Source organism: Gossypium arboreum, chromosome 1 (assembly GCF_025698485.1).
Source record: "Gossypium arboreum isolate Shixiya-1 chromosome 1, ASM2569848v2, whole genome shotgun sequence".
Lineage (NCBI taxonomy): Eukaryota > Viridiplantae > Streptophyta > Magnoliopsida > Malvales > Malvaceae > Gossypium > Gossypium arboreum.
In genome coordinates, this window is record NC_069070.1 from 111,779,350 (window position 1) to 111,851,438 (window position 72,089).

A 72,089-nucleotide genomic window follows, 5' to 3' on the forward strand; every position below is an offset into this window, starting at 1 on the left:
CAGCGTTCAAGAACTTTGATAAGATTAAATTTTCAGTCTTATATTTTACCCTTTGATTGGCACCATCAAGCTCGCCTTGAACTTTCTCGAGCTCTTCTGAAAGAGAAGCTTGTGACCTTTCAATACTAGTTCGAGCTTCTTTTTCTTTAGTAAGTGAATCTACTGCAGCCTGATTGTCACATTCAAAATAACTGATCACTTTCCATTTTCCAAACACACAAAAATAAATATATACATGTGTGTAAAACAACAACAACAAAAATTCTATGACTATTTACATATATAGGGCTCCTTACATTCTTCTCTGATTCTTCTTTTGCGAGCTTATCTTGTAAGGAAGCCAAGCTTTTTCTAAGCTCCAAAATAATCAAATTAAGTTCTTCCTCCTTGTTGTTTAGAGCCACCTCTACAGGAAAATATGTTATTTTATATCAAAAGAGAATTAACCAATACAATTATAAATCATATAAAACAAAGAGAATAAATGGAACATACCCATTTCAGAGCATCTTCTCTCAGTCAATTCCAAAGCATTCCTTAATTTCTCTTGCTCAAATGCATACTCTCCCTCAAGTTCTTGGAACCACTTAATGCATAGCCTAAGTCTCTTTATATACTCCATCATATTCTCACATCTCTCCTGAATAACCAACCGAATTAAGCGAAGATCAACACTAATTTGAACTGAGCCACTGGAAGTACAATGAAAAACACACTCACCTTATAGTTAAATTTATTCTTGTACTTCATTTTCTCATTCACTAATGCTTCTACATCCTCTCTAGTGAACTCAATGCCGCCACATTCTGAACCCGCATTACTCGCAGGTGCACTACTGAGGTCAAGATCTTGGGAGCCATTTACAAGTGAGAAAGCTAGTCTGAGCCTACCATTATTTGCAGTCCCAACCATTTTTTCAAATCCAAGCCTTTGTCCCTTATCTTCACTCACCACATCAGCAATGTATTTCTTCTGCAAATCCAATAAACATTTCACCCACAAAATGGGAAGGCAAAATCAGCCTCTATTCTTTATTCCCAAAAGAATAGTAAAAAACAAAATTTACCCATTAATGAGAATAGCTAAAGATTGGAACTTTACATCCAGAAAAAGGAAAATATCCAAAAATAGCAGGAAGTAATTGAGCTACACAATTGAAGCTTCGCCCCAAATTTTGGGACAAAAAGCCAATCTAAACCTCCATATGACTAAAAGGTACTTACTAACAAACAGACCATGTAAATTCAGTCCTATCCAGAAAATGAAAAATAAATAGATGAAAAAAACTTCAAATTAATATTAAATCCCAAAATGAAAAAGGAAAAAGGTACCCAAAAACAAGAAAATCATGAATATTGAATCTTTAACAAGAAATGGGGAAAAAACAAGAAGAGGTCTTCCATTCCAACATAACCAAATACACGGTAAAATAATGTAACCAACCCCCAAAATGGGGTTAAAGCAAATTTCCAATCCAAATTGAAAAACAGAACATACCCATTAACAAGAAGAACATGAAGATTGAATCTTTATAAAAAACATTGTGAAAGGCAAACAACCCTCAGTATTTCAGCCATAGACAAGTACTTGAAAGAAACAAAAACAGAAAGGAACTTACTTTTAAAGAGCTCGGGGTGATAGTGGAAGTAGTTGTGAGAGTAGTGTTATGTTGAAATGGAGGTTTGTTCTGGCTCTTTGAACCCATTTTTGAAGAAGAAAAAGAGAGAGAATGAGAAGCTGTAAGATGTTGGAGGCAGTAAATTTTTGGGTCTAGCAAAGTAGGGCCATGAATTGCATTCAAAGCTACCAATCGTGCATCGCAGCCGTTGCTTTTACCACCAAGGATATGATGAAGATGATGATTATATGATGAAACAAAAAGACACTATGAAATCAATAAAAAATTTCTTTAATTTAATCTCTTCTAAAAGAAATTTAAAAATGTGATGTCAAAGCTTTTGATTTTGTTGGTAAAAAATTGTTTTTGGTTTCAAAATAAGAGTTAGTTTTGGACTTTTATTACCGTTGGGATTTGAATTTTTTAAAAGTGGGGATCTCGCGGAATTTTGTACAGTGTTTGAAGGCTTGAAGGAATCTCTTTTTGGCTTGGTATGACAAGTCTACCCCTCTATTCTGCATGAAAGATTGCCATTTTGTTGAGGTTAAAATTGTCTAATCATATTGCGATGTTGATAGCTTTTGCTCCCCTTAATATTTTAAAATTGAAACTTTCAAAAATATATATACTTTATAAAATTGAAATTACATTTTCATAAAAGAATAATATCCTAAATACATATTAGATTAGAGAAATTATTTTTAATACGAGGTAAGTAGAAATTATTTTATAGATTTTTCACCACATTAGTCATGGTTTTGTCTAATTAAAGAGGACATATAATTTTTTTCACATCATATGTACATTTAAGCTAAACTTCCAAATAAAAATGATATATCCTTTTTTAATTGGACGAGATCATAGATGATATGATGATAAGGATCTATACAATAATTTCTCCTAGATAAGAGTTTTTAAAAATTAAATTTTATATTTGCTTTTTTTAATAATTATCTCATTACAGGTTATTATTTTTTTTTATAAAATGCCTAAAACTATCCATAGCACTTCTCAACTTACGTCATTTTGCATTGGTAATAATATCAATGCCAATCGAGTTAAGACTCAATCGACACTATAAAAATTTTGTATAAATCAATTTAGAATATTAATAAATTTGTCAGTTGATTAAAATATGCTCCTAGAAAACCTAAATTATAAGCAAAAAAGGAAGGTATATACAAATTAGTTGTAAGATAGACCAAACTATGTATATATCAACCAAAAACTAAGCTTAAAGCTTTTCAACGACCGCATAAAATAAGGAAAAAAAAAAGAAATTACCAACCAACATTATTGATTCATTTATATTTATACTATTAATGATTAGGTATAATAATGTAACAATAATATACTTGTATATAGATAAGAGAATGATGTATAAGAAAATAATAATGGTTGGGGTGGTCTCAATATATAAAATAATGTGATTGAAGTTAGAGATGTATATTTGTTTTCCCCATCGTCTTGGTCTTACTTTACTGCGCATTACCTCATTTGTTTATGTTTATCGTTTCGAAATTCTAAATAGGTCTTACAATTTTACTGGTTTAACAACAAAAATAATCTCTCTTTGCCGATACATATATGTGAAACAAGAATATATAAAAGTTTCCATCATGTATGGGGGAAAAAGATGGTTGGCAAATCCCTTTAGTCATTTGGTATAATAGAGAGAGAGGGTCATTCAAGTGGTCCTTTCAACTTCTCTGTCTGCCTAAGAGAGGCTTCTTCTTCACCCATGTCTTTTTTATCCCAAGCGTGTTGCATTAATCTCATGGGATTGTGCTGTTGGGTCACTTTTCACCTTTAATTTATACCCCAAACATTGATGAATTTTGTTTACCTAATAAAAAATAAGACTACCCATCTTTCTCTTACAATTTGGTTTGATGCTCCTTGGTTCGATTCATGTTTTTTTTTAATCCTATTTAATATCGTAATTATGTTTTTGTCCATCAGTTGCATCTGATTTCATAATCAATGATGAAATTGTAATTTCGATATAAAACCATGGATTAAGTTTGATAATGTGCATATGAACTGAAATAAAGAGCAACAAAGCTAGGGTTTGCATGTGAGCAAAGTTGATAAACCAATATTAATTTTAGGTGGAATTTTGACTTTAAGGGATCCAATTGCCTCTTTCTCAAGCAAAATCTGTCCTCTAATATTTCTCCGCTTTAACTTGAAGATGATGCAAGGTATTAAGCTTTGGAAAAATCTTCCCTTTTTCCTTTTTTTTTTTCTCTCTTGAAATTCTTGATTAAATTGCATGCTGAAAAATATTAATTAAATTAAGCTGTTAGGTATGAAAAATTAATATACAATTGACAAATAATATAAAGTTTGGTGCACTTAGAAATTAAAATTCACCATGCAAATTTAAAAAAAACCATTTTTATTTATTAAAAAATCCTCAAATTATTGAATTCTTTTAATATAAATTTCAAGTTTAATTGTTATAATAACAATTGATGGGATCTATGTTCTGTATTGCTAACAAAACTTTTTCCTCTTTGTCTTCCATATAAGCTTCTTGCCAGTTAGCAGTTTTGCTTAATCAATAATTTATCCCACAAAAAATGATTATTAATTAAAAAGAAAAGGGAATTGTCCAAGTGAAACTCCATTTTTATTGGTTAATCCGGGAGATGAGATCTTAATATTGGATGTTATATTTGGCAAATGTGTGTGAGATGCCCTCTTTAAGCACATGGCAGATTATTAAAGCTATTAGATCCTAATCCAATTTGGTTTAATTTAATTAAATGGCCGGTTCAGACTATTAGTTTGACTGATATATAAAAATAAATATGTTTAGCAAGTTAATCCAAGGTCTTAGACCAAAAATGTTGGATAAAAATAATGGAAGGCCTGCGGGGAAAATATATATATATGAAAGAATGTTTTTTTTTTCAAGGTATAAGAATAAGACACTGAAAGTAACCTTATTGCTAAATCTCATCATGAACTTTGGATGGTGTGAAGTCATCTGAAATGTATGGGAAAATGCCAAATTCTCCTGCATTTCTAATCTTACGTATGGATTTGGTTGTATTGTTTGTTTCGGAAGTAAAGATGGTTTCGTTTTTTCTAAAAAGCACCCTTCTTTTATGTATGAATAATACTGTTATTTGTCAAAACTTATTCTGAATCCGGCTAGCTCTTGGAAAGCACAATTCATACCTTGATCTGGGGAATTAAATGATCCCATATCGATTATTTAAGGATTGCGTTGTGAATATATATTAAAAGGTTCTCGTAACATTTTTGAGCTTTAAGATAACTTGTTTTTTAAGTTTGTTGCTCTTAAATTTGTCATTAAGTGAAGTATTGGTTGGCAAAATAAGGTTACGTGTGCATTCCCCTTTTGGTAGAGTTGTTAAAACATCCTTATATTTATTGCTTCCTCAAATTTATTCTCTGGGTGTCTCAGCCTTATATTTATTTAATCTTTAAATATACACAAACATGTGTAAATATTCGTCTTATTTTAATTGATATAATAATACATTTAGTCCTTAATACTTACATATTTTATCAATTTGACTCTCAAACTATTTAACTAAAGCTTTCAACTTTTAAAATAGAGGTATTTTACAAATATAAAATTGTAAAACTCAAAAAAAAAAAACTATGATATATGTTGGATATATGACACTTAAATTTTAGGTCTAAAGCTTCCTGATTTTGAGTTTAATGAATTTATATTTGCCTTTGGTTTTAATCTTTAAAGAAAAATAATTATGATATATATGGTTAAATTTGATGTATTGATGGTATAATTTATGTATATGATAATAAATCATTTAATATTTTAAATATAAATTAAATTACAATCACTTAATTTTTCATAATTTGATTCATTAATAATTGATGAAATTGTGTATTATCAGTATACTACTGAATATAAACAAATATATAGGAAAAAGTACTAAAATAGTTTAATAAAAATTCCAATTACCTCTTGTGATTTGAAAAATATTCAATCACTCTCCTTAGGTTTAATGAAAATTCACTAGCCTCAAAGATATATTTATCGAATGAGTTTTAAATAAAATAACAATTTTACCATTTATTAATTAATTATTATTCTATTTATTTTTATTCTCCTCAAACTTTATATTCAATAAAATTCAATTAAAAATAATAAAAATTTAATTAGTTATAAAAATATTTTAATTATTATTAAATTAAAATATAAGTTGCACTATATCCTAACCATTTGTTTTATTTCTCTTTTTGGGGTTTACAAATCTATAGAAGTGAGATACCTATATTTTAAAATCTGAAAGCTTTGGTTAGGAAATTTGAGAATCAAATTAATAGAATTAAGTAAATATAAAGGGTTTAATTTATTGAATTATTTGGAATTAGGACCAAATTAATAGAATATATAAGTATTGAAAACTAAATGTGTTATTATATCAATTAAAAAAAGGCCTTCCATTATCAATTAGGAGTGGGTGATCAAAACATGAATGATTTCAGATGATAGTACCTAAATTAAATTTTTAAAATGAGATGACCAAAACAAGAACACAAATATACTTAAAATTTTTAAAATTAGATGACCAAAACAAGAATACAAATATATATATATATATATATATATATATATAATCACATAAAAGTTTCCATTTATATGGTCATGTTAGCTTAGCAGTGTGGGTAATTTGTTTCACATTCATTCCGAAATTTTTGGCTGCTGGATTTTCATCTCAGGGGTACCAAAATACAAAGGATTTCTGGGAATTCTAATCTCTAAAACCACACCATTAGTGAGGAAAGCCTCTATTTTTCTGCAATCTGCATCTTCTGGCAGCTCAAGCCTCCTTACGTATCCATATAACCACCAATTGCAGGTTCTCCAATCCTTTGTCTTGCCTTCCCTTTGCTGCTTTACTTGTCCACTAATTTCCATAACTTTCCCTTTCTCAACATGGATTTGTATGTTAGTTTTCCCCACTCCTGCTTTTAATCACCATTCATCAGTCTTTGATCAAAATATGCCATATCCATACATACATATATATGTTGTAGCATCAAAGTGTTCCAAAGGACTTACCTGGAAGTGGTGCTTTAAGTACATAAGCCTGGTCTGTGTGAAACCAATCAACTGTGGTCTTGCCGGAGTTCCTTAAATTATATAACAAGGCGTCTGAATCAAAATCCCACAGGGGAAAGGCGTCTGATGGATCAAAGAATTTCCCAAACAACAAGGGACTAAATAATGACCCTTCTCCAAACACCTTATGCATTGTAATTGGACTACCCTGCTGGGACAGTAACCTCTTCAACACATCTTCATGTAACGAAATGCACCATTTCTGAGGAGTTTGATCATCTGTTTGAACTTCAAGTTTAATGCAACTACTCATAGAAAATGTAATGATTTGAGACTTTTGTGGGAAAAAAGTTTCCTGGGGAGTTTGGCACCTTATAGTGTGTTAGAGGAGGGAGTGAACAAATTCCCTGGGAATATTTTGAAGAGTGTAAAGATTTTTTATTTTTTAAAAAAAAGAAGTGGAATCATTCTCTTGAGGACTGAATTTGATGCTTTTCTGATGATCCACTATAGAAGATGTGGTAAAATTATAATGTTTATTGCAGAGAATCTTATGTAGAACAATCTATTCTTGAATGTGGTAGTCTGAGTCTTCCACTTAATAATTCTGATAAAAGTTAGAGAAAATAAGATGTGGTTAAGCATAAACAGTAAGAAATAGGCTTAGATTGTTAGAGAAGAATATTAGAGAGCATAGAAGGTCAAGCACTTTTGTTTCTGTGAGAAGAATCTTGGTCATTATTCTTTTCTTGAATGAAAAGATAAAAGAACATGGTGGTAGCATCATGATCAGGCACGGTGGCTGACTTCAACTCCAAGCAAAGAGTCCCTCTAAGTGGTAATAGTCTCATGAGATTTGTTCATAGATTTTTGGATTTTTTTTTAAATTATTATTATTTCAAACTTTTGGTGTTGAAGATTTCCAAAACCCCAAATATTGAAAAGAAATTATAAAAATAATTAAACTTAAAACTCGTCAATTAATTTTTTAATTAACAATTTTCATAGTTAATCGTTATTATGTTGATGTAGTCCTTGACTGTAGTTGAATTATGAAAATCTAAGTCAACAAAAAAATTAAGATATATTATAAATCTATATATATTTTATAAATTTAGAATTTAGCCTCTATATTTTTATTTTCTAGACTATATAATTGACTTAACTTTTCAGATTTCATAATCAAAATTATTAACATGATATTTCAAAATAAAAATACTTACTTATGTAATTAGTAAATATCTTATAATAAACTTAAAAGCAAAGTATTATTTAATAAATCACAAAAACTAAATCATGGATTCATAAGCCCACGTGTAAGCTGAAAAATCAATAGCCCGGCAATATCACAAAACCAATAACAATATATATATATATATATAGGCCAGTTGAAAGGCAAAGCCTTTGATGCCGGCAATTCCAAATTACCAGCATTAAACAAAACTAATAAAAACTTAATTCTAAATAAGAAAATTCATTTCATTAGAAACAGAACACAAACTCAAATCTGCAGCATATAGGCGTCAACTACAAAATAGTAAAATACTACAAGAATAATTTTAAAAAATAGATTATACCTTACTTTAATATGATTAAAAACCAAAAAAATAACCCAATTACACATATACCTGCAAGAATTTGCTATACAATTTTTTATTGAAAAATGGCTTCGCATTAGCTAAATACAACCCAAAGCTATCTTTAATGAAGACTTACATTATTTTACTTTGTACTTGGGTAGATAAGAGTGAATTAATAAAGATAAAATTATATCTTCTCACTGCACCAATTACTAACTTCTCTATTTGGTTGGATAAGCAATTCTTGAAAGTGCTTTTAGTTCAAAAAGAAATCTATTTGAGATTGTTGGTATTCTATCAGAAAAGAAAACTGAATAGATGAAGAAAACTAGACTAATATTAAGGTTCACAATTTATACTAAGTGAAGACAACAACCCACTAGCAATATGTTTCTAAACTTAAACATCAAACATAAATTCAAATAACAAAACACCTAAAAATAGCAAACACTAAAAATAGGAGTCCTAAACACATCAACTAACACTCCTCCTTGCTTTAGGAGCTGCAAACACCAAGTGTTATTCTCAAAACTTCAAATTTGCTTATTGGGAGTGGCTTGGTGAAGATATTTACAACTTGCTCTCTGTTTTATAATGAACCAATATAATGTTACCTTTTTTTGTATTTCCCTTAAAAAGAAATGTTTAATGTTGAAATGCTTAGTCTTCCCAAGAAATACTGGATTGTGAGAAATTGCAATGGCAGCTTGATTATCAACAAAATCTCAACCACAAAGCTTGATTAACAACGGCTGCTGCAGCAACAAATTCTACTTCTGCAGTGGATTGAGTCACAGTTTCTTGCTTCTTTGAGTTCCATGATAACACACTAGATCCAAAAGTAAAAAATAACCTAATGTACTCCTTATGTCATCAATAGAACCTCCCCAATTACTATCAAAGAAGCCAACAAGCTTGAACTCCGTGCTTCTTGTGAATTTAACACCAAAACTACTCGTGTCTTTAATGTAACAAACTAGTCTCTTAGCAACCCTGAGATGCAATTCACTAGCACAATGCATAAATCGTGACAAAATACTTATAGCATTTAAAATATTAGAATGTGTTGTTGTAAGATATATTAAGCAATCAATCAAACTTCTAAAATATCCCTCATCAACTTTATCAGCTCTATCTTCTTTACATAGCTTCTCCTTTTGATTGATAGGAGTACTCACTTCTTTGCATTCTTCAAGTTTGAATTTCTTCAAGATTTCTTTGGCATACTTCTTCTGGTAGATGAATACTTCATGCTCAGCCTGTTAAATTTCCATTCGGATAAAAAAAGACATCAATCTGAGATTTGTCATTTAAAAAACCTTCATCATCTCCTGCTTGAATTCCTCAAGCAACCATGCATCATTTCCCATCAGTAAGAGATCAACATAAAGAGAGACTATCAAAATATCATTATTCTTACATTTGACATAAAGAGTGGTCAGACATATTTTTTTCAAAACCCAAGCTCAGCAAATGATTATCTATCTTACTGTACCAAGCTCTTGGAGCTTATTTCAGCCCATAAAGAGCCTTATTAAGAAGAAACAACTTCTCTTCCTCTCATTTTCTTCGTAAAACCTTTAGGCTACTCAACATAAATTTCTTCCTACAAAGTGCCATTTAAAAAAGCTAATTTTATATCAAGCTGATACACTTAAAAGTCTTATGGTGTCCAAATGAACAACTGGTACCAAGCTCCTTGGAGCTTGTTTCAGCCTATAAAGAGCCTTATTAAGAAGAAACAGCTTGTCTTCTTCTCATTTTCTTCGTAAAACCTTTAGGCTACTCAACATAAATTTCTTCCTACAAAGTGCCATTTAAAAAAGCTAATTTTACATCAAGCTGATACACTTAAAAGTCTTATGGTGTCCAAATGAACAACTGGTGCGAAGATGTCTAAATAGTCCACACCAAAAAATTGTGCATAACCTTTGACCACAAGTCTTGCTTTGTGCTTATTGACTGAGCCATCAACATTAAGCTTGGTTCTGTACACTCACTTGACTCCAATCACCTTCCTATCATGGGGTCGGTCAACCAACTCTCATGTTTTGTTTTTCTCAATCATGAACAGCTCCTTCTTCGTTGCAGCCACCCATTTTATGTCCTTCACTTTCGCGACAAAGTCTGCAGGTTCACATTAGCTATATTACATATTGCATAAATGTCAGTGAGTAACCTAGTACCCCTTATTGGAGCATCATCCACCAACTCATTCAGCTAATTTTCATCTTTATTTGTAGTTGAAACAGGAAATTTAAGCTTTAGATCTGCTGTGCTTTGGCCACTTTTCTCATCCCAGTTCCACTATTCATCTTCCACGAAATGAACATCTCTGCTTGTAACAATTTTCCCAGACTACGGTTGGAAAATTTTATAAGCTTTTGCAACAGTGCTATAGCCGATAAAGACTCTTAGAAGTGCCTTTTTGTCTAACTTGTCTCTCTTGATCTGTGGAACGTGAGTGAAATACAAACAACCAAAAATTTTGAAAAAATTAAAAGATGGTTTATGATTATACCAAGCCCCATATGGTGTTTAATCCTTAACTGCTTTAGTTGTAACAGCCCGATTTTGGGCCTAGTCGAAACAGTGGTTTCGGGACCACTATTTCGAGGCTAGAGAAAATTATTTTAGTATTATTTTATGTGTTATAATATAATTTTATAAGTGCATGTAAATTTTGGTAAGTTAATTTTAGCAATTTCTAGTCCAATTTCGAAAAAGGACTAAATTGTGTAAAAGGTAAAAGTTGTGTTTTAATACCTAAAGGTGTTAAATTGCCTTGTATCTTAAATTGGGGGTATTTAAAGTGAAATTAGGCCATTGAAAGTGTGATGGCCGGCCATGGGAGACAAAATTGTTGAAAAGTCAAAATTAGATGAAATTTGGTCACCAATTTTGACTAGTTTTATTATTAACAAATCAAAAAGAAAAAGCTATCATTTTTCTCTTCTCCTTCACCGAAATATGCAGCAAAGAAAGGGTTTTGAAGCTTGAAAATTTCAGCAACATATTTCCCTTGCTTGTAAGTGATTTTAATGTCTTTGCTTGATGATTTTTACATTTTTGGAACCCCTAAAGCATGAGCTTTCATATGAGGGGTCTATTTTGCAAAATGATGAAGAGTCTAGGGTTTTGCCATGAGATTAAATGTGTTGTTTTCTGTGTTTTTATGGAAGATTATGAATCCTAGTTGTCTAATAAACAACTTTTGTGAAAGAAATTGCATGAAAACACCTTAAAAAGGGCTAGATTGCTAAGTTGTAAAATGAGTTATAAATGTGTGAAATAGTTGAAATTATGAGTTGCTATAGTTATGAAAATGGTTCATCTAGACTCAAGGAGTAAAGAAATGTGATAAAAATTATTTTACGAGCCTAGGGGTAATTTGGTGATTTTGGCAAAATATAGGGGCAAAATTGTAAAAATTGCCCAAGTGTGTCAATGGACTAATTTGATCAGTACATTGTTTTAATAAGTTGAATGTGATATTTTAGATGATGAAAATCGAGATTTGGACCTAGAACGGAAAGAAATCGATTAAGGGATAATTACGTCTTTTTTTTCACCTTTGTGGTATCAAAGTAAGTTCATGTGTAAATAATGTAGTATAATTGTTATTTTTAAGTTATTGATATTAAATATATGATATGCTGATTTTTATCATGAAATATATGCTTTGTGGTTATTTTTGAATAAAATGCAAGTTATGTGTATTATCTGTTAAATATAAAGTGCTACCGAGTATTGGTTTCGGTATTTTATGGAAGATGGCAAGGATATGTGTTCGAGGAAAATCCCGTTTGAACCTTAGGAATAGATTAGGATACAAGTGACATGTCACTAGGATGGTTGAGTATCCGAACTCGTTGAGTTGAGTCCGAGTTCACTTATGGATGCGAATGTTCGAACTCGTTGAGTTGAGTCCGAGTTCGTGAGATGTAACTAGGCATCCGAGCTCGTTGAGTTGAGTCCGAGTTCACTTATGGATGCGAACACCCGAGCTCGTTGAGTTGAGTCCGAGTTCACTTATGGGTGGGTTACATGGTAGCTTGGCTACATATGTGGCACTTATGTGCAAACTTTCCATGTATCCGAATTATATTCCGATGTGTTCAACGGGTAAAATTCTACTCAAATGGAGGAATACTCGAGATGAAAGGGACGTATTGGTAAATGTTGTGAAATAAATACTTTGAACAGGTATGTACTTAACCCTCGGGTTGAAAACTCGACATAACAACAATATGGTAAGATGGTAAATAAAAATGTGATATGAATGTCTCGGTGATGATTATACAAACGATGTTGTATTAATTTTGTGAACAATGATCATGAATGAGTAATTTAGCCTTGACAGGTTTGAGTTACTGCAGTAGTGTAACTTTGAAAATACACTAAAAATAGTGGAAAATGAGTTAGAGGCAGAATAAAATATGGGATTAAAGCTTAATGAGTCTATTTTCACATGAAAGAAACAGGGGAAGAAAAAGAATTCCATATTGTGTGATATTTAAATTCTTGTGAAACAGGGTCTGAATGAATTTGAGATCCCCTGTTCTGACTTTATAAATTCACCAAAAATTGTAAAAAAATTATTAAGAGTCATATCTTACATTCATGGATTCCTTATTGAGTCTATTTTTAGGAGAAATAAACGGCATGGTTGTTGGAATTTATTACAGGGAGAAATTCGGTTTGTAGTGCACAGGGGTCAGAGTGGTCATACCCTGAAATAGGGGAGACTTTAACTAATAAACTCTACTAATTGGCCCAACCAAAAATTCTAGAAAAAAATTAGTAAGTATAAATATGAGTCTAGTTTCAAGAGAAATATACGAGAACATTATTCGAGTCTTTTACTATGAGATAATCGAACTTTAGTACAAAAGGGTCAAAACTGTCAGACAGTGAATCAGGGGTAACTTTGAGGAATAAACTGTACTATTTGGCTTAACCAAAAATTCTGGAAATTTTATGGAAGAAAGGAAAATAAGTCTAGTTTCATGGAAAATTAATGGAACTTAATTCGGAGATTCGTAGCTCCAGATATAAATAATTTAGTGACCGTTGGTCAGAAAGACAGCTTGTAGTGAACTTGAGAATATGTTGTAAACATTGATAAAACAAGTTAATGAGTTGCTTATTGTTTTCATATGAACTTACTAAGCGAAAGCTTACCCCCCTATTCTTTCCCATGTTTTCTAGAGTTTCCAGGTTAGCTTGGGTTGGAGGCCGTCAGAGATATTATCACACTGTCAAGCTAACGCTATTGGTGTAGTGATTTCAAGTACTTTGAGCCTATGGCATGTATTGGAGTTTAAATATTAGAGTATGTGATATGGCTTTAACCATATGTGTTGGCCTATTTTGATTATGGGGTTGTAAATCTATTTTGATTATGCATGCTTTGTGATGGACATGAGGTTTGATGACATGTTGATAGCTATAGCATTAATATGGTAAAGATGAAAGAAAAACTTATTGTAATGGTTGCATGTGAAATTACAATGGTCATGTCAAGTTAGGAAGGTTTAAGTGCCTAATTTTGCCATGTTGTATGTTATTGTATAAGTATGCGTGTACCTATTGTGAGTGTGAAAAAATGGCTTGGAAAATAGCCTTGTATTTGTCCAGGTTTTTGGACACGAGTTTGGGACACGAGCGTGTCCCTAGCACACGGGCGTGTGCTCTATACCCACACGGGTGTATGAAGCCTTGTTGCAAGAGATTTTCTAAGTTTTTCATGAGTTCTCGGTTGGGTCCCGAACCACTTCGGATGTATGTTTTGGGCCTTGTAAGCCCGTATATGGGACAGATTGTATGTGAAAATAAAAGTTTTTAATTATTTGAGATTTCATGGCCCTGTTTAGTATGAAAGTGTTAGTAAAAGTCAGGTAACACCTAGAACCCCGTCCCGGCGTCGGATGTGGGCGAGGGGTGTTACAGTAGTGGGTAGTTTATTCTACAAGAAAGTCGCGGTATGAGTTGCTTCTACCTAGAACTTTTTAGGTAAATTTTTCTCATGCAACATACATCTAGTCATGTCTAAGATGTATTTGTTTCGCCCTCTCACTAACTCCATTCTGTTGCGGAGTATAGGGAGCTATTAACTGATGCTCAATGCTAGCTTCTTCACAAAATGCATTGAAATTTTTTGATGTATACTCCTTGCCATTATCAGACCTTAATATTTGAATGTGATTGTGACTTTGATTTTCCACAGTCTTCTTGAATTTCCAAAATACTCCAACCACTTTTGAGTTGAATTTTAAGAAGAAAATAGAACACATTTTTGTAAAATCATCAATAAAAGCAGCATAATATCGGCTACCTGCTAATAAAGAAGTTCTTTGAGGTCCAAAAATGTCCGTGTGAATCAATTGCAACTTACAAGTGGCTCTCCATGCTGTCTTGGGAAATGGTTTTCTATTTTGTTTTCCAAATTAACAAGCTTTACATGTCGGTATGTGATCAACAATTTTCGAAAGATCAATTCTCATCCTTTTATACTTCATCTAAAGTATCCCCTGATGGTGATAGTGTTCGAGCCTTTTACGCCACAGCATTGTGATGCTTTCTTTGACTAGAAAAGTTTATTGCTCCTCATGCATTGGATTGAGAGAAAAACTCCTTCTTGTCATCTTAACTTCGAACACCTTCTGTCTTGTAGCATCCTTTATCACACATGCCTTTTCCATGAACTTCACTTTGAATCCCTTCTCTACTAATTGACCAACACTAGATAGGTTTTGATCAATATCAGGTACATAAAAAACATCAGTAATAAATTTGGTACGTGAACAGCTTGTAATGGCTATAAACGTGCGCTTTCCTTTGACTACAATGTAGTCATCGTTCTCAATTCTGACATTCTTGGACTCGGTATTCTCCAGTTCTTTGAACAAATCTTTGTCATTTGTCATATGATTAGTGCAACCACTATCAATGAGCTAGCTTTCACCTATTTCACGACTAATGAAACAAGTTGCAACAAAAAAGCTGATCTTCTTCTTCTTGATCTGCCACTTGTGCTTCATCTCCTTACTGCAGATTTTTGTACTTACAAATAACAGCTTCATGTCCCATTTGGTTACACTTGTTGCACTTTGCATCTAGTCTTCTCTAGCACTTGAAAAGAAGGTGACCTTTCTTGTCGCAATGTTGACATGGAGGATAAATCTTCTATTTCTAGTTTTACTTTTGTTCCCAAATGCAAATCTTTCTCCACTCGCAGTGTGAATCTTTTTATTCTTTAGCCTTCTGTTATTTCCATCATCTTGATGCTTAACTAGTAGAGCACCTTCAACGGCCCCTTATTGCCTTATTACACGCCTTTGCTTTTGTGCTTGTAAAACACTTAAAAGTTCCACCAAAGTAATCTTTTACATATCCTTCGTGTTCTCTAAGGTGGTGATGGTAGCCTCAAACTTTTCAGGTACTGTTACAAGGATTTTCTCCACAATTCTTAAATTTGCTAGAGATATACCTAGCAATCTGACCTTATTAGCTATGTTAAGGAGCCCTTCAGAATACTCCTTGATTATCTCAGTCTCCTTCATCTTCTGTAGCTCAAAATCACGTACAATATTCAACACTTGCATCCCACAAATTCTCTTATCTCCCTCGTACTCAGTCTTAAGATAATGTCATATCTCCTTTGCTGACTTTAGAGACATAATTCGTGTGAAAATAGTTGGTGAAACTGTAGCAAACAAATAGGCTTTTGCATTTGATTTTTTTGTCTTTTTTTCTTTTTATGTTTTGATCTATGCCACGGTGGGGTTGGTAGGCAATGTAGGAATCTCGTAGTCTTCTTCCATTGCTTCCTAAAGATCTATAGCCTCTAGGTAAGTCTCCATTCGTACTGTGCAAATCTAATGATTATCTCCATAAAAAATAGGTGGCACAATTGAAGGTAAATTAATTTAGTTTCCATAATGCAGGAAACACTAACATATGACCCTTAAGAAAAAGGCTTTGATACCAACTGTTGGTATTTTATCAGAAAAGAAAAGAAAAGAAAACTAAACTGATGAATATTATTCAACAAGGTTCACAATTTATACTAAGTGAAAACAACAACCCACTAACAATATGTTCCTCATCAAACATAAATTCAAATAACAAAACACTTAAAAATAGCAAACATAAAAATAACAAACACTAAAAATAGCAATTCTAAACACATAAGTTAATAGAGATTGCTTTTATCATCTAAAAGTGCTTTTAAACTTCTAAAAGCATTCCCGAATGGGCCTTAAGTCAGAGGCGGATTTAGGGGGCTGGCAGGGGCCCCAACCCCCCTAAAATGGAAATTTTACCATTTTGGCCCTTTCAATTTAAAAAAAATTAAATTAATAAAGGTAAAATTACACTTTAACCTCTTAAAAATGATAAAGAAAAATTGATTTAATTATTTAAGAACTATAAAGATATAGACAATTTAATTTCAGCCCCCCTAAAATTTTTTCCTAGCTTCGTCCCTGCCTTAAGTATGAGTTCTCTTTTGCGGTGAAAAATTAAAATTACTTTCAAGTTAAAAGTGTTTTTCCATCGCAAAAGTAACGAAGAACACACGACTTTTAGAATTAAGAGTGAGTTGAAGAAGTATTTTTCCACCCAAAAACAAAAGTTGAAATTTAAATGCTTTTGACTTTAATATTTGGGAGAGAAAATTATTAAAATACCTTATTTATATTAACTATTTAAAATTTATATAAAAATTAGATTAATGTATATTTTATATTCCATTATATTGAATTATTTAAATTTTCATATATGATTAAATGAAATTATTTAAATATAATTTATCATTATATTAAATTATTTAAATCTCATTTGTTATTATATTTAATTTTAAAATATTTTTTATCAATAATTTTATAAATAATTTATATTAATTACTTAAAATGTTTTTACACTTTATATTTTATATATCATTATATTAAATATTTTAAATATCACGTAACTAATTTTTACTTTCTTACTGTTGTGCACTAATCGATTTTTTGGGTTTTGGTTTAGTCGGGCAGGGTGGACTGGTCAGTCAATATAAGAACACTTCAATTGTTACAGAAAAGTTGTTGCGTTGGATATTATAATAAAAAATTCAGAAACGAACTTTATCTGTCAAAGTTTCTAACAGGACCCATTGTTCGTTCTTGCTATCTATCGTAATATATCTACCTCTACCGATGAGGTCTATAAAGATCCAAAAGGACCTAAAGTCGGAAGCCATCAACTTTCATCTTCAACTCTAAAGCTCCACCAAAAAGGTTATTGGACCTCTCCATAGTAGCCCCAATATGCATAGCGAAACGGAGAAGAAGAAGTTTTATCTAAGTTAGTCTCCAAAGACATATCTTTCAACACCACAACTTGGCATTCAAAAAACCAAGGACAACCTCTAAGCACCTTGTTTTTATCATCACATTCTCAAACTTGATAGGGAATATAAGTTCGACTGTAAATCAATAAAAGGAAATTTTCCTTTGAGCTTCCAAAGTCTCTTTATAGTATTTTTGAAGGCATCCCTAAGATAGTTTTTTATGAACCCATACCAAACAAAAGAGGAATAACCCTTCACCATCTTTAACCTACGAAAGTATACTTCTATTGGTTCCATTGCAAGACAATCCAACTCCTCCTCCAACAACCTTCCCATGTCATGATCTGCCATAGACAGAGAGAGAGAGAGAGAGGAGAAGAAACAAAGACAATAAAAAATTAAAAAAAGAAAACCTACCAACCACTCTAGTCGCACCCCACCTCTGATAGTCAAAACAACCTATAGAGCACCGAAACATACTTTGAAAAGGAAGAGTTTTAGTAGGTTTTTTTTATTATCAATCTCTCAAACATACTAAGACAACACTTAACCTTTGTTGGATAAGCCCAAATTTAAATCAAAACTAATCATACTGATAATATATAAATATATATATATTTCAATAGCAAAGATCTTTTTAAATAATAAAAGATGGGAAGGTAGGATTGTTAGAACTTTAATTAGAATTTCAATCATATTAAAAATGTGAATCAATTGGGTCTGCAACAAAAAAGTTATTCCAATCAATAATTGCAGTTAGTTGATATTACTGTTATAGTCAATGAAAATACTACTGGGGTTAACTCAATATGATTCCAAAAGAAAGTTTTTTTATCTTGATTCCTTAGGTTTGATAAATAATGTTGGTGACTCTATTAGAAACTTTTATGCAACTTTATTACACTCGTGATACGAAAATAATTACCCAAAATGTGATCAATTTGGGGATAAATTAATCTCCTTTTTAAACAACAAAAATTGAAGATTGATATATTTAGACATGACAGGAAATTTTCCCATTGAAACTAATTGCCTTTGCCAGTTTTGATTTTGCGCTTTTTTTCTCTCATTACCAAAGCAAAGGAAGTTACAACGTTATCTCGTCTATGTCTGTGGCTTTGTCTGAAATCTGAATACTTTTTCAAACCCTAGTTTCACTGGTTAACACCTTAAGCGATTTCCAGAGACAGGAAACAATTTTTTTTTTTTAAAAGACAAAAGGTTTGGAGTTCCGTCATCAATGGGAGCCCCAGTTTGAGTTTGCAGCTCCATACAAAAATAACATAAAATCGCTCTCATACGAGTACAATGATCCGAGCTTTAATATATATTGAACATATCCTTCTAGCCGACGGCTACTTCATTTTGAAAGCTTACATTTGCAGAAATATATAATCCAACACTTAAAATTCCATGAACAAAGCACAGTATCCCTCCTACAAATAGAAAATAGTGATGCAAAACCAGGCATGACCCTTTTAATTTGGCATTCTCCATCATTCCTACTACCAGTGATGGAAATCCGACTGCCACTACAATCCTGATAAATCACCGCCAGAACCCACATTTAATAATGGGATACTCTAAATTGACATGAGAATACCAACCAAGCATTTTAATGGCAGTCCAAAAGCTTAAACAAAAAAAAAAAAAAACATACCAGGAAAGAACGAGACAGCCGAACCAGAATTTCCTGTTAGCAGATGACTTCTCAAGCTTTTCAGTGCAGCACATACACATACAGCCACCAAGCAATTTTGTGAAGATATGGGATGAAGCTAGTAGAACAACTGCTATCAACCCAAGCTTGAAGGCTTTATTATTTGGCTGTTCACACTCGAATCTCATCCGTTAAAACATTTAGTAAATTGTGATGAAATCAAATATCAAAGAAATGCATATGCATGTATGTACCTTGTCTTTGGTAATGTGTGCTTGGATGCTGAGAAAACCAGCAGCAAAATCTAGAGTAACAATCAGCAGACAAATAAAAGCACCAGCTTTTGCCATTTTCCCACCTCTAATTAACCAAAGAGCAATGAGGATATCAGAAGGCCTTTATAGAAAATTTTGAATGAACGAGTTCACATGTAAAAAGGGGAGCTTAGAATGGTAAAGTGCTTAATTTCCCTTTCTCTGCATGAAAGTAGACTTAAGAGACGACAAAAAAATACCGAATTTCCAACATTATAGTATATATCCTCTTCTTTGAACTATTGAATTTATGACCTTGCACTTGTTCATTGTTTGGTCGTTATAATTTTTGGAAGCTGAGAAAATTTCTGTCACTGATTGTCCGAATTTGTTTGGACTTTAAGACTCTTCGGCACATGTAAATTTGGACCTTGATATGTATCAACTCTGCTTTTTAAATCCGGAAACAGTCGTCTCACACATGTGACTTCAGTCATATCACATCCTATTTTTCCTGGTAATGTAATGAGTGTTTAAAATATGAATAAATGCTTATTTAATAGATCACTACTAAAATTGTTTATGTTATTAGCCCTTATACTTGTATAGAATTTTGAGATTTGGTCTCTATACTTTAAAAGATAAAAATTTAATTATTCTATTTTTTAATTTAAAAATTTTAGTCTATTCATTATTGTCATTAGTAGTTTCTATTAAAACTATCAATTTAACATGTTTATTTTTGTCAATCATATACTATGTCCTATATTATGAGAATAGTCTAATCAAAATTCCAAATTTGACAAATTTTAATAAAAATTATTATTATTTATTTTAATGCCTGAATTGATACTTTTAAATAAAAAATAGGATTTATTTTTTAACTTTTTAAGTATAGAGATTAAATCTCAAAGGATTAATAACTTATTTTAACATAATTAAAAAAATTATAAACAGATTTTATAGCAATCATAACTCATGAGTGAACCTGTAAACTAACTCTTCAAAAAAATATTTTAATACAAAAGTCAAATGGATTAAGTATAGATTTGCAAATAAAATTAAAAGTAAAATTCATTAATTAATATAATATATTTTTGTTCATGAATATTATGATATTTATCATTTATAAATGTTACAATAATTTATTTGACTTTTCAATTTTATAAAACAAAAGTTATTTTAGCCATTCATTTAAATTTTCATTTCTTTTAGCCCTTAAATTTACAATATTTGTCAAATCACCCCAAAATGAATGAAAAGTTAATGTTTGTTAACTTTATCGACGTAACATCCACATGGTAATCTATGTGTGTGCCGTTAGCAATTAATTAATTTTTAAAATTAAAAATATTCTTTATAATTCTTATAATTTTTTAATAATTTTAATTTTTTAAAAATTAACTAATTGATGATGTGACATTCACATGGCAATCCATGTGGATCAGCAAAGTTAATAGATGTTAATCTTTTCCATCCATTTGGGGATGATTTGATTAATACCACAAGTTTAAGAGTAAAAGACATATTTACAAAATACATTATCTTTTTATATTCTTGTGAATAATTTTAATTCAAAATATTTTTAAATGATATTATTTCATAAAATAAAATATTTTATAAAATAAAATTGGTATGTAATTTTATAAGAATAAAAAATTTTAAAAAGAAATTGAAAATTGGAAGTGTTTTAAATAAACATTTTATAAACCTTTTCAAATTATAAAATTAAAAATTAAATAAGAAATAAAACTTATTGATGGAAAATAATGTTAATTGTAACTCTCTCTCTTTTTTTTTATTATCAAAACACTTATGGAAATATAAAATGAACATCTAATTGCTTTTTTTTTCATGCTCATTAGTTAACTTATTTTTAACATATTATTATTTACACAAACTAAAATACCTTTTTTTTTTTTCTCTAAAATGTTGGGCCTGAATTCAAACAGGATAGAACCCAATTTTGAAGAATGAAATTGGGTTTAAGTCTTTAATTATGGGCCTTTTTGGTTGAATCATTTACATTTAATTAACTGAATGGAATTAAAACAGGATAATGGACAGTCCCTGACAATAATAAATCTGATTTGTATTTGGGGCTGCTGCCTTTAACTTTTCATTTCAGTTTTATTCTAATATATTTTTTAATCATTTGAATTTGATTCAGACTATTATATTTTTATGGTTACTGACTACTATCTTTTTTCTTTTCTTAATTCAGCCCTTAAATACTTACATTTGAATTTGTAATTTATGGTGAGTCAATGTTGTAATTAAAAAGGTATAATAAATTATTTGACTTTTCAATTTACAAAATGTGTATTTTAGTCTTTCATTTAATTTTTTCATCTTTTTTAATTCTTAAACTTATAATTTTGTCAAATCACCCTAAACTTGATGGACAAATTAATATTTGTTAACTTTGTTGACGTGACATGATATAGATGATATATCAACATTTAATTAATTTTTAATAATTTTAATGACTTTAACTTTTAAAATATTTTTAAATTTTTAAATTTTAAAAATTAATTAAATATTGATGTGACATGTCATTCACTTGACAATCCATAAATAATTTAAAAATTAAAATTTTCATATAATTTAATTTAACAAAAGAACACAAATTTAACATAAAACAAAAATAATGTTTTATAAAAATGGAAGATGACATAAATAATATAAAATTGATATGTTTACAATGGTAGGGCAAAATTGAAGCACGGTAATGGCACGTCCCAGCATTAAATTGGGTTCATAAACACAGACCAGACCGACCGCTTAACCATTGACTTCCCTTTGAACGCCCATGGCATTTCCGTGGCCTTTATTATTATTATTTTGTATTCCCAATTGCCTCACACTTTTGTAATATTTAAAAAATAATAATAACAAAAGAAACTCATTTAAAACAGAAAAAGGAAAAAGAAATGGAGTGTTTGATAGAAGAGGAAGGTGAGAAAGCCAAAAAAGAAGAAAGGAAACTCGTATTTAGTGCGTCTTTTTCACAACTTTTTGTTTTGGAATCGAAAAGTTGCATAGAGATTAGTGTCCAAAGGTAATTATGAGTTACTCTCTTTTCTAAACACTGCATTTGCTTTTGCTTTTGCTCCCTCCATTTCATTCATCAACTTAATTTCCTTTCTTTTATCAATATTATTACAGTTGTTAATTCTAATGGAATCTTTATAAATTTAATGTTATTACCAATACCAAACCGTTGTATTTATATTAGTTAAAGTGTTTCAATGTTTATTATGCTAAAACGGTAGTTTTTTTTATTTTATGTAAATAGTAATTATCATAAAGAAGTTTCTAGATTTCTGTAACAAAAAGTTTCTAGAAAGGTAAATTAACACCAAAAAAATAAATAAATAAATAAAATGGGTCAACATATATAGCTAAATTTATTTATTCAATAAAAAGCTAACTTAAACGAAACTATACATTTATAGATAAAAATAAATCAAATCCCTTTAAAATAAAATTAATATTATTCTAAACTATGCGTCATTAGCAACTAAGATTGCACCAGGATTCATCTAACATTCATCTTCTTATGGTTCTAAAGCCAATTACCTATTTATAATAGTTTTGATCATCATAGCATTAATTACCAGTCACCATAAAATCATTCAATCAATAGGACTCAGAATTCTCACTTCCAGCCCCAAAGTTTTTTTTTTACAAGTAAGTCCATCGTTTAAAATTCATAATTACCAGTATTATATAATTACTTTTTGATATAGTAATATAGTATGACTATAGAATACATATAAAATTTTGAATGTATGTATCATAAATGTTTTAAAGTTTTTATTTGATTATAAATATAATTTGCTAAAAGGAGCGATAAAATGTTTCCATACGCTATTCATTCATTAATATTCTTTTATGATTATGCTGCTTAATTAAAAATATATATTTTTTAAAACAAAATTCTCAAATAAAAAATTTATAATCACAATCACATTTAATATACCCTATAATTATTATTAAAATGGATAAATAAATTAATTAACAATTAAAACAAATCCCAACTTGAAATAGAAAAAAAATCATATTTGGGGTCACCGTCGTTCTCTCTAATTGGTTAAGAAATATGTTATGTTAAATTATATTTCAAGTTTCCAACTATAAATTACTATACTGCTTATCAACTTATAATGCAAAAGTAATAATTACTATAAAAAATAATTGCTTTCATAATAAGATAAATTGGATAAGACTTACTTCTCATGTACCCAAATATTTCTAAATATTATTACTTACTTCCAATGAAAAATGAATCCATAACAAAACTTGGTTATATTCCGTCAAATATAACCTTATATTATATATACTCATTCCTAAGCATGCCCATCATTATTATTATTATTACTATTTATGTTTAAAGTTTATAATTGTCCCCAATAACGTTATTTCAAGGTTTGAATTTCTCCCTTAATGATGTAATGTGTATTATCATTGCACCTAACTACTTATTATTATTATATTAAAATTTTGATTTTTGTTTATTCAACTTTCAAAATTTTAAAAATAAAAAGATATATATGATCTTTTGTCATTTTAGTACATTAGTATCATTTTGTTATAGTTTAATAATATAACTATCTAATTTATCAACTTAATTCATTCAGATGGATAGATTATTTTAACATGACACTTGGGAATGATGTCACATTAGTGGACATATAAAGGAGGCTTCTCAGGAAAATCCAAAATGAAAATACTAATAGGACATCCAATATGAAGTATAAATTGTGAGGTTCAGTAGAAAAAGGTGTTTAGTATATGCAGTGGCTCTTCATAATGATGATGTCGTGACAATGGTATTTGAACGCTGGCAAAGTGGTGATCTTGCAGTTGAACTATTAGTGGAGTTTGAAGATGTACGATGGATGTGGATTTTCTTTATTATTGTTCAAGCGATCAATAATCCTGATGATACAATATTAGATACAGATTCCCTCAATCTTTTCTGAGGTTAATATTTAAGAATAGATTATGCTTGTATTACAGGAGTTATGATGATGATGGATTCATCACTATTGAGCAAATTTTAATTGGTTGTAGCGTATCATCAAATATGGCTATAACTTCTGGTAAGAGATAGTCTTCCATAAAGTAAGTCCAAAATAAAATCGAGTCGTCTACTTCAGGTAAGATGTACTCTCCATTTGATTCATTCTGTGAAATGTCATGATGATGAAGTTGAAGAAATAAAAGATTTCACTAAATGTCAGGTAAGATGTACTCTCCATTTGATTCATTCTGTGAAATGTCATGATGACATTCATTTGGGGGGAAGGGCATTCGATCCACTCCCATTAAAGCACTATCTTCTTACATAGCAATCGTCAATATGTTACCAAATCATCGATATTAATATGACTCAAGGACATGAATTTCTCGAATATGCCCATGAAATGTTGGATTTCAGTTTCCTTCCAGTTGACTACATCAAAAAAGGTTATAGCTAGAAAAATCAAGGATTGAAACATTGAAAGTCAATAGATTACAAAACCATAGAATCTACATTGATTATTTATGGGGAAATGTATAAAATTGTGTGACAACTTCGAACTTCATATTTAAAGAAGAAAAATATTTAGGAAATTTGTAAATGTAATAGTTCGCATACATGCACTATTACAAATATATCGTAGAAGTATTCTAATTTGGGCTGCAACTTAGTCTAAGATTGTTTTTTTTTTTCATCCAATAAGGCATTGAAGGTGAAGCAAAAGGTAGTTGTACTACTCTACCATTAGTTTAGGGAAACACAAACTAATTTAAGGGCTGGCAGGAGCCTCGGCCCTCATAAAATAAAAATTTATTATTTAAATTTTTAAAATTTTAAATAAATAAAAATAAAATTATACTTTGATCTCTTTAAAATTATAAAAATTTAATTTAATTCTTTAAAAATTATAAAAATATAGACTATAAAAATTAAAATTTAATTCCATCCCTAAAATATTATTCTAGTTTCGCAACTGCAAAACACATACTCTCTTGACTATTATAAACGAAGTCGAAGGGTTTTCGTATTACAATCTAATTGTTTAAGAAAATGTAACTTTTCTCCCACCTTTTGTTATATTATTTCCAGCTTTCAGTGAGTAGACAAAACTTTGAACCTCATGCTTTCTCTCCAATCAAATCATTGGGAAAACTTTGTGGAGCCAAAGGTTTGACAAGATTAAACATTGTTGAAGTCGATACTTGAGATGTAGAAGGTGCAAACTTTTGAAAGCTTATCCATGGACCAAGTTTAACTGTGGATGTATCCAATTCATCGCATTTGGGTTTAGTAGGAGGGGCATGAAAATGACAATAGGTTGGGCTAACTGGTGCAAATACAACATAAAAAGGGTAGTTAAAAATGGCTATAAACTCTTTGGCAATGGTCTCCCAGTTAAGAATTGGGTTAGGGTTTCTGAAGGTTGGAGGTGAAAGTGGTGGTGTCCCGAGGGCAATATTTGAGATTTTGAGAGGAGGCAGTGTCGAAGGAATGTTGCTTTGAAGGAATGAAAGGAGACTAGACAGATTCTGGAGATGAAATTGATGGCGTTTCCATTGAGTGATGGAAAGTGGAAAGCGCGTCGACCATACCTTGGACATTTTCCAACTGGCACACCCGACTCGACACTTCTGCTTCTACCGTCAACAAGCTCATCTTTTCCTCGAACTCCTTATTTTTTTCCTTTCTTGTCGACTCTCTAAAACTTTTGTTTAATTCTTGGTTTTTATATATATATTTTTGGGTTGAAATTTTTGTGGATATTGTTGAATTTCTAAGTTGAACAATTTGTAGGTTTAATTCTGTTACTGTCACTAGTTCTAACCATTAAAATGGGTTCTTTATTTACTGGGGATTATGGAGCAATGAAGATGAGATAATGATGAAATTTTATTTGTTTAATGAAAAATTTGGGATAGTTTATGAGAAAAGAAAAGAAAATAGTTGAAAATTTTAATTTTAATTATATTTTATTTTCATAATTTTAAATTTTTAATGTATATTTTTATTTATTGAAATATTTGTTTTATATTTTATAAATTGTTTACAATTTTTTTATAAATTTATTTAAATTTTTGATGATGATGTCATGATCATGTGTTACAATCCTATACTGTCACTTATCCTAAACTCAACAATGTTATAAAAAAATTATCAAAATAGTTAACATAAAAAGGTTCAAGTACCAATATGAAAGGAAAAAACATTAAAGGTCTATTTAGTTTGATCAATCTTAGATTATGTTTTGTAATAAAATTATGAAAACATAAGCTATTACAAGTGGAATGTGAGATTATATTGTTTAGTTCATTTGTCGGAATCTAATATTTATGTGTTTGGTTGATTAATAAGATTACTTAAAAGTACATTTTACTCAATTATTCTTATTATAAAATTTATTTTTTAATAAGCTTAAATTATAATTATAATCATAATTAATGTATTAATAAATAAATTATTAAATAAAATATAGTAATTGTAATTGTAATATATGACATTTACTAGTTCACTATTTAATAAAATATTTAAGTAGTCTTAAATTTTATTTAAAAAAAACTTAAATTGATTAAAATAATAAAAACAAAGGAAAAATTGGTCTAAAATTTAAGATTACATCTCTAATCTAATATAACCTTTAAAAATGAGTCATAATGTGATACACCTTATATTACAATATTTTGACACTATCCGTAATCTGAGATTAAAGGATGATTGGAATGATGGCAATCCAAACACTATAATCTCATTTTAGAATGTAATATTATGGATTGTAATGTTACATTTGACGAACCAAATTCCCCTTAAATATCATCTAGGAGGAAGTGCCAAGTTCATATGCCAAAAATAAATTAAATTAGTTTTTTTATATAGACCTCGATATTCATGGGATTAAAATATAGTTAAATTTTAAAAAATATATTTTTAACCTCAAAAATTGAGTATTTAAAATTGAGATAGATTTGAATAACTTTTACAAAATGCATATTTTAAAGAAATAATCTCAAAACTACTTTAAATATTTTTAAAAATTATTAAAATGTAATATTGCAAAAATTCCCTAAATTTTATCTTATTTATAGTGTGGAATATTTAGATTAGTTAAAAAGAAGTATATTCTGATTTTATTAAAAAATGATTAATAAAATAAATTGAAATGAGTCACGAGATGTATAGTAGAAGTGAATACCCAATGCACTTACAATTAAATTAGGGGCCACTGACTTGGATTGGAAACCTTGAAATTTTCAAATTGGCCGCTTCCATTGAAATTATACTACTCTATATATGTTCTGTTAGAGACCTTATTTTAGTTTTCTTAATTTATAAATATATGATAATTATAATACATTAAGAAATAATGTCAACTCTAGATAAACAATGTGAACATAATAGCACTAAATATTTTAGATTGTTAGTTGTAAGCGTAAGAAGAACTACAATTTGATTGAAAACCATTCACTAACCACTTTAATTTTAATTTAACATATCCATGTGTATTTGGACCAAATTTAATTGTATTTTTTTGCATTTTAATAATTTATTTTAATTTCATTTATAATTGTAATTATATAAAAAATACAACTTGGAAATTTCAACATTAAAAGATAGAATTTGTTTAATTTTTCTTTTTAGTGTGTGATTATATATATATATATATATATATATAAATATATTATTAATCCTTGGCCTAGTGCTCATTGTTTTTATTTTTATTTTTATTTTTATCTTGTTTTCCTCTTCTTACATGGACAACCAATTAATCAGAAAAAGCTGAAAAACATATTTTCATGGAATGATGGTTAGTGATGAGCTAAGCTTTCATGTAAGAACTACCATACAACAGCATGGTACATTAAGTGTTCGATTGATTTATTTATTTATTTATTCTTGTTTTTATTATTTAATCTGGGTGTTGTTTTGCAGTTCTATTTTTGATGATGCTTTTCTTCCACAGGACATTTCTCAGCTGTTGAGTTTATTTGGTTCCAAATATGGTAATGAAATTGCTGTCAATGCGAGTAAAAATACAAAGCTAGAAGAAACCTAAGTTTTCATGGCCAAAAGTAAAGGTGGATTGCTAAAGAAGAAAGGTTGATTTTTTTTTTTTGAAGAAGAAGAAGAAGGAGGAAGAGGGAACAAAAAAAGAAAAAAAAAATGCCAACAGTTTGGTTTTCATTGAAGAGATCTTTACACTGCAAATCAGAGCCATCAGATGTTCATGACCCAAAAACCAGGAAGCAATTGAGTACAATATTGACAAGGAAAGCAGGGAGGTCTGGTTGTTCAAGGTCTATAGCAAACCTCAAGGATGTCATTCATGGAAGCAAGAGACATTTAGAGAAGCCACCCAGTTGTAGTCCTAGATCCATTGGGAGCAGTGAGTTCCTTAACCCTATTACCCATGAAGTTATTCTTAGCAACTCTAGGTGTGAGCTCAAAATCACTGGTTTTGGAGGCTTCCAAGATAGTCTCACTAATGGAGGTAACATGGATGCTAATGGCGGCGGCGGCGGCGGCGGCGGGAGCGGTGGTGGCTCAACTTTTGTTGGTACTTTAAGGCCTGGAACACCAGGGCCTGGAGGTCACCCAACAATGCATTATTTTAACCCTTCTTTTAGGAATTCTTCCACTACTACTCCTCCAAGGAAATCACCTTTCCTTGTATCAGAAAGGAAAGGTAGTGGTGGAAATGGGCATTCAAGCAATAGAGTTCCACTTGACGCAGACTCTAATGGAAGTTCTACAGTCACTTGTCACAAATGTGGAGAACAATTCAACAAATGGGAAGCTGCTGAAACTCACCATCTATCTAAGCATGCTGGTAATTTCTTTTTTGGATTCCATTTTTGTTTTTTCTCTCAATTTCTTCAAAGATGCAACCTTTCCATTTATCGTAAAATCTCTTCTTTGCTTTTCCTCCATTGTTTTCTTATCTTCTTGGTACTTTTTATCATCCACTTTCCTCTGACCACACATCCTAGCTTTATTTTTCTAGCCATGTTTGTAGACTTATCCAAACCTGGAGAAAAACCCAGATATAGTTTAAATTTTCTGCACATATTTTGGTTACAAGATCCAAGTTTAAATGCCCTTTTTTTGTTGTTGGTAATTTGATTGGATATGGCCATACTTTCTTCAAAAAAATAATTCAAGCAGATAAGATCCAGTGTGGGGTTTTGTTTTCATAATTAACTTTTCATTATCAGTTGTTAAACATTCTCCATCTTTGGCAGTTACTGAACTTGTGGAAGGCGACTCATCTAGGAAGATTGTTGAAATCATATGCCGAACAAGTTGGTTAAAGTCTGAGAACCATTGTGGCCGGATTGAAAGGGTTTTGAAGGTCCACAACATGCAAAAGACTCTGGCTCGATTCGAAGATTATAGAGAAATGGTGAAGATTAAAGCAAGCAAACTTCCCAAGAAACATCCTCGGTGCATTGCTGATGGAAATGAGCTCTTGAGGTTCTATGGCACAACCGTGGCATGTTCTCTTGGTCTAAATGGCTCCTCAAGTCTTTGTATATCCGAAAAATGTTGTGTATGTCGAATTATTAGGAATGGCTTCTCTGCCAAGAAAGAGCTCAAGGAAGGACTTGGTGTTTTTACAACTTCCACAAGTGGACGAGCTTTCGAGTCCATTCAAATTCTCGAAGACGATCCATCTATAAGGAAAGCTTTAATAGTTTGCAGAGTAATAGCTGGACGAGTTCATAGACCTTTGGAGAATATACAAGAAATGGCAGGCCAAACCGGGTTTGATTCATTGGCCGGGAAAGTCGGTCTATATTCGAACATCGAAGAACTTTATCTGCTCAATCCCAGAGCTCTACTTCCTTGTTTTGTGGTAATCTGCAAACCTTAGAAGACACAAGTTGTGACTTTATGAAAGTTATGTGAATCCCTTTTTCCTTGGTAGAGTTTTTCTTTTTTGGAAAGAATTCTCATTCTTCTTGCAATATTCTTGTTAATTGCTGATATGTTCTGGTTTTTCATGCAATTATATTGCTTCTTTTGTGTTTAGGAACTGTATTGTAGATGAAAAATGTGTGCAAAAATTTATATTTCATCAACCATGATTGAATATTTCAAGCTTCATTACAGTTTTTTCAAATATATGCACTTAATGATACCTTTGTCAGCCTTTTGGATAAGAGATCCAGATATTGACATATATAGAGACAAATCCAGGATTTGAAAGATAGATATAATTCTGTAATCAATGGAATCTTTTTGTTTTCCCTCTCTTTTGAAAAAGGTACAATAATTTGATTATTGATTAAGCATTCCAACGAGTTACATGATTGCTTACATATGTCTGTGTGTGTATATCATAGGGGTTAGAGATAAAGTTAAATTGTTGTCTTGTTGATTTCATTTTATAAAGTTGTAAATCCACTCAAGAAACATGTAAGGGACAAGTTTATTAATTAATGAAGCATGGACCATGTTTAGATTCAAACTCAATGGAAATTAGTGATTTAAGAACATGGAACTCTTCTAAGCATGTTTTAGTGTTTTCTGGTATGGCTCTCTTAGGAAAAACAATGAACAAAAAATAATAATGAATGTTAATGTCCACTAGCTACCATCAAAACACGAATAGACATGTGGTCCTGGCTGGACAAGGTAAGGCTCAAATAATTTTTTAATCCATTCCAACAGGACAAATACCTTGAAAAGACTGCATCTTAGACATGGTCTTGCAATCCTAATTTTAATTACATTAGTTTTAAGATTTGAATGTCACCGTCTGTAAAAAAATAAACACCCTTCTTTGTTTCCCTCTCTTGAATTTGAAACTATAAATTTTACTGGTTACTTGGAAGCATTTTTTTACAGCTTCTATATGAGTATGGATTTTAATTATGTCATCTTCTTACTGCAACATCAGTACAGCTTTTAAAAGCTCTCTGGCACATGCATCTCATAAATGAATGCAAACCCTCTTCTCTCTTCTCTTAAAAAAAGAAAAGAAGAGAAAGAACATAAATTCTAGACATCGAATTCCATTAAATAATGTCTTAACTATTGGATTGGGGGTAGTTTGGAAGCAGATGAAAACAAATGGAAGATATTTATTTCCTCCATTTTAAAATTGAACTCCAATTCCGGAACTGATTTAGACTCTTCATCATCATGTGGGCTGTCACCTTCCTGAGCTATTCGCAGTTGAAGTCAATATTTTTTGATAGGTTAAACTAAAATTTATGATTCATTCAGATTTTGTACTGTCAATATTTTCTGTTTCAGGAGTAATTATTAGAAAAACTACTTTGAAATCATCACTCAAGAAAAATCCAAATAGCCCTACTAGAATCAAGTTTAGTCTATGAACATTTAAACTTAGAATAAGTTATGCTATGTATTTGCAGGATCATTAGAAGACTATATCCTTGTATACATATCCGAATATTATGAGTATCGATAAAGAGTCGAAGCTACATAGGTTTAATTACTACTCCCTTAGCTTCTGCTTCCAGGAATCAACTAACCATGTTAAAAGGTGGCCGTTCTTTTGTTTGACTGCAATGGCATGGCTAGTTATTGGCTCAACAGGATTAAAAAAAATGCACAACTTTAGAGTTCATTTTATGGCAAGCTGGGTGTTTTGAGTTCATAATACCATTTGGATACAAATGTGATCCCTTGAAGCTACTTTTGTCATTGGTAAGAAAATTGAAGTTAGCCTAGAAATGGTCCCAAATCAAGCAAAGTGGGATAGAATAATCTTATAACCAACCCTGGACCATTAATGGAAAGAAGTTGGTTGAGTTAGTTGAAGAATTAGCTTTTGCATTAAATATGTAGATTATGTATACATTCTGCAACAATTTCCAATCCAATGGAAAGTTGAATGGTACCAAGAAGCAAATACATGTCCCTATATTTATTTTTTGGGGCCCAAGTCTCAAGTTCCCTCAGAAATTTGTGTTTTAGACTACTTAGCCTTCATCAGTCCATGTGTATGATTTCTTTGCATCTCAATTAATTGCCATTTTGACAATAAGTTAGACTAAATCTGGTATAAGAATACAGGGCAAGTTTGGTGCCGCAATAGACGCCGTTCGATCTGTTTAATGCCGCATGACACGGTCATGTTTCAGTAAACTAGGTCTGCATTGTCACTTTCATTAATAAATGCTATGAACTTTGATTACTAGGATGCTAGGAAAGTAGGAACAAAACATATGCCTCTAGATCTTCAGAAACCCATAATCTACACATGTGGTGATTGTTTGATGAATTATATCTTCTATTCCATTCTTGTAAGTGAAGCCTAAATCTTTTAACTTCCTGGAAGAAATCTCTGGAAGTTTTGTACTTTTTTCCCCAGCCTCCAACCTAGGAACATAGAAAAACCAAAGGGGAAACCAATCAGATTACCGAATTTCAGAACAACCCAATATACCTTCATGTACAACCTTACCTCTGAATATCTAAGCTCGGATTCTCTTGAGCAAGGTGATTAATCAGTTCATACATGGGAGAGCTGCAGGCACAGCATATGTATTTACCTTCTGCTTTGTCATGCTCCATTAGAAAAATGTGGGCACTGCATATATCTTCAATGTGGACTAAAGCTATCGACCCCATTCTTGCGTTTACAGCAGACACTATTGACAAGTACTTGGGATCACCTATATGAAAACAAACATTTAGCTAATAAACCAAAGTGTAGATAACCTATATGATATGACATTTTAGGTCGCCTATATGCTAGCATTTTGCTGGTAACCTGTGATTGGTGACAAGAGCACTTGAATGCTTGAGGGAATGGTGGTTGTGAGGAAAGGACCGGCTACAGTCGTGGTTATCACTGAAACAAGGTCAATAGCATTCTCGTTTGCAAACTTGAATGCTGCTTCTTCAGTCAAAAGCTTGGAGAGCACATAAACCTGTTGAATACCAGGAATATATATATACATATTTAAGTTCCATTGCAAAACGAACTAATTGGTTGGAGCATAGGTAGAATAGAAGATGAAGCAGAATGCTTTGTACCCATCCACTTGCTTTTGCATTCAAGACATGATCAATTGTGGTCTGGCAAGATTCATCCACAACAGATCTCCAATTTCCATTGCTGTCTTTGGCAGTGATAGTACTTATGGAGGATGTGAAAACAACCCTTTTCACTGTCTTGGATTTCAAGCAAGATTTGAGGAGGTTTTCAGTGCCTTTGATTGCAGGGTCAATAATGTTTGATCTAACGTATGATTCTTCAAAAATCAAGTAAAATTGTGAATGAAAATGCTTTGAAATAACTGATATAAGTTACATGATGCTTGAAGGTAATGCAGAATTTACCAATATTTTCGTTTGTATTGGCATCGAATTCCATTGAAGCTGCCACATGAAATACACCGTTGCAGCCCTTGACAGCTTCATCAAAGCTCCCTTCTTCGAGCAAATCAGCTTTGAATAATCTCAGTCCGTCACCTCCATTCCATAGTTGTAATAGATGTAAAGCCTTTTCTGAGATTTAATTAGGCTTCATTTTAGGTTTTACTATAAACCAATCAACAAAACAAGCCAGGTTCTGATTTAATCCTATTACTACATTTTTTTTGGGGGTGTAATGGATGATTTAGAAGTCTTAAAAAAAAAATAAAAAATTGTGCTCATAATCTATTCAAGTTAAATTAAAAAAAAAAAAGAGAAAAATACTTAAAATCATCTTAGTTTTTGTCAAGTGAAACTCGGACAGCTTAATTTATCAAGTCTTGATACACTTAAGTAACTCAAAAAATAATAAAGTACAAAATCATGCATAAACAGACTTAATCGAAGAATCGGAATCTGTTCATTTTTCAAGGCATCACATGAAGTGTTGATGAGATTATCAAAATCTCATTCAATTGGGCAGTATTCCTCCACTTTGAGGATCTCATCTCATAAAGCAGGAAGCCATCTTTACAGTTGGCCTTAACCTAACAGTTGGGTGAATTTGAGCATAGATTGTTCGGAGAGGTTTGATGAAAGCTTCACTGCTGATGGTGGTTGTGTAAGAGACCATAATAGTGAGTGGATCATTAGATTTGCTATATATTTGGGCAATTGTACTGTTTTGGAGGCAGAGCTTTGGGGGAATCCTTGATGGGCTGAGCCTTATTCTGGATAGACATTTTGAAAAAATCCTAATCCAAACCGATAGTATTGAAGCTATTAATGTTATCTTGGAGGATTCTTCAGGGAGTTCTAACTCTTCCTTAATTAGGAAAATTCATCTTATCTTGAGGAAGATAGAGCAGTCAAAATACAGTATATTACTAGAGAGGAAAACTTAATTGCTGACTAGCTTGCTAGATCTGTTTATACTAGGAGACTAAGCTTAAGATTATTTGAAGATCCTCCTTTGGGGTCTAAATTTTTACTTATATCTTTTTTTTATAAAAAAAAAAAAAAAACTACTCCAGCAAGTTGAAGAGTAATAAGAGATTGCTCAAATCCAATTCCAAATGAAACCTTGGAAAGTGAATTATTGTTACATTAAATGGAAACAAATATATAACAGAACTTCATTACTAATTATATGTATATTTAAAGTGATTCATAACAAATAAACATGCATGCATGTCTAAGATTTTTCTCCAAATAATTTAATTCTCTTTTATAGCCTTCGATTTCATTCTTAATATTACATGTAAATATTGAAGAAATAAGATGTAAGAAACCTGGATTTCTCACTGTGGCATGAACTTTATAACCTCTTTCAAGAAGAAGCTTCACCAACCATGACCCGATGTAACCGGTGGCGCCGGTGACGCAACACGTAGGAGACGCCGCCACTTCCGTCTTCTCCTCCGCCGGAGCACTAAAATAACCCTCCATCCTCCCTCTATATCAAAGCCAACATCCCCCACTGAAAACCAATTTATGGAAAATTATAAATTTTTATTTTGTTTCTTTGACTTTATATTAAAATAATAATTAAGAGTTAATGTAACAACTTGCCATGTGTTTATTATATTAAATCGCCATAATGTGGTGCCTTTTCTGTATACAAACTCACAAAGCATCGTGTATTTAAATATTTCTTGATTGATGCAAAACTCTAAATGACTATTTAATAACAAAATAATACAAATAATTATTTTTTTTCTTTACTTGAAAATAGCATGCATGTGAGTTTTTCGTTACTTTTTAACCTAAAAGGTTAGCACTGGGGAAAAAGTACTTGCGATAATGGACTTTCCCAAAACGGGAAGAACTGAATTCCAAAATAACTTGCGATAGAAAAATGATGGATTCAATTTTGATTTGGACCACTAATTGTAAGGTGAAGCTCTAAGAGAAATAAAGTTGACCTTCGAGGCTTGTATTCGACGTGTCACTCAATAATGGACCAAAACATGGGTTTTTAATAGAAGTTTTGAGGTTTAGACTACCTCTAAATTCTTAATTACCTAATAAATTATCTATGAGCAACTCTTCCAAAACATTAATTGAAAATCAGCTCTCATTAAAAACCGAAAGCTTAGGCAAGCTTTTTTTTTTTTTTTCCCTTTGTTTCTACTCGTTGAATGTCTTATTTACTCCAACACTTCAACAAGACAAACCATACAAATATTCAATTAACAATATGTCAATAACTTACCCTAAACAATCACAAACATAAACCTTAAGCTACATTCTCTTCTAACTGAAACATTTAGCATGACAAACTTAAAATTCGAATAACTCAGTCTACATTTAATCTTTTAGTAAGAAAAGAGTTACATTCATCTACGACTAATTCCCAATCTTTAAACTACACAAAACTACACGTTTCAAGGTATCTAAATTTCTCGACAAGTTTTAACCATAATAATGAAAATTCAATAAAAACACGGTAAACTCTTAATGAAACTTCAAAGTAACTTTAAAAACCTTCTAATTATGTTAAAATATGTTGAAAAACACTTTAAAACCAAGTTTCAATCTACAAACCCGAAATTCACTATTAACAACCCAATTTTTTGCTTTTATCTGAAACATGCATTTTAATGGCTAGAAATGCAATTTAAAAGTCTAGATAACATTTAAAACTATTAGGAAGATGATTGGTTAACTTCAATGCAAGGAAAACGAACTTTGGCGAAATTCTGGAAAATCCACTCTTGAAGAAGATGATGAAATTAAATAGATTTTTGGATGTTTTCTTGGTTTCAATGGAGATTTATACTTCAAATGATATTGGAAATCAAAAGTAATTTGGATTTGGAAGTAAAAATTGATTGGGAGGGTAAAGGAAACAAAGGGACGACAAGAACACAATGGGGGAAAGTTTCTATCATGAAATAGTTTGGAGAATGGATGGTTTTTAGATCGATTTTAAAATTCTGGGTAAATTGCTTCAAAAAAGCTCTCAATTTTAACTCTTTTGCACAGTCCTATTTTCAAAATTAAAGGTATTTAAAACTCATTTTCAAAAATTGACTTAATTTCCTAATAGCCATTGTCGAAAACATTATCGAATACTAACTTTACAAAATTTCGAGCATATATAAGCTAATATTTCTAAAATACGCATAAAACTCCTCTGCCCTATTTTGGGGTGTTACAATTGGGAGGAGCATTTGTCGTTATTAGCGTTTGCATATAATACTAGCTTTCAATCGAGTACTCAAATGACACCTTATGAGGCATTTTATGGTCATAGGTGTAGGACACCTCTTTGTTGGACCAAGTTAGGTGAAAGAAAAGTGTTCAGTCTAAATTTAGTTCAAGAGATTGAAAGTATTGTTAAGTTGATTCAGGATAGATTAAGAGCGGCATCGGATCGACAAAATCCTACATTAATTTGAGGAGGAAAGATATAGAGTTCAGTGTTAAGGATCAGGTAATCCTTAAGGTATCATCGTGAAAGAAGGTTTAGAGACTTGGTCGGAAGGGCAAGTTAAGGCCAATATTTATTGGACCTTATAGAATCCTTAAGAGTATTGGACCATAAGTTGGAGTTACCTCCGAAACTGGACTGTATCCATTACGTGTACCCTGTTTCTATACTGAGGCAATACCGATCTGATCATCTCGTTGGTTTCAATTGAGAAGATCGAGGTGAGACGAGATTTATCATTTGATGAGGAGCCAGTCCAAATCTTGGATCATAAGGTTAAGGTATTAAGGAAAAATAGATTCCAATGGAAAAAATGTTATGGAAAAATCGTGGAACTAAAGAAGATACTTGGGAACCTGAATACTCAATTTGTCGACAATATCCCCATCTATTCTGATCATGTAAATTTTAAGGACAAAATTATTTTAAAGACTGTAGAGTTGTCACACCCAATTTAAATTTAATTATTGACAATTCTTGATCAAGCGAGCATTTTAGTCTAGTGCTTGAAAAAGAAGTTAAGTTTCCAAGTGGACCAAGTTTAATTTCACACTCCACCTTATTTTTTTTTACAGATTTTTGCAATTAAATTCTTGGTCAAACACCCCATTATTGTCCCTTCCTAGTTGCATTATAAGGAAGATTCTTTCCTCCCTTATATTGATCCACTTTCCCTTATTATTTCTTTTTCCACTCCTTTTGTCCCCCTCATTGATCCACTTTTCACTCCCTTGTCTCCCTTTCTTTCCAATTGTAAGCTAGATTCTTGTAGCCTATGTACTCTTTTTTTTGTTTTCATTTTGTAAAACTCTATATTTTCTCTTTTTTCTCCTCCCTATCATCCACCTTGTGTTGCCCCTATTTGGTTGTTCTCTACCACTTTTTTGCTTCTTTTTCTTTTATTTTGTGTGTCCATCATCTATACCACCACCATACGCCACTCCTCCACATTTGAACTACCCTTGCACCGCCCCTCTTAGCCACTACCACCTTTTAAAGCCACCGTCTCTATCACCTTTTACCACCTCTTTTTTCTCTCTTCTCTTCTCATCTCTTCACTCAATTACTTCCCCTTTTTTTCTCATTATATATTTGCTCTCCTTCTATGGAGTTTATTTTTGTTTTAAACTCTAAATAAAATAATCTGATTTGGATAATTATAGGACTTAGAGGAAGTTAATGGGTAGTTTTTAAAACCAAAGTATAGGAGAGATTATCTCCTAAAATTTCTCCCACTCTCTTTCTCTCTCTTTCCCAATTTTGTAGTCCATTTTCCCCATAGCTTTCACGTTTTCCATTTTTTTTCTTTTATTGCCATAGTTTTTCCTTTTTCCCTCTCTTCCAATTTTTCCCCTATTGTTTTCTTTTATATTTTTCTTACATCTTTACTAATCACCTCTATTATTTGTTGTCACCCTTCTATTGATTTTTGTTTTCTTTACGGTCCTCTCTGTCCATTCGTGTTGTCAATTCTTCATCGATTTGTTGTTCTATTTTAGGTAAGTGTTAGTATTCGTTTAGTAAAGATTTGGTATTGTTCTCTTTTCGTGATGAGGTAAGAGGGAGAGTTGACTATTTGGATTGAATTGGTTCTGATAAGTTTCTATGAATTTGTTAGGCGACTATTATGGAGCTAAGAATTTGTCAGCGAGCTAAGTATGGTTTAGAACTACTTTTATTTGCAAGAGTAAGTGACCAAACATCAAAGTTGAGGGCTATTCATTAATTACTTTTGTGTCAAATACTTATTTCGATATTGATACTTAGTTTTTAATCGATGTGATTTAATGTCGTATGTAGGATTTGGGGTGTGCTATTTCTGTGGGTTATCAGAATTATCATCAGATGTGTGAAACTAACCCGAAAACTCGTCTAGAACTCGAAAAAAACTGAAAAATAATGGTTGTTTCAAAATTGTATTACGTCACACGACCGTGTGGTTGGCCATGTGACAGTCCGTGTACACCACAAGAGCATGTGGTCAGTCATGTGGATCACATGGGCGTGTGTGATTACACGGGCAATTTAGGTAGGCTGTGTGGAGTACACGGAAGTATGTGATTAAACAGTCTGAATAAATAGGTCTTGTGGGCAACATAGGTTGGCTTGTCATGCCGTATAGGCCATACGGGCTAGCTTGTTGGGTAGTGTGGGAAATTTCACCTAGGCTCGTTTGACATTAAAATTTATAATTAAAGGTGAGTATGGACCGAGTCGGGCCGGGCTCAACTAAAATTTTAGGCTGTTTGCTAGGTCCAGGCCTAGCCCAGCCCGACCTAAAAAATGGGCATAAAATTTTGCCCAAGCCTGACCGAGTTCGCCCATATTAATTTTTATATTATTTTTTATATAATTTAAAATATATATATATATAATGCATCAAAAATACTAAAATATCAAAATAAATATTTTCCAACAAATTAAAAATAAATTTAAAAAATATATACTTAAATAACACTAAGATAGATGCAATTTAACAATCAAATGTCTCTAAAATAATAACAAAATTAACAAATGTCTTTAAAATAATAACAAAATTAACAATAAAATAAATTTTATTAAAAATGGTAGCAACATAATTGTAAAATGGTAGCAAAATAGGGAGAAAATAACAAGAAAATAATATTAAAAAAAGAAGATTTTTTCTTTTAGTGTATTCGGGTCAGGCCGGGCCGGGCTCGGGCCAAAAAAGCCTTACCCGAGGCTTGGCTCATTTTTTAAACGAGTCTTATTTTTTTGCCCAAGCCTATTTTTTGGGCCTATAATTTTGCCCAAACCCTCCCAAATTTTGGACGGGCCTTCGGGTTGGGCCGGGCGGCCCGACCCATGATCAAGTGTATTTGTAATTAGACTATTCGTGGGGTCCATTTAACTTCAATAAGACTCGAAATGTAACATTTGTCAATATGTGTCAATTTGTGATGTAGTTAAGGTAGGTGAAAAACTTATGTACGATCTATGTTCTGATAACTTTGAAAGCATAATTATGTGTAAGAACATTAATGACACCTATATGTAAAATAATTGTTAGTATAAGCAATATGATATGTTATGATATGTAAAAAAGTATGTTTAGGTATGCATGTCATACCTTTAATGTGATATTTATGTATGTTATTACGATTATGCATGTGCATTAGGTGGGTTGATATGATGGAGGAAGTGTTTTCTGGCAGTATTACTGCAATTCTAGCGGTTAAACCCCAATATTTGTTTGGTAGCTCAGCAACACCATTATGAGTGGTATACCACCAAGACCCAATGTGATTGGATGGATGGACTCTTGTAGTCCTATTTGGTGTGATTGGTTTGACGGAGTTGGTGTGTAGTGGATGGAGGTAGGATTTGTTTTGATTTGATATGACATTCTGATCAAATATGTTTATGAAAATATGACATTCTAATCTAGTATATGTTTCTAGAAATACGACATTTTGATATGATATATGTTTCTGGTAATATGACATTCTGATATGATATTCATATATGTGCATGTTATAAATAAAAATTTTGTTTATGGGCTGAGTCACACATTGGGCTTCTAGCTCACTCATTTGTTTAATACATTTCAGGTGATCTTCATACTTAAGATCAGACGACTTGCGGGAGCTTGGATTGGCTTTCCACATGAGATGGTTCGAGTTATTTTAATTAAAACTTTTGGACTTTTGATTTTTGGACTAAATTTCAGATTTGGTTTTGTTTTTGGGTTTTGATTTGTTCGTCGTTTTTTGGGTGTTCTTAAATATAAAACTGTAAAATTATATGAATTTGAAAAATTGGAATTCAGTTTTCAAAACTTAAAATCTCTTAAAATAACCGCTGCAAAATTATGCATCAAGCTAAATTTTTTTTGTAAAATGAGTAAATTCTGCGTATGAGGTTTTTTTTTTTTCTAAATCACAATGTAAAAGTTTTGCCAAAAGTTAATATTTTCAAATCATTTTATTGCTAAAGTTAGAGTGAAATTTCTAAAAGTTTCTGTTATTTTTATAAGTAAATGTTTAAGAGATCATGCTGTGAAATAGGTGTTTTCAAACTTGAAAATTTCCTGAAACTCGTATGAGCTTAACTAAATTAAGATTTCAGATCACAAGATTTGTAAGCTAGATTTTTAGTTTTTTAACCGATTTAATGTAACTTCTCCATATTTAACCATAACATCTAGGCTGGATTTGGGGTGTTACAGTTTATATTTCAGGTGTTGCTATTTAAGTTTGTTCACCGAGAGGGATAAGTTAGAAGTATGCCAGAAAAATGGCAAACGAGGAATACTATGCATACAGCGGACCTATTTGGACAAGTGGCATATTGTAGGATTATGCCATATGAGTCTATTTTATTAAACTTATGTATTGTGATAAATTTTTATAGATATGATGTATGATGTTTAAAAATGTTTCCCTGTTTCTTTAATAATGAATTATGGTAAATATTAAGGAAAATGTCTTGAGTTAAAAGTATAAGAAGGATGTTTAGTAATTTTGTTAAGTGAATTGTGTAAAAACACTCAAGATTTAGACCTGGAATATCGGGTCGGGTTAAGGGCGTTACAAACTAAACCCTCTGAACTTCTCTCGAATTCCAAACAAATATTGGATGTGCCCCTCAAATACTTGAGAATCCACTTAACTACTTCCCAGTGTAATTTTTTGGGTCTAACCATGTATCTACTTATAACACCAACAGCCTGTGAATTATCGTGGTGAGTGCAGACCATGTCACATCCCAAAATTCAAAGTAAATTCGTACTAATGATTCACACTCAGACATACCCTGATCTAGTTCTGTACACATATCCATAGTGATAATTCACTGCGTATAACATCCAGATGAACTCTGTATCATGCTTTAACATAATTTCATAATTCAAAATTATATTAACTCAGATTTAAAATAATTTAGAAGAAGATGCGATACCCTCTTACTTTTTATACTTACAGATCATCAGAATATATACCCCTTTTGACAAACCAATACACATATCTTTTTCATGGAAAACCCTTGAAACTTTCTTCAACTCTTATTCCAGAGTATATCAATACCTTATCTTGGTTATACTTGTTACAGAACTACTAGAACTTACTCATATCTTACCATAGAAACAAACATTCAGATTCATAGCTTACCAGATATTCTTGACAGTTCACGCCACATAGACTGAGCAGAATACACCATACAAACAATCAAATAGAACATTTCACTAGGGCGATCCATTTAGAATTTGCCACAAAGGCATCCCTTTCAGAGTTCGCCACACAAGCTATTCTTTTCAGAGTTTGCCTCACAGGCTATTATTTTTACAGTTCGGTACATAGGCTATTCTTTTCATGGTTCGCCACAGAGGCTATTCTTTTCGGAGTTCGCCACAAAGTATATTCTTTTCATAATTCACCATAAAGGCTATTCTTAATTGTCATGTTTACTATATGGATTTGTCTAAACTCACATTATGTGAGGTTTTCCCATCATCATCTTGGGACATGAAGAAAACCTCATTGGATAATCATCATTCCTTAATTCTTATTTAGAGGACGTCATGACCACAGATTTTTCCTTCAGAGTTTATATCAGAATTCATGTTTTCAGTCTTGACGGGCTGTATTAGACACACCGCAGTGAACAAACATAGACTCTTCATGCATTTACATAATCTAGATTCGACCTTTTACATCAGTAACTTATACCCAATCAGAACACTTACATATCTCATAACATATTTTTCAAACATATACATACTTCCTATCTTGTACATACTATATATTTCATGGTTTAAGATTCCTAGTTCGATCACTTTTGTATCAGCCTACTTCAGTATGAACAGTATTCATGCAAGAGATAGAGTAAACACTCACATGATACCAACGTACAATAGATTGAACTCCAAATTCAAACTTCCATCGTGAGACCGTAACAACCACTATTTATAAAACATAAGAATATCATCATTACTCTTATACATACAAGTTGCTTATTATTTCAATCGTTGTCAATCCCATGCAGAAACTTTATACTTACAATCTTACTATTCAGTTACCAAATGTAGATTTCCATATTTAGAACTTAACACGCAGAGCTGAAATACGTACCCTGATTCAAAGTAACTACTAGTTATAAAAGAACCTTAGCCTCTAAATCATCGAGGTAGGATACATTCAGATTTAAGGAAGGTTTTAATAGATAATACTTAAGGAAGAGGTAAAAAGAAGAAAGAAGAACCCCTTTCAAAACACATTCTCACATATAAATATGACTCATCTTGCTTAGTGGAATTTAACAAGTGTCATACGTATCTGAACTTGCCTTCTTATTAGCCACAGTTTTCGAGTAAAATATAAATAGGTTTCCTTTATCAAACTTATTAGGCTAAACTATACAGTTGGTTTTTAACCAGATTACTTAAAGTCTAACCAGTACAATATTCCATACAAATCAAGCGTCCTAAACCTTTGGCGAACACTCATCCCATATTTATCAGCCTAATTTTCAGTGATGTCGGAAATAATGATTTGAGATCACTAAATCCGACGAGTGAGTTTGAAGAATTTAATAAATTAACATTTCTGAGTTAAGTATGGCATTAGAAGTATTTTTGAATTAGTAATTTTGTGATTTAAAAGAATTTATAAGATAAATTGGGTCGAAAACGAGGTATCGAGACCTCGAATTCATAAATCGAGTCATAAATACTTTTAGAAATATTAATGGAGTGCTAATGAGTTAGTATTAAAGTTTCGTTAGGAAATTTTAACGTTTTGATAGTTAATTAATTAAAAAGAACTAAATTGTAAAAGGTGCAAAACTTGCTAAAGTGATTAAATAGCTTAAGTGTCTAAAATGGAAGGATTTAAAAGGCAAATAAACCCATATTATATGGGCTAGACGGTATGGACAAGAAAATAAGCAAGAAATCAATGTGAAATAAGGGTAAAATTAGAAATTTTGTAAATTTATCAAATAAAACAAAGATTAAATTGAAAAATCTAGATTTTTTTTCATCTTTCATTAGCCAAAACGCCATAGGAGAGTTCACAGGCAGGTTTTTTTATATTTTTTCATCATGTGAGTTCAATTCTTGCTTTTTCTTTAAAATTTTTATGTTGTTGTGACTTTTACAATTAGGTCCAATTATTAAATTCATTTGTTTTAGGCTCCATGAGTGATTTTGAAAGTTACCATGTATGTGTGCTGGAATTTTATGATGAATTAACATGGATTTGAAGCTTTAATTTCATTATATGATGATTTTATTAAGTGATTTTAATAGAAAATAATTTTAGGACCTAATTGTGAAAAAGTTGTGAATTAGGGTTTGGTGTTGAAATTTTGTGTATCAAAGGCTGTATAGTAGCTTAAAATAATTAGATAAAGTGTTAATTGAGAAAAATTAGCTCAATTGATGAGCAAATTAAGAAGGGACTAAATTGTAAAAATTATAAAATTTGGGGTAAAGTGTCATTTAAAAATATTGAAGGGCATAAATTGTGAAGTGAATTAGAATTGAATTATATGCTAATGAATGGAAAATTTTACATTATAGATCGAGAATCCGAAGATAAACACGAAAAAGAGAAAATTGTCTATTAGTCCTTGAATTCGTACAACTTCTACAAATTGACCCAGCTAAGTTTATATGGTTGAATTTTCATGTCTAATTGTTAATTTAGGAATGATATAATGTGTTATTTCATATTTTAGTTATTGAATTATAAATATTGTAAAATATAAAAATCGAATCGAAAGTTCAAATTGAACAGGACACGGGATAGAGTACGATCATCCGTGACCAATGACAAATTGATGGATAAGACCATGGTTGGACCATGGAAAAGTGTGGAATGTAAAACCATAGCTGGGTTATGGCATTTCAGTGAAAAGACCCTAACTGGGTTATGGCATTGTGAATGTAAGATCATAGTTTGACCATAGCAGTATATGTGTGTACGTGTAAAACCGTAGTTGGGCTATGACATCATAATTAAGTGAAAGACCATAGCGGGGCTATGGCATTGTGATATGTATAAGACCATGGCAAGGTTATGGTAATATATGTGTAAGACGATAGTTGGACTATGGCATTAAGCAAACGATATACTCAAATCCGTAAAACATTCTATAATTTGACAAGAATTGATAAGTGTTATATGAATTAAAGTGATAGAATTCAATCATTTGTGATATTGAGCTCAATCAAGTAAATTCATCATTTAAGATTGTGATTGGCAAGGAATATTAATGAAATACTCTATTTAATGTTTCGTTATTTCTTGTTTGGTAATATTTATTTTAAAGCCTATGAACTTACTAAGCTTTCATTGTAGATTAACAAGAGTTCGGAGGATCAGATCAACACATCGGGCCACATCATACAGATTTCACCGGTAGATTTTGTAATACAATTTATGGTTTATATGATATGTATAGGATTGAATGAAAAGGAAGTAAACATGTAATATGGTTATGAATGGCTCCTATAAATATATGTTAGTTTATATGCATGTATTTGACAGTATTTAATAGTAGACAATGAATGAAATTACATGGTAAGTTTATGCAAATGAGTCGTGTGATGACACATTAGGTTTAAGACTTGATTTTTTACTTGATTTGGTTGCTTGGTTGGGTTGTATTGGTATAAGGAAATGTTGTATGCAGGTTGATATTGGAAAGGGTGAGAAAAGTAACCTTAAAATAGCCTATTTTCGTCCACACGGGTAGACACACAGACGTGTGTCTTAACCGTGTGTGACACACGGCCTGGCACATAGGCATGTGGTCCAGTCATGTGTCCCCTTCATCTTAAATTTGAGAAACAGAATGCTCAGAATTGAGCACACGGGTAGAAACCCAGGTGTATGTCCACACGGCCTAGAACACGGGCGTGTATCTTGGCCGTGTGAAAACTACACCTTCATGTTTTGCAAGTTAGAGAGTTACATGGGTTAGAGACATGGTCGTGTGACTTGTGTCACTTGGCCATGTGAACCATACGGTCTACCCATACAGGCGTGTGACCCCTATACATGAGAGAAATTTTTAAATGTCACGAAAATTTTCCTATGTTCCCGAATTAGTTCCAACCCGATCCTAATATTCATTTTGGGCCTAGAAGGTCTATTCTAGGGAATTATGGATAATACCGAAAAATGATTAGTAATTGATATGAATTATTTGTAAATGTTCTGAAAACTTTGGTAATGCTCCGTAACCCTGTTCTGGCGACGGATACGAGTTAGGGGTGTTACATTTATTGGTATCAGAGTCTCGGTTTAGTCGATTCTCGGAACAAATGTGACTGTAAAGTTTCAGAAATACATGCCATATAAATCTGTGATAGTGTGATGTGTATGATTCGATCTAATCCTTATTTTTCTTATAGATTATAAAGATGCCAGATAGACTTAAACGTGCTAAACAGGAATAAGTTAACAGTAGAGTGCAGAACTCTGAACAAGGGACAACCGGTAATGTTCCAATTTCTCTAATGCGAGAACAAAAACTCAAAAACATGATTTATGGATTTATGAATCAGTGGTATAACGAGATGATACAAGAAAAGAATCAAGCTCAACAACCTCCTCCCCCTAATGCACCACTAGTAGCACCTCCAGTTGCTCCTTCACCTCCTTTGACAACTGAATCTAGTAAGCGAATTCCAATAGAAAAGCTCAGAAAGTTTGGGGCCAAAGAATTTCAGGGAAGATTGGATGACGATTCAATCAAAGCTGAATATTGGCTACAGAATTTAGTAAGAGTTTTTAAACAAATGGCTTGTTCTCCAGATGATTATTTAAGATGTGCAATTTCTTTACTAAAAGAAGAAGCATACAATCAGTGGAAGACTATAGAAACAGTGGTACTTGAAAATAAACTTTATTGGGAATTTTTCCAGAGTGAGTTTAAAAAGAAATATGTCGGTAAGAGATATCTAGACAAGAAGAAGAGGGTATTTCTTGATTTACGACAGAGGAATCAGTCAATAGCTAAGTATGAAAGAGAATTTGTATGCCTTAGCAAATATGCTCGAGATATTGTATCGATTGAAGAGGAAATGTGTATTAGATTCGAGGAAAGACTAAATGATGAGATCAGAATGATGATTGGGGATATAGAAATTGGAGAATTCGTTGTTTTATCAGATAGATCCCAGAAAATGGAAGAAATGTATAATAGAAATATGCAACAGGAAAGAAGAAGTAAAGAATCTTATAAGAGAAGTTCTTCAAAATCATTCTCAACATTTTCGGCTAAAAAGTTTAGAGGTGATTCAGGTCGATCCAACTCAATGCCAGAACGATCGAATAAGAACAGAGCAACTCCGCAAGGATTTAGGGCAACCATTAAACCTGTAGCTTGTAATGACACAAAATTCATGGGCATCGAAAAAAGTAAATTATAAGGCCTTTGTCTCAGTAAACCGAACCTGTAAATAATTATTAGAAATACCTATGAGTCTAGTAGTGTGTCTAATTAGGTTTTAATTAGGTGAATTTAGCTTAATTAAGAGTAATTAGGAAAAAGGACTAAATTGAATAAGGGGCAAAAGTTGAATTATAGATTGATAAAAAGAAAGGGGGACCAAAATGGCAAATATGCCATTTGATATAATTGAGGCGGCAATTAGATTGAAAAATCTGAGATTTTTCTTAGGTATATATATTACTATTAATTGATTATATTATAATTATATTATATTATATTATGAAACAGATTAAATAAATACAAATGTATGGTAATAAAAATATACATGTGTAAAAATTATATTTGTACAATTGTAATTTAAATACATAATTTACTTATAATTTAAGTATAAAGATATTTTATGATCATTAATTATATTAAAAGATTTTTATATGATAAATAAATTAAATTCATGACAGATGATGATATACAAATGTAACAATGTATAAATGTACATTTGTAACATATGTATTTGTGTATTAAACAAATACTTATTATATTCATTATTTAATTGATATTATATTATTAAATTAATGAATAAATTAATACGTTGACAAATGTATGATGTTAATAAATTACATATGTAATAAATATATGTGGACAATTGTAAAATACTAATGTATTTTCTTGTAATTTAAGTAAATAGATATTTATTGTTTATTATTAAGTTAAAAGATATTTATTAATTAAGTAATTATTTTATAAATTTTTTAAGATTTTTATGTGATAAATAAATTAATTTATGACAAGTGTAAGGTATTGATTAAGTACAAATGTAAGAAACTATATGTATACATTTGTAATATATCATTAATTATATAATAGATATTTAGTATAGTTATTATAATATATATATATATATAAAAGATATAAAGTAAATAAAAAGGAATGAAATAAAGAAAAGAAAAAACAGTGAATTTCGAAAGCAAGGAGAAAGAAAGAAGAAAAAGAAAGGAAAAGGGGAAATAGGGTTTTTACTTAATTTGGTAAGTCAATTAACCCCTTTTTACTTAATTTTGATGTTTTAGAAGCTTTAGAACAAAGTTTTGATGAAATTAAGTTGAGGTTTTGGAAGTTTTAAGGTTTTTGAATATAGGTCATGTTGAACAAAATAAGGAATTAGGAATTTAATTGAATGAATTTCAAGTTAGAATTGATAAATGGATTAAATTGTAAAAGAAGCTATAAGTTTTGTGATAGAGGGATTAAATTGAAAGAAATTTTAAATTATGGTTTTATTATGAATATTGAATAATTTAGTTTCATATGGCAAGAAATTAAGTAGAAAAGAAGTATGAATTAAGTTAGAAAAGTAAGTAAACTTAGTTAGGATTAAATTGAGAATAAGGAGGAATTGAATAAAATTCAATTATTTATTATAATTTAATGCTGTAATTAATAGTGAAAATTATTATTATTTTTGTAGTTAGCAAAGAACCCGAGGCATCAGTACCGAAAGGAAAGGAAAAAGTTGTCGAGGAGTAATTGAACAAATCTGGGTTTGTATTACTATAATTCAAATTATTTATTTATTCATTAAATGTTAAATTAAATTATGTATTTGGTAAGTAAATTATGAGGTAAGTGTTGTTATGGAATTGAATGATAATTGAAATGGTTGTTAAATAAATATTAGTATTAGATTATGATTGAATTGTTGAATTGAAAGAGAATTTGAGATTTAAAGTAAAGTTGAATTGAATGAGAAATATGTGTTAATATTGAATTGTATTTTGATTGGTGAATGGAAAGTGTATTTGATTTTGAAAGTGGATTTTGAAATGAAAGTGAAATTGTGATTTAAGTGGAATTGATGTGAATATTGATTGAAACAGAGAAAGTGAAATAAATTCCCTATTAACTAGTCAGGCTGAGTCGGATATAGTTGGCATGCCATAAGATTAGAAATGTTCAAGGATACTTCGACCTCGAGTCGATGAGACACCAGGTGTCACTATTGTACTTCAGATAGATTTAATGAGGTACAGGGTACCATTTTACTTTGGCTAGGCCGATGAGACACTGGGTGTCAACTTTGCTTCGAACTATCCGATGAGGCACTAGGTGCCATTCTGGTGTGTTTGGTTGGATCTGTGTATATGCCAAAGTTCGGGTTTGTTAATAGGGTGAAAAACTGAAATGAGAAATTTAAATTTTGGATTGAAATTGAGATTGGAAACGGAAGGCATGAATTAAACATTGATGTCGTGAAGAAAATTGAAGTCTATAATATATAATTGAAACAGATAAATAGTTGAAATTGTGTTATTATTATTAACGAATAAAGTTTAAGAATGAGTTAATATTTGAGAAAATTAAATTGTTATATGTTTAATATTTATATTTCATTATTGTTATTATAGTTTGAATTATAGTAATACCACTGAGTATGTCTATACTCAACGTACGGTTATTTTCCATGCGCAGGTCTGTAGGAGTCAAAATCTAGTCCAGCATCCGAACCAATCCCGATCTCAGCAACCTTGGTGATGTATATTTTATTTTGGTATATGTGGCATGTACCTAGGTTGTACTTTGAGTTAATGTGGTTTTGGATTGTAAGGATAATAAGTGATGATTTAAATTGGTGAATGAAAGATTAAATAAATGAAATGGTATATATATAACATTATGTTTGAATTGATAATTGAATAAAACTTTTAATTTAATTTGAATAAGTGCATGAATGATCATATAGTAAATTCTAGTATTAATCTTGGTATATTTTAGATGTTTACATGTATGAATTGAATTGGTTATATCATTAGTATTGGATTGGTTTCAGTTTGAAATTGCAGGGAAGGTTAGATGTATATAAACGAGGTTATATTGAGTTTTTTTAAAAAATTTAAAATTTATGAAAATTCTCCGAGCACCTGGATACGCCTCAATCCACTTCTAATACGTGTTTTGGGCCTCGAGGATCCATTATAGGGACTTAAGGATTAAATTTATCCTTTGTATGTTAATTATTTGTGAGTTATTCGTAATTTGTTTGATATGTCCGTACTGCTCTGTAACCCTGTTTCAATGATGGTATAGGGTTAGGGGGTGTTACATAGCTAGTGTTAGTAGTGTGCAGAATGCTCCCAGGCCTAGGTGTAAATATTGTGGGAAATGTCACCCTAGCAAATGTAGAGGCAAGATAGGAGCTTGCTACAAATGTGGGGCCACTAATCATGTAACACCCCCTAACCTGTACCCGTCGCCAAAACAGGGTTTCTGAGCATTACCAGAACATTCAAAATATTTTTCAATTCATTCGTGCAAGTTACTATTCATTAACCAAGATTATTCATAATGTCCTTTAATTGGACCCTCGAGGTCCAATACGAGCCTTAGAATCGAATCAGGACTTAATCTGGACCTCTAAGAATTTTTCGTGAAATTACAAAATTTTTCCAATGGGCAGGGCTCACACACCCGTGTGGTCCAAGGGACACGCTCGTGTTTAGAGGTCGTATTTGACCCCGTGTGACTCTCTGACTTGCACACACGACCATGCCACATGCTCGTGTGCTAGGTCGTGTGCTTAATTAATTTAATTAGAATTAGGTACAGGTTTCACACAGCCAGGACACATGCCCGTGTTTCAGGCCGTGTGGCACACTCGACTGAGACATACACTCGTGTCTCTGCACGTGTGCCCAATTCTGAGTATTCTATTTCTCAAAATTTAGGTGCAGGGGACACACGGCCTAACCACATGCCTGTATTACCAGGCCGTGTGTCACACACGGTCTAGACATAGGCTCGTGTGTCTGCCAATGTGGACAAAATGAACCCATTTCCTAACTTCATTTCTAACCCAAAATCACCCAAAAACCTACATATAAGACACTCAACCAATTCCAACCAATTCAAGTAGTTAAAGTAAGCAATTTCATCATTTAACAAGGCATACCATTTCATGCATACATGATTAGCAACCCACCTTATCTTAACTTAGGCATTAATAACATTTGATCACATGAACTTAGCATAACACATGTGGAAATATATGTATATACCATATAGCTTACTAAATCATATCCAAAATGAGCCAACCATTTAGCTAAATGGCCTAATCACATACATTGCATCAAACATGTTAGTCACCAACTATTCGTATAAATGAAGTAACATAGATGAGCTCATCAAGCAATGTTCTTTCAAGTCATTATCATTTATCTCAAGATTTTCATGCCAAGTCAAGAGTCTTATGTCCATTGAATCATTGAAATCCCAATGAAGGCTCAAGTAGAACACTCGAGGTGTACGATTCATTAATCCGTCAATTCTTATCGAGGGTAACCCTTAAGGTACTTAACCAAGGAACACACTCTCGAGCCACATGTCGTATGATAAGATTACCAGTCCAGGCTAAATCCTTTATATAGCATATGCTCAAAAAGCTTGATTAGGAATACCAGTCTAGGTAAACCTTAATCTTAACGCATACTCGAGAGGCATTGTATTAGGATTACTCGTTCGGGCTAAATCCTTTATATAATAAGGTCATTGGCATTACCCATCCAAGCTAAATCCAGTCCGCAACAAATGCAGGTTAATTTCAGGAAAGCATATACATTCATCGGAATTCAATGTTCAATTGGGACTTAACCCCTTTATCATCGTTTCAAGTATGTATAAATTTTCCATCATAACATACAAGTAAGGCACATTAACATAAATCACATTACATACAATACAACATTCAATTTACATAATTACATATCCGGTTAAGTTACACGAACTTACCTCAACAGTTGTTCGTGTAAAAATCTACTAATCCGAAATCTTTTCCTTTCCTCGATCTTACCTCGAGTTTGTGTTTTCTGGATCTATATAAATGAATTTTATCATTAATTTCATACATTTCATACTTAGATGGACTCAATTTATGTCCTAGGTAAAATTACCATTTTGCCCTTAACTTTTCCAAATGTTTTGATTTTGTCCCTAGGCCCAAAAATGGAACTTGTACAAATTACTCCCTACTCCAAGCCTAACCAAAGCCCCATTAAAAAAATTTCCAGCACATATTTACATAAAATTTTAGAATTTTTCATCAAATTTTATAAGTTTACATTTTAGTCCCTAAATCAAGTTTTCATCAAAAATCACCTTGCAAAAGTTGTTTATCTATCAATAAATTTTCATTTCTACCATAAATTTCAAATTTCCAGCATAATACATCGATGACCCATTTTCACACCTTGATAACTTTTCAAATTAATCCCTCAAATAGAGAGATTAAGCTATCCCGATTCCAAAAATATCAAAATTACTAAAAATGGGACAAGAAAACTTACCCAATTAGGCCTTGAAAACTTATTTTCTCTCTCCTAGGGTTTCCATGATGATGAAAAATAAGATGATATAATTTCTTTTCATCTTTTAAGTAATCATGTATTTTGATATTTCTAATTTAGTCATTTGTCTTTTTTTTATAATTCCATGGATGAGTCACCATAAAAATCTACACACCTTTATTAATGGTCTAATTACCATATAAGGACCTTAAGTTTTTAATTCTATAGCTATTTGATCCTTATAGCTACTAGAATTTAACTTTTACATTTTATGCGATTTAGTCCTTCTCGTAATTAGGCACTAAATAGATAAAATTTTCATATAAAAAATTTCACACATTATTTCTACCATATTACGGGCCCTATGGTAAAATAAAAATAAAATATATTTTGGATCGAATTTGTGGTCCCAAAACCACTATTCCGATTTCAATGAAAAATGGGCTGTTACAAATCATTTTATCCGAGATTGTCCTCAACTGTTTAAAAAAGAGAGAAAACAAAAATAGAAATAATTAACCACCTCTCAGAATGGTAGACGTTCGGGTCAAAGCAGTGCTACAAGGACTGCTCGTTTGGGTATGAGAGATTCAGCTGCTCGGTCAAAAGTTAGGGCACCTGCACGTACATATGCCATCCGAGCAAGAGAGGAAGCTTCTGCTCTAGATGTAATAGCTAGTACTTTCTACATTTCTGATGATTCTGTGTATGCATTAAATGATCCTGGATCTACACATTCATATATTTGCATCGCATTAGCATCAAAAAAGAAATTGTCTATGGAATCTATCGATTATGATGTACAAGTCACTAATCCATTAGGACAAAGTATGATAGTTAACTTAATATGTCAAAACTGTCCACTGAAAATAAAAGGTTATGATTTTTCAACTGATTTGATGTTATTACCCTTTTGGGAATTTGATGTTATTCTGGGAATGGATTGGTTAACGAAACATGATGTTGTAGTAAACTGTAGAGAGAAAATGATTGATTTGAAATGTCAGTCAAGGGAAGTAATTTCGGTTGAATTTGGGAAACAAAAGACATTGTCAGAATTATTTCAGCCTTTTCAGCTCAAAAATTAATGTAGAGGTAATGAAGCATTTTTAGCCTACATTCTTGATACTCGGGGTTCTGAATTAAAGTTGGAACAATTACCAATTTTTAGAGAGTTTATTGACGTGTTTCTGAGGAATTGTCAGGTTTACCACCAGATCGTGAAGTTGAGTTTGTGATTGATGTGATTCCAGGAACAGCTTCGATATCAATAACACCGTATAGAATGGCACCGACTGAGTTAAAAGGGTTAAAGACACAGTTGCAAGGACTATTAGACAAGGGGTTTATTAGACCGAGCATGTCTCTTTGGGGTGCACCTATCTTGTTTGTGAAAAAAGAAATATGGATATTTGAGATTAGATGGATATTTGAGATTGTGTGTTGACTACTGACAGTTAAACAAGGTCACAATTAAGAACAAATTTCCATTGCCACGAATTGATGTTTTGTTTGATCAGTTGAAAGGTGCTATAGTATTTTCAAAGATAGACCTCATATCCGAGTATTATTGGTTGAAAGTTAAATAATGTGATGTGCCAAAGACAACTTTCAGAACTCGGTATGGTCATTATGAGTTTTTGGTAATGCCTTTTGGATTAACTAATGCTCCTGCTGCTTTTATGGATTTGATGAATCGAATTTTCAGCCTTATTTAGATAGATTTGTGGTTGTATTTATTGATAATATACTGATCTATTCCAAGATAGAATCCGAGCATGCACAACATTTGAGAATTGTGCTACAGATATTGAGAGAAAAGTAGTTGTATTCAAAGTTTAGCAAGTGTGAATTCTGGCTTCACGAGGTTGGATTTCTGGGCCATATTATGTCAATTGAAGGGATTCGTATGGATCCAAGCAAAGTATCTACAGTGGTGAATTGGAAAATTCTGAAAAATATAACTGAGGTGCGAAGTTTTCTTGATTTAGCGGGATATTACTGCTGTTTTGTTAAGAATTTTTCGATGATTACTTCACCAATAAATCGATTATTATAGAAGAATGTTGAATTTGTGTGGACTGATGAATGTCAACAGAGCTTTGAACAGTTGAAGAAAATGTTAACAGAAGCTCTAGTATTAACTCAACCAGAATCAGGTGTGCCGTATATAGTATATAATGATGCGTCTCTGAATGGTTTGGGTTGTGTATTGATGCAGTTGGGAAAAGTTGTGGCTTATGCTTCTTGGCAGTTAAAACTACACGAGAAGAATTATCCTACACATGATCTTGAATTGGCTGCAATTGTGTTCACTTTGAAAATCTAGAGACACTATTTATATGGTGAAAAATGCTATGTGTATACAGATCACAAGAGTTCGAAGTATTTGATGACTCATAATGAGTTGAATTTGAGACAGAGACAGTGGTTAGAGTTGCTAAAATATTATGATTTGGTTATTGATTACCACCCGAGAAAGGCTAATGTAGTTGCTGACACACTTAGTTGAAAGTCGTCTTTATTTACACTTCGAGCAATGAATGCTAACTTGTTTGTTAATGAAGATTGTTTTGTATTGGCAGAGTTAAAAGCAAATCTGTGTTTCTTCAACAAATTCGGGATTTGCAAGATGATGACCCAAAATTGATGCTGAAATGATAGATGGTTCGAGACAATCTGAGTTCAGAATATAGCATTGATGATAGCGGTATGTTGTATTATCGTAATAGAATTTGTGTTCCGAATAACTTAGATCTGGAAAATGATATTTTTTCTGAAGCTCACAGTAGTAGGTATTCTATTCACCCGGGTAGTAAAAAGGAAGTAAGCATGTAATATGGTTATGAATGACTCCTATACATATATGTTAGTTTATATAAATGTTTTTAATATTATCTAATAGTAGTCAATGAATGGAATTACATGGTAAGTTTATGCAAATGAGTAGTGTGATGACATATTAGGTTTAAGACATGATATTTGACTTGATTTGGTTGCTTGGTTGGGTTGTATTGGTATAAGAAAATGTTATATGCAGGTTGATATTAGAAAGGGTGAGAAAAGTGGCCTTAAAATGGCCTATTTTCTTCCACACGAGTAGACACGCGGGCGTGTGTCTTGATCGTGTGTGACACACGGCCTGACACATGGGCATGTGGTCCAACCGTGTGTCTCCTACATCTTAAATTTGAGAAATAGAATTCTTAGAATTGAGCACACAAGCAGAGACACAGGTGTGTGTCTCAGCTGTATGTTCCACACGTCCTAAAATAGGGGCGTGGTCTTGGCCGTGTGAAAATTGCACCTTCACGTTTTGCAAGTTAGAGAGTTACACGGGTTAAGGACACAGCCGTGTGACTTGTTTCACTTGTCCATGTGAGCCACACGATTTACCTGCACAGGCGTGTGACCCCTGTACATGAGAGAAATTTTTAAATTTCATGAAAATTTTCCTATGTTCCCGAATTAGTTTCGACCCAATCCTAATATTCATTTTGGGCCTAAAAGGTCCATCCTAAGGACGTTATGGATAATATTGGAAAATGATTAGTAATTGATATGAATTATTTGTAAATGTTCTGAAAACTCCGATAATGCTCCGTAACCTTGTTTCGATTGCGGATACGGGTTAGGGGTTTTACACCATATCACTTTTATCCCTTAACACAAATGTTTCCTTAATATAGCTGAATATCATGAAATTAAATTGTTACCGACTCAAGTGGCGGTTACTATACGCCCACATTTGTGTGCCAAAATGGTCATTTGGACAGATAACACTATGTCAGACAGACTGTCTACTTCTATACACCCAAAACTTTAGATCCGCCAGAACTGGGATGTTACTTGAATGATACCAATATCAATTATCTTACTGGGTGAATTGTTCTCCACAAGCACAACTCTACCTTCAACTGGACTATACGTGAAGAACCAGTCCTTGTTGGGACATATGTTAAAAACACCTTGAATCCAAGATCCACTTGGACGTAAGCTTAGACCTTTCGGTCGTAGACACCAGTAGCAAATTATCTCCCTTGTTTTTGGCCACACTAGCATCGGCTAACTCAGCCTTTTGCTTTCCTGTCTCATTGTTTTTGACAACTTTTCTATTTTTATTTTGGAGTTCATAACATTATGCTTTAGTGTGACCTAACTTCTTGCAATAGCCACATTGTTTGTCTTAGTTTCATGAATTTGATCTTGAACTAAGCCTGTTCTGATATGACTTCTTGGAACATTGCTTGCCCATTGCAACCAAAACCGAGGCTTGCTCGTCTGTGTTACTATTAGAACCTAACTCAATGTCGAGTTTATCTTTGTTTACCAAGTTTTTCTTCACATCCTCGAATGAGAGTTTATCTTTTCCATAAATCAGGGTATCCCTAAAAGTTTTATATGAAGAGGGCAAGGAGCACATTAATAGTATAACCTGATCTTCATCATATATATTTGCCTCGGTATTCTTCAGATAATTCAAGAGTGTCACAAAATTACTGATGTAAGCCCTAATTGACATACCTTTGGCCATACGGAACGTGTTGATCGCAGAATCTGAACCAAGCTCTAATTTCAATTTGTTGGGAATCAACCTGTATAAACAACGAACAAGAAAAAATTAGAAAGATCAAATACACAAATTTTACGTGGAAAAACTTCTCAAATCAAGAGGGTATAAAAGCATGGGAAAAAAGAGACTTCACTAATGAAAAAGTAGTCTGAAAAGTACAAATCGAGATAATCAAACCCTGAACCCTGAATACAAAGCCCTCTAACTAAAACGCAAAATTTTCTTGAAGCTTTGTTAAAGCTATTTCTTAATCGTGTTATGTTGTGTTGTTGCATAAACTTTTTTAACGCTACTAAGGCCTATTTATAGGCCAAATTCAAAGCTCAAATATGACTAAAATATCCTAGATTAATCAGAGTTCGATTGGGAAAATTAATCAGAGTTTAACTAGGAGAAGAAACCCGATTTATGTGGGAACACATCACAACATTGTATGTTGCATCGTCAGGACGTCAAGTGCCGTGTCATCAAGACGTCGATTTATTTTCATCAAGATGTTGAGTGTCACGTCGTTGACTCTGTTTTGTCCGAAAATATGAGGCACACTTTACATTTTAAAAATAAAAAAAAAATCACTTTGTGAGCTAAATTTTTTTGTTTATAAATTCTATTAAATGAAAAATATATATTTTTAAATTTTATTAAATTAAAAATTTTGTAAACATTGAGGATTAAAATTTTGAATTTTTATATTTAAAATTAAATTGATAGAATATGTAAAAATTAATAGGTTAAATTTATTATTAAACCAATAAAAAAACTCACATCAATACTTCAATCAAATTTCAAACCACTTTTAGGCTCTGTTTGTTTGGTTGTATTTGATTTTCCGAAAAATGTTTTCCTCATTTTACGGTGTTTGGAAGCCTGGAAATAATTTACATTTGGAAAATATTTTCCAAGACATGGGTAAAATTAACACTGTTTTAGGGAAAATGTCTTACAGATTTTTTCATCTCCTTCATCATCTGGGTAAAATCCTTCTCCCTTCCTTCTATTCTTCATCTTCTTTCTCTCTTTCTCTCTTTCTGCAAATCTCATTCCTCTTTTTCTCTCTTTCTCAGGCAAAGGCAAATCTCATTACCAGGCAAAGGCAAATATCTCTTTCTAAGGTACAGCATCTTCTTGTTCTTTTTTTGGGGGGGGGGTTTGGGTAAATTTCGTGAAATACATGTTTCTCTGTGAGCAGTAGAGAAAGGTTTTTTTTTTTCATTCATTACAGTATCAGCCTCTCCATCGTTGTAAATGTCTTCAACTTCTTCATCGATACTCTTAGTTTAAACCACATCTTTACTGAGTAAACTTGTTAATTTCTCCATAACCAAACTCACAGCCACTTTAGCAATCAAAATTTCATTGAAATCCTTGGTACGAGTCGTCTACTTTTGGAGTTGATTTTGCAGTTCTCCCACCCTCAGTACCAGCTTCAAAATCATCTTATCCTTCTTATCCTGAGGGATCCAATCCCCCAATGAATTACCAAATGGCATCTCAACATAGCTAGGATTAGCAACCTTGAAATGTGAAACATAAGGCACTACAATTGAATTGCTTTTCATAGGCAATGAAAGGGAAAGCTTAGTATCAGTAGTTGATAGTGTAGGTGGGTTATTCATAGGTAGTAATTCAGGTGGCATGTTTACTGGGAGAGAAATAGTCGCTATATCGGTCTTAGGCACTGTAGAAATATTACTATCATTATCTAAGCAAAATGATGTAGAAGAAAACGGACCCAAATTAGCCAAAAGATGACTCCTATTATCTTGAGAGACATTGACTTTTGATTAGAATTAGAACAAGCGTGACAGTTGGATTATTTGTATAATCACAAAATGTATCCTCATAGTTGGCAATGGAGTGGTCAATTTTCATACAAATTGATATGTGTTTAATAAATATTAATCTCTGAAAGCTGTCTATTTTTGTTGGATGATATCAACATGTTTGATCCATTTCCTTTTAGTAGGAAAAAGACTTAACTGTCTATTTTAGTTGGATGATATCAGCATATTTGATCCATGCTTTGAAATCTCGTTAAAACCCATGTTGCTGTACTTTAGGTTGGTTCTTGTTTATCAATTTCATTCTTTCTTTTTTTTGTACAAAGATTATCCTGTCCATAGGGAATGCAAATTTTGGTGATCAATAAGCAAAAGAAAAGACTGTACATCTTTGATCCATTGGGTTTTTAGGATGATTGTAAAGAGAAATAGAAAGATTCACTGCCCTGTTTTTAGCATTCAATTGTATTTTTCTCTGAAGCAATGTCAATGATTGTCTTGTTGCATATACAATTAATTTTACCTTTCTACATGTTCTCAACTTTCTTTCCCTACGATTCACAAATTAGATGCTCTTGTCTTTTGCATGTATAAACAAATGAACATAACAATAACATATAGTCGTATACTTTATATTTTATTTATATATGTATGTATCATCCAGTTTGTAATGTGTAATATAATATGTAATATTAATTTATTGAAATGCAAAATCAGCAAATGGGGTTTTTCTTCAATGTCTTTCTCTCTCCCTCGCTTTTGTTGAGGAAAAAAGATAGTGAAACAGACAAAAGAGAGTACAAGAAGAGACAGAAGGAAAAACCTTGTAGCTTGTCGTTGTCATATAGAATACTGATTTTGATTCTTTCTTTTTCTTTTCTTTTTAACACTTTAGAAATAAGAAAATAGAGTTGGAAGAAGATCAAATAAAATAATAGGAGCTACCCGTAAGTTTTTATTTAACCCAATACTTAGCCATCACCTATCAGCCAGCCCTTAAAATAATTTAAAGTATAGTAGTAGGTTTTATCCGTATTCGCTCTGTGTTCTAAGTTGTCTCTTATTGAAATTCCCATATCCACCAATACTAAATTTAAATAAGGGTAAGGTTGTTGCATTAATTATATACTAAAATGTAGTATACTGGAAAGTGAATCGGCGGTGGTCATGTAAGAGAGGATGAAAGGTGGGGTCAGGTCAGGGCAGAGGTGTGGGTGTGGTGGGTTTCACTTTCACAGCGTTTTAGAAATTAGAATCGAATCTTCTTAGCTCCTCAAAAGTGCAGAGATGGAAATAGGGAAGAAGTGTGTGTGTGTGTGTGTGTGTGTGTGTGTGTGTGTGTGTGTGTGTGTGTGTGTGTGTGTGTGTGTGTGTGTGTGTGTGTGTGTGTGTGTGTGTGTGTGTGTGTGTGTGTGTGTGTGTGTGTGTGTGTGTGTGTGTGTGAGAGAGATTGGGAGTAATAATTATGGGCTTTGTAAGAGTACCCTCTTTTATAACTCAAGCTAGCGGCACCCCCTTATCCTCTTTTAATCTGCTGCCTTCGTCCCCTGCCAAGGAATAGAGTAAAGGGACTTCCTCTTCCTCTCCAGATCCCCGACCAGCCTTGACTGAAAAGCTTTCAGACCCCTGTGTGAGCTAGTTATACTAGCAACTTGCTGTGTCATGTCCGTTCTCGTTATACATATGATATGGTACCTATTTATCCTGAGAAAACCTCCCAAACTGCTCATTTTAGCTCTCAATGACCCTTTGGTTATGTTGAAAGGCTTAGATAATAATAATCTCCTTAACCATTTTTTATTATAAAAAATTATATAAAACAGTATATTAGTTTAAATAAAACAGTATATTATTTTACATATTTGAAAAATTATATAAAATAGTCTATTAGTATATAAAACTGTATATTAATTTAAATAAAACAGTATATAATCTCCTCAACCAAACTGCTCATTTTTATTATGTTGAAAGGGTTAATTGAAAATGTTATTTTTTAATTTATTATTGGTAAATAAAACAGTATATTAGTTTACATGTTTCAAAAAAAAAGAAAAAGAAAAGGAACAATGAAACATGTTTAGTTAGCAACATTGAAAAAAATCATTTTCCTTTTCTTTATTTAGGAATAGAAAATGAAATTGCAAATGCTTGAATTTTGTAATCAAATGCTTTTTTTTAAATTTGAATAAAAATTGATTTTAAAATATATTTTTCCGCCACGTGTTGCATTGTAGTAATTGTATATGTCGATTAAATTTTATACCTTTTATGTTCAAATTCATGAACTTAGCATATTTTTCTCTTTTTTTAAATATATATGATAATTTCTAGCATACGAATTTTGCAGCTATTATGATTAGGCAATGGTCATAAATAGAAACTAACAGTTCATATGTGTAACTCACATATATGTGAATCTATTAATTTCAATGGTTAACTCAGCCAATAATCAGAAATATGTGTAGGATGCAAAATTTGTTCTATTGGGTACTACAGTTTGTGATAAATATGTCTTGAATTATGTCTTTTTTTTGTTATTATTTAAGTTGGGGTTGGTTAGTTAACTCCATTCCCTTTAGTCATAGTAACTTTAGTCATTGCTTGAGAAACTTTCATATATGTATGTATGCACGTTAGTCATGGTAACTTTAGTAATATTTGTGTGGCATTATTTTGTGTAGATGGATCGTAATCAAGACCAAAATGCAATTGTCGGAGTCGTGGCTTCAGTTTTAGCTTTTGGGCTCTCTGGATTAAAAATTAAAAACTAGGAAGGAAATTGCTTCTCACCCTCGTGTGAATCGAGATTATGAAAAAGAAAATTATATTAATAGTATTTCATATAGTGGTGACCAGCATTGTATTGATATGATAAGGATGAGACCGGTAGCTTTTTTTAATTTGTGTGATATTCTTAGTAGGAATTATTTGTTACAGTCAACTAAATCGGTGAACATTAGGGAGCAAGTAGTTATATTTTTACATATAATTGGTCATAATGTAAGGTTTCGAGTAATTGGGTCTAGATATTATAGATCAATTGAGACAATTCACCATTACTTTAGGGTTGTATTGAGAGCTATTTTGAAATTGTATAAGCTAGTTATTAGATTACTTGATAAGTCAAATCCTAGTGAAATCAGAAACAATCCAAGGTTTTATCCTTATTTTAAAGATTGTATTGTAGCATTAGATGGAACTCATGTTCGTGCATCCGTTCCACTTAGCATTCAAGGAAGATTTCGTAGCCGTAAAGGGGGGACGACACAAAATGTATTGGCTGCCATTACATTTGATTTGAAATTTTTCTATGTTCTAGTTGGTTGGGAAGGTAGTGCCCATGATTCTCGTATTTTAAGTGATGCACTTTCACTCCCAAGAGGATTAGAAGTTCCGGAAGGTAAGAATTATAAAACATTAAATACCAAATAGTACTAGTAAGCTCATAATTTATCAGTAATAATTATGTTTTGTCTAATTGTTGGTAAATATTATCTTGTTGATGTTAGATATGGCATCCAAAATGGATATATTTCCCCATATCATGGTGTCCGATACTATTTAAAAGAGTTTAGTGATCAGAGGCCTGAAAATGCAAAGGAACTCTTTAATCTTCATCATTCATCATTGCGAATCACTATTGAACGTGTTTTTGGGATTTTGAAGAAACAATTCGTGTATTAGATGCTGAACCATTTTGGAATTTTCAAACTCAAGTAGATATAGTCTTGGCTTGTTGTATCATTCATAATCATATAATGGGAGTTGATCCTAGTGATTTACTTAATCAAGGATTATACGAGGAGACTGAGTTTGATTTGATAATACCAACTCTTACGGAGCGAGAAGAAAGAGAAAAAGCAAGAGAATGGTCTGCTAAGAGAGATGAAATTGCACAAACTATGTGGACTGATTATATGGCTAGAAATATTATGTAGGTTTAGGGCTTAGGGTTATTGTTTCTATGTTATGTATGTTTTAGTATTCAAATTGTTTTTTTTTTGTTAATGTTGGTTGGATAATGATATTGAAATTTTAGTTTGTTGGATTTTGAAAATATTATGTCTTGAATTTGTTACATATTGAATTTATTATGTTTTAAGCTTGTTGGATATTGAAATGATTGACAATGAAAATTATTAATGTAGAATGGGTAAGGGCAACAAAGAAGGTATAACAACCTAGTTTTCAGTGGTATCGGAGCAGTGATTCGAGATCACTAAATCCGACAAATGAGTAGGAAATATTATTAATTTAGTGAGTATAAGTTAAATGTGAAGTTAGGAAAAATTTTGAAATAGTGAAATGTACTAAAATATATATATATTAAAATAATTAAAATTGAAAATGAGGTATCGAGACCTTGGAAATTTTAAATCGAGCCATAAATATTTTTATAAATATTTATGGAGTGTTAATAAGTTAGTATTAAAGTTTCACAAGAAATTTTAAAGTATCTTGATAGCTAATTGAACAAAAAGGACTAAATTGTATCAAATGCAAAATTGTGGGAAACGATTAAATAGCTTAAATGATAAAAGAAAGAGGGTTTAAAAGGCAAATAGACCCAAGGTCTATTTGGGCTGGACGGCAAGAGCATGAAATCACTAAGAAAATAAGGGGAATTAAGGGTAAAATTGGAAAATTGTAAAATTTACTTAATAAAGCTAGGACTAAAGTGGAATTATCTAGATTTCTCTTTATTTTTCTGCATTCTCATCAGAAAAAACACCATGGAAGAGTTCCCTTAAGCTGGTTTTTCATATTTTTACTGCAAGTAAGTTCAATTCTTGATTATTTCTTGAATTTTTTGTGTTTTTGTGACTTTTACAACTAGATCCATTTGTTGAATTCATTAGTTCTTGATTCTATGAAAGAAATTGAAAGTTTATATGAATATGTGCTGGAAGTATATGATGATTTGACATAGAATTAGAGCTTTAAATTGTTTATATGCTGATTTTATTGAAAGAATTGAATAGAAAGTGAATGTTTGGGACCTAAATTGTTAAAGAGTTTGAAGTTAGAGTTTTATGTGGAAATTCTTAATTTCAATAGTTATGAAATAACTTCTAATGTCTAGGAAAAGTATTAATTGAGAAAATTAGTTTAATTGAGGGGTTAATTAAGTAAGGATTGAATTATATGAACTGTGAAATTTGGGGCGTAATGAAAATCAACATTTTGCACTAAAAGCTTTTGGACAACAACAATAGTCTAACTTTGAAAAATCTCCAAAATTGTAGAAATCTAATTAGAGGATAAATAAAATATGAAATTAAAGCTTATTGAGTCTAGTTTCTTATAGAAGAAACGTGTAAGTAATGGAATTGTAAATCATGAGATATAATAAGTTTTGTGAGACAATGTCGAATGATTTCGGGTTCCCTGCTCGACTTTGGAAAATCATCAAACATTGGAGAAAAATAATTAAGGGATTAAAATTATATGTTTAAAATCCTTAAAGAGTCTATTTTCAATAAAATAAGCGGAACATCATCCGAATCTCGTATTTATGAGATAATTAATTCTTAGTGAAGAAGGGTTGAATCGCTGACAATGCAGTAAGGGGCAACTTTAAAGAATAAAGCTGTACTTATTGGCTAAACCAAAATTCTAAAAATTTTATGGTAATAAGATAAGTAAATCTAGTTTTAGGAAAATTAGCAGATCTTAATTTTGAGTTCTGTAGCTTAAAATATAAATTATTTAGTGACTATGACACAAATGGACAGTTTTGAATATACATAAGTAAATAGTGAAATTATTGATAATGTTACTTGTTGCATGTTATATAAATTAAGGATGTGGAATGGAGAGGAGGAGGAGGAAAATATGTATGAATATTCAGCTAGCATGGGTAATTTGTATGTTTTAGGCTCATGGACTAAATTGAATAAAAGAAAATTTTATGGGCAATTTTGTAAAAAAAATGTTAGAAATGACCAATTTGCATGAAATGGATTATTTTATTATTTAAATTACAAAATTGAATGAAATTATTAATTTAGCTCAAGATCAGGGAAAAACATGTTTTAAGGATTAAATTGAAAAGTGTTGAAATTATGGAAAATTCTGACATTTTATAGAATTCATAGGATGTTATCAATTTGTGTGAGAATAACGGCTGGAAATAAGAATTAAATTGCAATAATTTTATTTTATTTTAACCTAAGGATGAAATCGTCATTAATTAAAAGTTTAGGGATAAAATGATAATTTTGTTTAGGGCATTAGTTGAATGTATTATAACATGAAATAAATGAAAACGACGATCAAATTTCTTTATAAAGATCCGGATAACTTGAATACGAGACTTGAACGTGGAAAAGAAAAGATATCGGATTAATGAAATATCTGATAAATGAATCGGTAACTCCGGTAATGCTCCTTAACTCTATTCCGGTGACGGATTCGAGTTAGGGGCGTTACATTTATTGGTATCAGAGCTAAGGTTTAGTCGGTTCTCGGACCGGACGTAGCATATGTGAAGTCTAGAAATACATGCCATTATATAACTTGTGATAAGATAATTTAATATCTTCCAGCTCTGATGAGATTTATTTTACTTAAAGATAGAGATACTTTCCCAACCGAGCTAATTACGATAATGTTGAAAGCGATACTCAAATATATGAGCAAAAGTAGATTATGATGAGTCGAACTCATAAAGGTATGAATAAATATTATATTTAAATTTATGTGTATAGTAAGTAAAATTTTAAGGTAAGTATCAATATTGAATTAAATTTGTATGGATATATGTGATTGATGTGGAAATAGAATTTTGGATATATGTTATATTTGAAAATTTTATTGATTGGGAATGTGATGAAATTGATATGAATATGTGATTAATTGAAATGTGTATTGATTGGAAACTGGAAAGTGAATTGAATACCCTATTAACTGTACCGGACTGAGTCGGATATAGTTGGCATGCCATAGGATTTTGAGAAGGGATTTGGAGATGAGATTTGGATATGCTGATGTTTATATCCTTCGGATTTATCCGAAGAGGCACTTTGTGCTATTCTGGTGTGTTTTGGATGGATTATATTATTATGGTGTGTTTGGGAGGATTATACTAGTGTGTTTTGGTTGGACATTTTGGTGTGTTTGGATGGAATTCGTGTATCCGCCAAAGTCCGAGTCTTGTTAATAGGGGTAAATATGAATATTAAGTGAAATTAAAATGAGAATTGAATTCCCTATTAACTTGTCAAATTTGTCGGATATAATTGGCATGCCATAGGAACTGGAAGTGTACGGGATTTGTCGGCTTTTCTGATCAGGCACTTTATGTGTCATATTTCAGGCACCTTGTGTGTCGCAGCAGGCACCTCGTGTGTCGTTTCAGGCACTTATGTGTCGTATTCTGATTAGGTACTATGTATCGTTTTAGGCACAATGTGCCTTACTGGTGTGTTTGGTTGGATCCGTGTATCCGTTTGAGTCCGAGTTATGTTAATAGGGTTGAGTAAATGAAATGAGAAAATCGAATGAATTTGATCGATTAAACTATTGAAAGTGTGAAAAAGTGGAATTATGAAAAGAAATGTGAATTGTGAATTGAAATAGAGATATGAGATTGAAAGCTTGAACCAAAGGTTCATGAATTGATTAAAGATAATATAGATGATATATGATGCCATTTGATGAAAGACTATTGCCGAGATATGAAATTAAAGCATAATTAACACATATGACTTATATTGTTACATGTTTGATGTCTATTATTTATTATAGTATTTATAATTTGAATTATGGTAATACCACTGAGTACAAACATACTCAACGTGACGGTTGTATTACTATAATTCAAATTATTTATTATTAAATGTTAAATTTAAATTATGTATATGGTAAGAGAAGTATGAGTTAGTGATATTGAGATATTTGAAATGTGTTTATGATAAGAAGGAACTTAGAAATGTAAGAATAGAAGTTCATGATATGTATGTGACAATGTACGAAATGAGATAATCAAAAGTTGAGAAATGATGAAACGTGAATGAAATAAAAGTTTATATTGTGATAAACTTATCTATGTTTGTGTGGCATTCATATGATATTATGTGTCTGACTTGTTTGGTTAAGTAAATGCTATGAGTAAATTTACTCAAAATTCATGGAATGTATGTTTAAGTACACTAGTTTGAAATGGATAATTGAAAAGTTCGTGTAACATAATCATGTATGTTAATTTGCTTGAAGTAAATTATGTAATTGTGATGATATGATATTGATGATAAATGCTAAGTTATATGTGTGTATTTATGAGAACTCAGTTAGAGGCTTTACGACCTCACCCTCTTACCAATGTAGTATTTTATAATGAAAATTTACAAAAAAAAAATGTTGAATAAGTTCACAAATGTGAAACAAATGAGTACAGTAATAGAATAATTAATAATGCAGACGGAGTTGAAAATAATTTGACAAGTGAATACAGTTTTGAAAAAAAAAAGATATCAGATTATTCTAAAAATCATTCAGATTACGTAATGTCACGGTTAAAGAAAAAGTTAACCTCGGCTAGTCGACTTATTCAGATACGATGTCTAAAGTATGTGTTTGCTGAAATTTTTCCCAAATTGGTTTTTGTTAGTGAATGGAATGATGCGGGGTTCATGATGACAGAATTAGTAAAAAAAAATGAAATGATAATTGAATAGTAAAGATGTCTGTGTGTGATAGTTACAGTTGAAACGAATATGATCATCTTTTCTGGGTATTCTATATATTCTTTTATCCTCAGAGATATGTGTGTGGTTGTTCAGTCTCTGGTGGAGTTCTGATGTTTTGATAATGCTAGTTAATTATGATGTTAGACAAAAGCCCTATTGGTTTGGTCGGTTTATGATCGTCATTTCTTCATCTTCTTGGAATTCTATTTTAATATGTTGGAAATGTAGTTAATGGTAAAAATTTATGTGAGACTATTCTTATGTTTCTACTGATTATGATTTTGTTTTATACATGCGGGAAATTTATTATCTCTATTATGATGGAAGTCCAGAGTCGGTAAGCAGTGTTTTTCTTCTGGCTTTCTTTGATTCTTATGGCTTTCTTTGAAAAATTATCAAGATCTTTATTATCTTCTTTTGAGTTAGATGTACTAGTGATTGCACGAGCGTTACATAATATCTTTGAGTTCATGTTTAGATGTCTATTTGTTAGCAAGTAAGCCGAACATTAAGAACATTTAGGATTATTGCAGTCAATGATAATACTAGTGTGTTATGAGATAGAATGACTATAGATTTCAAATTGGGATTGTCATTAACATCGGAAAGGAAAATGTTATTTAGTTTATGGTTGTTCATTTGACAAAGAAAGATCTGTATGATCATTTCAGTAGGTACAGAGTTTTCATTTGATGAGATCACCGAGTATATGTATCCCTGAGATGGTAATTTAGAATTTTGACAGTATGTTCCAACATTGTGTTCTAGAGTTCAAAGGTGAATGGAAAAAGATATTCGAGGTTAAATCAAATTGTGATTCTGATAAGTTAGTAAAGGTGTTTTATGAGTGTTGAAAGCAACTTCTTCTGGTAAGATTTTCGGGGACGAAAATCCCTAAAGGAGAGGGAGAGTTATAACAACCTAATTTTTAGTAGTGTCGGAACAGTGATTCGAGATCACTAAATCCGACAAATGAGTAGGAAATATTATTAATTTAGTGAGTATAAGTTAAATGTGAAGTTAGGAAAAATTTTGAAATAGTGAAATGTACTAAATATATATATATTAAAATAATTAAAATTGAAAATGAGGTATCGAGACCTTGGAAATTTTAAATCGAGCCATAAATATTTTTATAAATATTTATGGAGTGTTAATAAGTTAGTATTAAAGTTTCGTCAAGAAATTTTAAAGTACTGATAGCTAATTGAACAAAAAGGACTAAATTGTATCAAATGCAAAATTGTGGGAAACGATTAAATAGCTTAAATGATAAAAGAAAGAGGGTTTAAAAGGCAAATAGACCCAAGGTCTATTTGGGCTGGACGGCAAGAGCATGAAATCACCAAGAAAATAAGGGGAATTAAGGGTAAAATTGGAAAATTGTAAAATTTACTTAATAAAGCTAGGACTAAAGTGGAATTATCTAGATTTCTCTTTATTTTTCTGCATTCTCATCAGCAAAAACACCATGGAAGAGTTCCCTTAAGCTGGTTTTTCATATTTTTACTACAAGTAAGTTCAATTCTTGATTATTTCTTAAATTTTTTGTGTTTTTGTGACTTTTACAACTAGGTCCATTTGTTGAATTCATTAGTTCTTGATTCTATGAAAGAAATTGAAAGTTTATATGAATATGTGCTGGAAGTATATGATGATTTGACATAGAATTAGAGCTTTAAATTGTTTATATGCTGATTTTATTGAAAGAATTGAATAAAAAGTGAATGTTTGGGACCTAAATTGTAAAAGAGTTTGAAGTTAGAGTTTTATGTGGAAATTCTTAATTTCAATAGTTATGAAATAACTTATAATGTCTAGGAAAAGTATTAATTGAGAAAATTAGTTTAATTGAGGGGTTAATTAAGTAAGGACTGAATTGTATGAACTGTGAAATTTGGGGCAGAATGAAAATCAACATTTTGCACTAAAACAGTTTTGGACAACAGCAATAGTCTAACTTTGAAAAATCTCCAAAAATTTTAGAAATTTAATTAGAGGATAACTAAAATATGAAATTAAAGCTTATTGAGTCTAGTTTCTTATAGAAGAAACGGCGTAAGCAATGGAATTGTAAGTCATGAGATATAATAAGTTTTGTGAGACAATGTCAGAATGATTTCGGGTTCCCCTGTTCTGACTTTGGAAAATCATCAAACATTGGAGAAAAATAATTAAGGGATTAAAATTATATGTTTAAAATCCTTAAAGAGTCTATTTTCAATAGAAATAAATGGGAACATCATCCGAATCTCGTACGATGAGATAATTAATTTTAGTGAAGAAGGGTCGAAGCGTCGAACAGCAGAGCAGGGCAACTTTAAAGAATAAACTGTACTTATTGGCTAAACCAAAAATTCTGAAAATTTTATGGTAATAAGATAAGTAAGTCTAGTTTAAGGTAAAATTAGCGGATCTTAATTTTGAGTTTTGTAGCTTAAGATATAAATAATTTAGTGACTATGACGCAAATAGACAATTTTGAATATACATAAGTAAATAGTGAAATTATTGATAATGTTACTTGTTGCATGTTATATAAATTAAGGATGTGGAATGGAGAGGAGGAGGAGGAAAATATGTATGAATGTTCAGCTAGCATGGGTAATTTGTATGTTTTAGGCTCATGGACTAAATTGAATAAAAGAAAATTTTATGGGCAATTTTGTAAAAAAAATGTTAGAAATGACCAATTTGCATGAAATGGATTATTTTATTATTTAAATTACAAAATTGAATGAAATTATTAATTTAGCTCAAGATCAGGGAAAAACATGTTTTAAGGATTAAATTGAAAAGTGTTGAAATTATGGAAAATTCTGACATTTTATAGAATTCATAGGTTGTTATCAATTTGTGTGAGAATAACGGTTGGAAATAAGGATTAAATTGCAATAATTTTATTTTATTTTAACCTAAGGATGAAATCGTCATTAATTAAAAGTTTAGGGGTAAAATGATAATTTTGTTTAGAGCATTAGTTGAATGTATTATAACATGAAATAAATGAAAACGACGATCAAATTTCATTATAAAGATCCGGATGACTTGAATACGAGACTTGAACGTGGAAAAGAAAAGATATCGGATTAATGAAATATCTGATAAATGAATCGGTAACTCCGGTAATGCTTCGTAACTCTATTCCGGTGACGGATTCGGGTTAGGGGCGTTACAGAAGAGACCTCCAAGCAATTCAGGTGGACAAAACCGATAGAACATCTTTTTCTTGAAATTCTAGTAGAGGAGGCCTAGAAAGGAAATAAGCCTTCTAACTCTTTCAAGGCAGTTTCTATTAATCGAGTTGCCGAAGCTATTTCAGAAAGATTTCAAGTCCAATGCGATGCGTAGCATGTGGAAAATCATTTGAGGACTGTAAAAAACCAGTGGCAGATTATATGCACAATTCGATGTGAAAGTGGCTTTGGATGGGATGATAACATGAAAATGATCACATGTGATAGAGCGACATATGATGCAGTAGTGATGGTAATATATGTATATATATGTTAAGTATATTTCAATTGCTTTTTTACTTGTTATTCTAATTGTGTATAATATCCAACAGGTACACAAGAAGTATGAACCATTTTTGAATAAAAGCATTGATCATTATGATAAAATGGCTTTGGTTGTTGGCAAAGATATGGCAACAGGGACTTTTGCCAGAACATTTCTGACATAGATTTGGATGATGATAACCAAGATTCAATGCCTATAAACTGCGATAATGAAGAGATTGAAGAGGTAAGAACAAAAGTATCTTCATCTGACACATCTAAGAGTAAAAGAAAAAATGTTCAAGAAAGTGTCGTTGATGAACAAATTAAATTTGTGGGTGAACAACTTAGCAAAATTGCTAATGCTTTGGAACAATTTACTACGGATAAGACACCACATCTTTACGAAGAAGTGATGTCG

At 31.5% G+C, this 72,089-nt stretch overlaps 7 protein-coding genes and 1 long non-coding RNA gene across 12 annotated transcripts in view; 3 read left to right on the forward strand and 5 right to left on the reverse strand.

Annotated features, from left to right (window-relative positions):
- LOC108454551 (kinesin-like protein KIN-14N) overlaps positions 1–1,980 on the reverse strand; it is a 5,592-nt gene extending 3,612 nt beyond the window's left edge. Inside the window, exons 1-5 of the mRNA XM_017753050.2 lie at positions 1,619–1,980; positions 721–972; positions 496–640; positions 297–406; positions 50–169 (exon numbers count right to left, since the gene is read on the reverse strand). Of these exons, the coding sequence (XP_017608539.1) occupies positions 50–169; positions 297–406; positions 496–640; positions 721–972; positions 1,619–1,705 (714 nt within the window). The 5' untranslated portion in view covers positions 1,706–1,980. The remainder of the gene's footprint in view (positions 1–49; positions 170–296; positions 407–495; positions 641–720; positions 973–1,618) is intronic.
- Positions 1,981–6,088: 4,108 nt separating this feature from the next.
- LOC108456344 (21.7 kDa class VI heat shock protein-like) lies at positions 6,089–7,209 on the reverse strand. The gene is made up of 2 exons (XM_017754939.2): positions 6,690–7,209; positions 6,089–6,592 (listed from the first exon to the last, which is right to left on the reverse strand). Exons 1-2 carry the CDS (start codon positions 7,000–7,002, stop codon positions 6,309–6,311), a joined length of 597 nt encoding a protein of 198 aa, XP_017610428.1. The 5' UTR covers positions 7,003–7,209; the 3' UTR covers positions 6,089–6,308.
- Positions 7,210–11,188: 3,979 nt separating this feature from the next.
- LOC128295167 (uncharacterized) lies at positions 11,189–13,803 on the forward strand. Its single transcript, XR_008285496.1, has 2 exons — positions 11,189–11,297; positions 13,481–13,803. It is a non-coding gene; the product is annotated as an uncharacterized LOC128295167 (long non-coding RNA).
- Positions 13,804–18,726: 4,923 nt separating this feature from the next.
- Positions 18,727–19,683, reverse strand: LOC108456567 (protein VASCULATURE COMPLEXITY AND CONNECTIVITY-like). The gene is made up of 3 exons (XM_053030429.1): positions 19,518–19,683; positions 19,264–19,430; positions 18,727–19,143 (listed from the first exon to the last, which is right to left on the reverse strand). Exons 1-3 carry the CDS (start codon positions 19,611–19,613, stop codon positions 18,948–18,950), a joined length of 459 nt encoding a protein of 152 aa, XP_052886389.1. The 5' UTR covers positions 19,614–19,683; the 3' UTR covers positions 18,727–18,947.
- A 5,981-nt stretch (positions 19,684–25,664) lies between these two features.
- On the reverse strand, positions 25,665–26,147 carry LOC128280744 (protein BRASSINAZOLE-RESISTANT 1-like). Its single transcript, XM_053019085.1, has one exon. It carries the CDS (start codon positions 26,145–26,147, stop codon positions 25,665–25,667), a length of 483 nt encoding a protein of 160 aa, XP_052875045.1.
- Positions 26,148–28,224: 2,077 nt separating this feature from the next.
- Positions 28,225–30,661, forward strand: LOC108454183 (uncharacterized). 4 transcript variants are annotated; one of them, XM_017752555.2, is made up of 3 exons: positions 28,225–28,394; positions 28,471–29,368; positions 29,781–30,661. In XM_017752555.2, exons 2-3 carry the CDS (start codon positions 28,702–28,704, stop codon positions 30,410–30,412), a joined length of 1,299 nt encoding a protein of 432 aa, XP_017608044.1. In that variant the 5' UTR covers positions 28,225–28,394; positions 28,471–28,701; the 3' UTR covers positions 30,413–30,661. The 4 variants fall into 4 exon arrangements, with proteins under 4 accessions (XP_017608044.1, XP_017608041.1, XP_017608043.1 ...); XM_017752552.2 differs by having other exon boundaries at positions 28,502–29,368; XM_017752554.2 differs by having other exon boundaries at positions 28,225–28,369.
- Positions 30,662–32,545: 1,884 nt separating this feature from the next.
- On the reverse strand, positions 32,546–35,643 carry LOC108456074 (putative anthocyanidin reductase). Of its 2 annotated transcripts, none has more exons than XM_017754667.2 (7): positions 35,506–35,643; positions 35,226–35,413; positions 33,859–34,026; positions 33,553–33,770; positions 33,287–33,446; positions 33,066–33,188; positions 32,546–32,892 (listed from the first exon to the last, which is right to left on the reverse strand). In XM_017754667.2, the coding sequence occupies exons 2-7, from the start codon at positions 35,380–35,382 to the stop codon at positions 32,837–32,839; spliced, it is 882 nt and encodes a 293-aa protein (XP_017610156.1). In that variant the 5' UTR covers positions 35,383–35,413; positions 35,506–35,643; the 3' UTR covers positions 32,546–32,836. The 2 variants fall into 2 exon arrangements, with proteins under 2 accessions (XP_017610156.1, XP_017610155.1); XM_017754666.2 differs by having other exon boundaries at positions 32,978–33,188.
- Positions 35,644–46,913: 11,270 nt separating this feature from the next.
- LOC108481898 (uncharacterized) lies at positions 46,914–47,768 on the forward strand. The gene has a single exon (XM_017784964.1). The coding sequence runs from the start codon at positions 46,914–46,916 to the stop codon at positions 47,766–47,768; it is 855 nt and encodes a 284-aa protein (XP_017640453.1).
- The last annotated feature ends 24,321 nt before the right edge of the window (positions 47,769–72,089 follow it).

Excerpts from the sequence above, each read along its gene's own strand:
- LOC108456074 (XM_017754666.2), bottom strand. The coding sequence starts at position 35,382 with ATGGAGGGTTATTTTAGTGCTCCGGCGGAGGAGAAGACGGAAGTGGCG. Across the intron at positions 33,447-33,552 it reads ATGCAAAAGCAAGTGGATGG|GTTTATGTGCTCTCCAAGCT; the intron begins GTACAAAGCATT and ends GGTATTCAACAG. Across the intron at positions 32,893-32,977 it reads CCGAGCTTAGATATTCAGAG|GTTGGAGGCTGGGGAAAAAA; the intron begins GTAAGGTTGTAC and ends CTATGTTCCTAG.
- LOC108456344 (XM_017754939.2), bottom strand. The coding sequence starts at position 7,002 with ATGAGTAGTTGCATTAAACTTGAAGTTCAAACAGATGATCAAACTCCT. Across the intron at positions 6,593-6,689 it reads ACTTAAAGCACCACTTCCAG|GAGTGGGGAAAACTAACATA; the intron begins GTAAGTCCTTTG and ends GATTAAAAGCAG.
- LOC108456567 (XM_053030429.1), bottom strand. The coding sequence starts at position 19,613 with ATGGCAAAAGCTGGTGCTTTTATTTGTCTGCTGATTGTTACTCTAGAT. Across the intron at positions 19,431-19,517 it reads CACACATTACCAAAGACAAG|CCAAATAATAAAGCCTTCAA; the intron begins GTACATACATGC and ends GAGTGTGAACAG. Across the intron at positions 19,144-19,263 it reads GGCTGTCTCGTTCTTTCCTG|GATTGTAGTGGCAGTCGGAT; the intron begins GTATGTTTTTTT and ends GTGATTTATCAG.
- LOC128280744 (XM_053019085.1), bottom strand. The coding sequence starts at position 26,147 with ATGTCCAAGGTATGGTCGACGCGCTTTCCACTTTCCATCACTCAATGG.
- LOC108481898 (XM_017784964.1), top strand. The coding sequence starts at position 46,914 with ATGATACAAGAAAAGAATCAAGCTCAACAACCTCCTCCCCCTAATGCA.
- LOC108454183 (XM_017752555.2), top strand. The coding sequence starts at position 28,702 with ATGCCAACAGTTTGGTTTTCATTGAAGAGATCTTTACACTGCAAATCA. Across the intron at positions 29,369-29,780 it reads CCATCTATCTAAGCATGCTG|TTACTGAACTTGTGGAAGGC; the intron begins GTAATTTCTTTT and ends CATCTTTGGCAG.